The sequence below is a fragment of the Humulus lupulus genome, chromosome 6, assembly GCF_963169125.1.
Source record: "Humulus lupulus chromosome 6, drHumLupu1.1, whole genome shotgun sequence".
NCBI lineage: Eukaryota > Viridiplantae > Streptophyta > Magnoliopsida > Rosales > Cannabaceae > Humulus > Humulus lupulus.
Window position 1 is genome coordinate 68909116 of NC_084798.1, and position 72089 is coordinate 68981204.

Sequence of the window (72089 nt, forward strand, 5' to 3'; positions counted from 1 at the left end):
TAGATTTTGGTAGGGTTCGAACTCTAACAGTACAACAATTCATTGGAAGACTTGGAAAGATTTATGTCGTTATAAAGGAGAAGGTGGTTTGGGTTTTTGAAACTTTATAGCTTTCAATCAGGCTCTCTTGGCGAAACTATCTTGACGACTTCTGGACAATCCTAATACATTGTTAGGTCGTATACTTTCAGTTCGCTACTTTCCCCACAGTGGTTTTCTAGATGCCAGACGTGGTTCATTACCATCTTTTAACATGGACTAGTGTTCTTTGGTGACGTGAACTCCTACAGAACGGATTGAGATGGAAAGTTGGCTCTGGGGATCAAATTTCTTGTGCAACTGATCCTTGGATCCCAGGACACACAAATTGCTATCCTCTGACTTTCTTTGGCAGTGATAATTTTATGACATTGGCTACTTTTTTAACTGATTAAAGAACTTGGACTTTGCCTCTGCTTCAAGAGTTGTTTTTGCCTTCAGATGTAGATCACATCCTATTAATTCCCTTGAGCTTGTTCCCTACCCCCAATTGTCTTCTATGGAATCATACTACAACTGGTATTTATAGTGTTAAATCAGTATACCGTATGATTAGAAAATTCCATGATAATGTGGCCTCTTTAAACTCTGCTCATGATTCCAAGTGATGGAATAAATTCTGGTCCCTACGTCTACCATCCAAGATCAGAATTTTCATTTGGAAAACTATTAATGATTTACTTGTTAGGAAATAGTTTCTTAATAGGCAGCGGAATGGTAGTGGGATTGGCATAGTGTACAACAAAATTTTGTAATATATTTAAACTACCTTTAAATATGCATATCCATGGATATACATATATTAATCATAAACAAGTTAAGAATAAAAATCATATCTCTCGAAGCTTATAAAGTGTCCTTACTGTCTTTTCGTAATAAGAAAGATCTTTCATATCCAAACTGCTCACAGGTACTCACACTAAGATTTTCCACAAAGTTCTTTACACATCAAGAAGTGTGTGGGCACTTAGAGAATGAAGATAATTTATTTGTGATTCTATTTTATGTACTCAGGACATGAGAATTACTTCTTTATTTTTTCAGGAGAGAAAAATATCGTTCTATTTTTCACAGAGATAATAGACTGAATTGTCTGAGTTTTTTTTTATTATATTTTCTGATTAGTCATATTTAAAAGAAAGTATTCAAATTTTAAAAAATAAATCTGTAACCAACTTATCATTTATCTTTTAATTAATTAATTATTTTATTAATGAAAATATCCAAAAAACTAAGAGGGTGTTTGGCACCTTAACTAAAAAACTATTTTTTGTTTTTAAAAGCTAAAAATTGTTTTTTGAAAACAAGTTGGAGTGTTTGGCATTGTTTTCAGAAAACAATTTTTAAAAACAAAGTTACAAAAAACAGAAAATTTTGAGAACAACAAAAAGTTGTTTTCTATTGTTCTCAAATTTTCTTTTCTAACTTTCTCATTTCTTATTTTTCATTATTTTTTCTTTCAAATTATTTTATCTCATTATTTATTATAAACTTTTAAAATATTTTTCTCTTTGTAAATATATTTATTAATTTTGTATTTAAGATTTAAAAAGAATAAAACTAAAAAAATTGTTTTTAGAAAACATTAACCAAACACCTCTTGTTTTTTGAAAACTACAAAAACAGTTTTCTGTTCTCATTTCTGAGAACAAAATTTTGAAAACAAAAAACAGAAAACAATGCCAAACAGGCCCTAATTTTTTTGAATTATCTATTAATTAATTAATTAAATAAAAATGAAAATGCTATCCCTGAAAAAATAACAGTACACACCACACAGTTCAAACTGTGTGGTCGTGTACCACCCTTATTTTGAGGGATATTTGATTTTTCAATTTTCATTTAATTATTTATTCAAACTAATTTGTCAAATAAAAATCTAACAACCTGATAACTAATTCAAATTTAAATAAAATATATTTTTAACTAATTATCAAATATAATTAATTATTTGAATAAATATCAATCTTTTAAATTTAAATCCAATTTGAACTTATCAGATTATTATGTCCCACTCAAATAAAGATATTTAATTAATTCTACCAATTAATTAAATCCAATATTTTCGAAAATTAGATTTTTAATTTATTATAATTTTGAAAATTATAATTAATTAATTATTTAATTAACATTTGAAATTATTTTAATTATTTAATATAATTTAAAAAATTATACAATAATTAAATATTAATTAATTTTGTTAATTACAACTAATTTGTAATTAATTAATTAATCACTATTATCATATAATTGCATATTTGGTCCGAAGAATAAATTTCTTCTTAAATATGTCTTTAAACTATTTTTCCATCCATATCAATTCTTGCCTTGAATAATATTGATAGAGCCGCTGTGGGGACCTATAGACTTATAATTCCATGCTCCAATAATTTTGAGATTATTAATTAAACTATTTAATTAAATAATCTTAATTTATTAATCTCATGATTATTCTACTATAAATATGAGACTGGACTCTTGTAATTATAGACATTTTATTTACTGAGTACTTTATAATTATCAAGCGTCCATTGATATAATCATTGCATATAAATTGACCCTCTAATAATGGTTCATAATTAATCGGGAATAAAATTACCGTTTTACCCTTCTAATTATCTCTTGTTTCCTTAAGTACCAATGACTTTACTAGTGAAGGTTAATTCATAACTTAATTATGAATTTGAGCTCAATAACCTTTCAGTCCCAAAAGTCAACCCTTAAGAGAACCAATTCAATCTCTTGCGAGAAGACATAGATTCCATATCTGTATACTATGTCTCCAACCATTTATATTAATGAGTTCCCAAATCAAAAGTTTCTAGCCTGATCATTCTTACAGACCCTAACGAGTGAATAAAAAAACTCATATAGCATAAATAGGAGTTCATAGTAACTTAAGGATTAAGATCTATTTGTATATGATCATCAATTAATATATTTAATTAATACTTTGAAACGGTATTTAATTAAGTATTAATAAACATATCTGGTCCAGTTCTATATATTCTCTAATATATAAAGTACCTCCACTAAAGTATCCTACTACATTAGTGATCCAGATCTAGATCACATGTATTCATAATACTAGTGGACTGTACTTGCAGTAATTAATCTAAAGATTCCATAACTTTATTTTACTACGAACTATTCAAGTTTATTTATCTCAAACACAATCCTCCCGTACCAATACGTGTTTGAGATCACATATATGAACTTAGGAATTTTTTTGATATTTACATAATATTATCACAGAATAATATAGTCTATAAAATATATGCATAACAAATTAAAAATAATGTCTACTACGTATGCTTTCAGGGCACAATTCCCAACATTAATGCCAGTTGCTTTTACACTAGTTCACCGTCATATTATACACTATGGCATCAGCTTTGTTTGTGGTTCTCACTTGGAAATAGTGACTCGTTCATTGTTTGGCTGTACTAGGGCTAGACATGTGTGGCACTTATCCCCATTTTCCATTAATTCGGATGATGCTGCTTCCTCTACATGCAAAACCATTATGGTTGATTTGTTAGAACGCCTCACTAATTCTAGTTATGAAGAATTGGCGTGTATACTATGGAGCATATGGACAGAATGCAACAGGGAATTACATGGACGATAGTCAAAGCCTGCTTTTGTTTCTTTTGTTCAAGTCTGTCTCTCGCAGGCTAAGGATACACAGCTCTCGCATAATGAGTATTCCTTGTCCACACGTTCTAAGTGGTTGCATCCTCCTTTGGGACACCTGAAGGTCAACATAGACGCAGTTGTTGATCAGATACATAATAGGGCAAGTATTGGGGCCATTCTACGCAATTCCAATGGTGAAGTAGCGGTAGCTATGTCGAAACATGTCCTAAATTGTTTCAAATCAAAAGTCATGGAAGCGATAGCCCTCCTTCAGTCTCATATGGTTGGTAACTCCCAATTAATTTCATTGAAACTGACTCTTTACTTTTTGTCAATGGGTTGCATTCGCATCTACAACCACACACTGAATTTCACTCTTTATTATTAGATATTCGACAACTTGTATCCAATTTCCCTAGAGCACAGATCTCAAATGTATATTGATATGCTAATAATGAGGGCTAACCTTTTAGCCAAGTTTGCTCTTACGTGGATACTGTTTGTATTTGGTTGGAAGATATTCCTCCTCCACTAGTGTCTATTGTATTTTGATCTACTGATTATTAATATACTTTTATTTCAAAAAAAAAAAAAAAAACTAACAATAATTTTCTTCTATCAATAAAAACTAGCAATTATTCTTAAAGGAAAACTTGACCAATTATGCCCCTTGATTAAGTATATTTTTTCAGCATTCCAACTTTAATAATTCTTACATATGCATGCCACCAACTATTTTTTGGTGAAAAACACCCATCCATTAGCCCATTTCTCTCTCTCTCTCTCAAACTCTCTCAATCCCTCACTTTCTCTACCACTACGACACCACCACCACCACCTTTCCACGGCGGCAAAGCGAACCACCCCCACACGTTGCCATCGCTAATGACGCCTCCACCTCCCACTACCATTGAAGCCGCCACCTCCTACCACTATTGAGATCTTTCTTCATTTTTAAAAAAAAAATTAACAATGAAAAATCCAATCCAAAACATAAATTGAATAAAATATTGACATAGTACATTAATTTATGAATTTTGAACACTTATGAACAATATTTTTTTAGTTTTGATTGCGTTTTTTTTCTTTTCAGATCTAAAACTTAAAAATTTGCAGAAAAACGATGGCTAACAATGCATTTGTGATGGTGGCTTAAAAACAAGGTTTTTTGGCCAAAGAAATTCCTAACGATGCATTAACGATGTAGTAACGATTTGTTTAAGATGGTGGCTTGCAAACGATGCCTAACGATGGTTGCTTGAAAACATGATTTTAGGCCAAAATTGTCTAACGATGCATTAATGATGCAGTAACGACGTGCTTGCAATGGTGGCTTAAAATGATGCCTAACAATGCAATAACGATGCATTTGCAATGGTGGCTTGAAAACATGCTTTTAGGCCAAAACTATCTAACGATGCATTAATGATGTTGTAGCGATGTGTTTGTGATGGTGGCTTAAAAACATGTTTTTTTGGTCAAAACGATGCCTAACGATGCATTAATGATGCTTTTACGATGGTGGCTTAAAAAGATGCGATAACGATGCGATAACGATGTGTTTGCAATGGTGGCTTAAACACTTGTTTTTAGGCCAAAACTATCTAACGATGCGGTAGCGATGATGGCTTAAAAATATGGTTTTAAGGAAAAAAACAATGCTTAGTGATGCGTTTGTGATAGTGGCATAGAAACATGGTTATTGGGCCAAAACGATGCCTAACCATCGCAAACAAATCGTTTTGGCCCAAAAACCATGTTTTAAGCCACGATCGAAAACGGATTGCTATAACATCATTAATGCATCTTTAGATAGTTTTGGCCTAAAAACATGTTTTCAAGCCACCATCGCAAACACATCATTACCACATCGTCATCGATTCGTCTTTAAGCAACCATCGCAAATGCATCGCTATCGCATCGTTAGTGCATCATTAGATAGTTTTGGCTTAAAAACATATTTTCCAGCCACCATCGCAAATGCATCATTACCGCATTGTTAGGCATCATTTTAAGCCACCATCACAAACACATTGTTACCGCATCTTTAATGCATCGTTAGGCATTGTTTTGGCCTAAAAACCATGTTTTTAAGCCACTACCGCAAACGCATCGCTACAACATCATTAATGCATCATCGTTAGATAGTTTTGGCATAAAAATATGTTTTCAAGCCACTATCGCAATCACATTGTTAGGCATCATTTTTAAGCAACCATCACAAATGCATCATTACCGCATCATTAATGTATCGTTTGACATCGTTTGGCTAAAAAAACCATGTTTTAAGCCACCATCGCAAACACGTCGTTACCGCATTGTTAGTTTTTTTTTTGTGCAAATTTTTAAGTTTTAGATATGAAAAAAAATACAATCAAAACCAAAAAATCTTGCTCATAAGTGTTCAAAATCCATAAATAAATGTACTATGTTAATCTTTCCTTCGATTTAAATTTTGGATTGGATTTTTCATTCTTAGTTCTTAAAAAATTGAAGAAAGAGCTCAATGGTGGTAGGAGGTAGCGGCTTCAATGGTGGTGGGCGGTGGAGGTGGCAGCGTGTGGGGGTGGTTTGCTCTACTGCCGTGGATCAGTGGTGGTGGTGGTGGTGTCGTGGTGGTAGAGAAAGTGAGAGGGATTGAGAGTGAGGGAGTATTTTTGAGTTAATGGGAGGTGTATTTTTTACCAAAAAATAGTTGATGACATACATATGTAAGAATTATTAAAGTTGGCTTGTTGAAAAAAATACAATATATCAAGTTGCATAATTAGTCAAGTTTTCCTTCTCAAATAATCCGACGAGAGTCATTGGTGATAGATTAATTATAAACACAATAAATTACAAAGAAGATAGTAAATTGTAGAGCTTTAAGTTAATAATAAAACCTACTGTAATCCATTGATCTTGAAATATTCCCTTTACAAATATATACAAAACAATATAGTGCAACTACTACTTATAAATGCATAATGTAATATCAATGCATCATGGTCTAGCAAATGAAACAAAATCCAAATTGAAGAAACGATTGAGAGAGTAATGGAATAATGGACTCTCTCTCCATTGCAAATCTAGTAATAATAAGGAAGATAATACCCAAATCAATGGTGTTGTTCCTGAATTCCTCCTGTGTTATACATTAAATATACTTGATGAAATTAGTAAATGTAAATGGAATCTAATTTGATTTCATATACAATGTGATAGTCAAATTAATTCTAAAAATGTCCTCCTTAGTGCAAATGAACAGAAAAAAATTATATAACATTTCAACCCTGATTCATTGGATATGCTAGCATATTGCTTTTGGCAAAACAAAGGCAATTGCTTTGTCCATTTTGCCAATCTTCGAGATTTGGGCATTCTTCATAACAACACCGAATGCAATTATTCAAGTGACGAAGATGTTGTTCAGATACAAGCCTATGAGAGAAATCCAGAAGAAGATCCTCTACATCTTTTTCTTCTTCTTCATCACTCGCTCCTTTCTTGCTCCGCTCCAAAACAACTGTTGTACCCATCACCCAACAACGAAGAAGATGACCACAATCCCATCTACACACCACTCTCTTCTTCTTCTTCTCCGCTCGTGAAATAGCATATAGATTCAAGTTTGTTTATTTTAAGTTTTGAATAATTTTGATACGGGAAATAGGTCGTAATAATAATAATAATAATAATAATAATAATAATAATAATAATAATAAAGCAATGATATATGCCCCAAATATTACCCATTACTTTTTAAAGTCATCATTTTAATTTTAGATAAATGTGATTAGTTTGAAAAATAGTGACATAATTATGTGTAATATTTAAGTTCATATTTAGAGTGCTCATATCATTACTCGTAATAATAATAATAATAATAATAATAATTACAATAAAACTCCACAATCTTTTATTTTTGAAGCAATTAACTTGTTAATATTTATTTTGGTGGTCAAATCTGTCCCAATTCAATATTCCATTACCAATAGCATGGATCTACATGGTAATGTGTTGCTCGTTCACATCATAATTTATTAATTATTTTTAATAAAAAACTATTAAAAAAGTATTTAAATTAATTCAAAATTAAAAAATCACTTAATTTTATAAAATAAAAACAGATTTGTTTTTAAAAAGAAAAAAAATTCATTAAAACTTATAATCCATAAAAAATAATTAAAATAAAAACAAAACCTATTCTTCTTTCTGTTCATCTTCCCTTCCCTTGTTGTTGTTGTTCTTTTTTATTCCCCTCTCATTTTCTCCTTTTGTGCAAATGATGAGGTCGACAACCATAGAATAAGGAATGGTAAGATCTAGGTGAGATTTGGGGGGATCTAAGTGATGGGATTGACAGCTAAGGCGAGATCGTGATCGAAGAATGAGATATGGGTGAGATTCGAGCAGATTTGAGTTGTTGCAGGTCAAACTCATCGGGGATGGACTCGCCATGGGTTAAATCCACCGTGCACATCCTTCGTCACCACAGATTTGGAGTTGTTGTAGGATGAACTTGCCATGGGTCAGGCTAAGTATTAGCTGCTAACGGGGAGGAAGAATCTTAACATGATCTGGGGTTTTTCTTAATTTCTCATGTTTGTGATTGTTTGGTATTTTCAAACCTATTGTTCATTGTGATTTGAGCATTTTTGAGATTTTTTGTTTACTATGATTTAATTATTGATTTGGGTATCAGTTTGCTTCATCGTTCTTAAATATTTGAATTTCATATCATTATTATTGATTCTATACATTTCATTGTCTTGAAACTTGATGAACAACATGCTCTATTTTAAAATTTGATACACGAATAATCTTTGTTGGCGCGAGGTTTTGTCAATGAGAATCAAGAGAATACTAGAAGCCAAAAACTAGTTAAATAAGGTGGTTTTTGCGTAGTTCAGCTGTTAATGAGATCTAGTCCACATGAGCAATGTTATTGACTAAAACTTCCAAAGCTCAAGTTTTCTTTGAGGTTACAATTTGGCAGCGCTTTGGCTTGCTCAAGTTGTGTTGTTTTTTTACAATGAGATCTAAGCCCTAATTATTGGAGGATGTGGATGCTTAAAATTCTTTAGTGGGAGCACATTAAGTGTGCAAAATACACTAGGTTTCCCGTCCTTAGAAAGTAAGTTGGCCTACTTGCATTCCTATGTAGTCATGTTTGATGTTGATCGGGAGACTTCGTCAATACGAAGTACGACCATGTCTCGAGAAGTGGCACACAATGTCAGTTTGCTCACCTTTAGTTCCTAAAATGTGATTATGTTATTTTGACAATATAAATTATTGGTTGTACGAAGTAGACCACTACTCTTTCCATGCAACCACCATGTTGTCAGTGATAGGTAGGCACATGTGGTTTTGGCTTAGGTCATAGGCCCATGCCCTTTATGTCTTTAACTACATAGTTGTGACTTCTTCGGCAAGTTAAGCTAGGGTCTGAGTAGCTGTAAATGTGGAATTTTTTCCTTGTGAATTCTATTCACGAGTGAAGCTCTATACTACGAGACATCCTGAAAGGGCATCACACGATGGTGAGGGAGTTGGGGTAAGAGAGTCACCCTCACTAGGCGAGGGACTTCGGCCACTTGCCAATCCAAACTTCACCCTCGCTATGTGAGGGTCCCCAGCTGGTCATCCACGTGCGCCCCATTCCAGCAGGCATCAAGCCTCGTCTACACTCAGGAGAAGAAGGTCAGCCTCGCTACACGAGGCACCCTCGTTATGCGAGGGTGAGGCTTCGTGGTGGCATCCATGCCCCTAGCCTCGCGACGCTGCACCCGGGGGAAGGAAAGGCAGCCTCGCTATGCGAGGAACCCTCGCTATGCGAGGGTGCTGCCTTGTTACGATGCCCGTGTCCTGAGCCATGCCTACGCCTGGAGGAAAAGGACCAGCCTCGCTACGCGAGGTACCCTCGCTATGCGAGGGTGTGGCCTTGCCACGGCGTCCATGCTGCGAGTCTCGTGTCCATGTGACCCGCATAAGCCGGCCCTGACCCTTGACACCTTGACCTCTCAGGACATGCATAGGTTGAAGCCTCCTTGGCATAGGCACGAGATCACTTGGGGGAATCTTGTTGACATGTCTAACGAACATGGAGCATCGAACGGGAATTGATGAGGACAACCGAGTACGGAACACGTGCGCTGACACGGGGTGTACGATTATGGAAAGAACAGAGGCACGACCCTATGATCTGCGTCTGAGGAGTAGTGGCGGTACGGACCTGTACGAAGCGTAGTGGTACCACTTGGACACCCCCGACCATACGCCAGAGCCGACAGTACTTTGTCCTGGGCCACGACTCTGACACCATCAGGGTAGACACCACTACGCCCTGGGCCACTACACTATCAAAATACCTGTGTACATCCCTGTGGTCTGGGACCTGTTTGTATCCTGGGCCAATAGAGCCCCTCCCCCCTATAAATAGGCTCCAACCCCTCAGGCTAAGGGGTTGGAAAACTGAATGTAAAAACGAGACTTATGAAATATATGCTTCTGGTTCTCATACTTGCCTGAGTTTTCTCCTGTTGTTTAGAGTTCTTTCTATCTAATTCATAGCTTCTTACAGTATAGAGATTGAAGTTTTCTAACCATCAATCGTTGACGAGTTCTTACCGTCAACAGTAGCCATTCTCCAAATAGAGTTTGAAGTCTAATCACTTGGGAAATATCTTGGATGTAAGCTTCTAGGACTCGAGAAGTTAGTTGGGTTCCATTATGACTAGGTGCGAGTAGCATTAGTTGCCGACTCGGGATGTGGATAGCCACGTGACTGGCTACTCACTAAGAGCTAAGTTGTCTATTCTGAATGTGACACAAGTCACCATATGGGCACATGTCTCCAAGGACGTCTCATGTGAAAGGTTTTGGAAAAACACAAGTAAATGTTATATTTTGACTAAATTTGATATTAAGTTTGTTGGAAAACATTTCTCCTAAGTGCGCGGCGGAATGCATTATATGGCCCAGTAAATTACAAAAAAAAATTATATATAAAACTATTTATATATACGATCCTATAATTTATATATTGCGTGATCGGGGTGTTATGATTGGTTAAATACAAATGATAAAGTATTAAAATACAAGCAAGGTATAAACACTTAGTAGAATTCACATAGTGAAGATGTGAATTTGAGTTTCAAATTGTAGACACTTATAAAATATAAATTCAGGTCCAAAGTGATACATAAAAATATCTAAGGGTTTCCAAAAAGTTTGGTGGCATTTGGAGCATTTTTTTGGACCTTTGGAAGTGTCCAAAGTCAGAGGGAGTGGCGATACGTCACCACCCAGGAGGCGACACATCGCCTAAAGGCTAGGGTTTCTGTCGCCTGCTGTATTACGTGGATTTACGTAAATGCTTTAAATTACGTGTTTTGCAGGTCTAATCTTATTTGTTAGACCTAATGACGGTGCCTACTCTATATATGGGTCAAAAATAGTGATTTGGGAGACTTCATCACTCTCTCCAATCTCTCCCTACTATCTCTCTCTCTCTCTCTAGCTCCAAGAATCTCTAGTCCAAGAACTCTCCAAGAAAGTGCTTGACTTAGTTGAAGGCTTGTTCAATCTCAATCCTCATTTCCTCAAAAAGAAGGCCTCAAGCATCAATGGTGGCTGGGAAATAGAGTATTAGGACAGCGTTCTACAACGTGTATGAGCCTTGGTTTGTGTTTGATTTTCTCTAGGGTTTGCTTAAAGGATTGTTCAAAGTGGTGAATTTGCCTAGGTTTTGAAGCTTCATTAAAACTTGAAGAACATCATTATTCTACTTGAGTTTGCAAGTTCTTTCTCAATCTTTTTTAAGTCTCTGTCAATCCAAATTTTGTATAGATTCTATTTTTTGTGGTGGTGTTATCTCACTCTCCCCCAACATGGGGACCTATAATTCTAAGATTCAATAAATTTAGATTATTAATTATACTCTTTAATATAATAATCTCAATATTATTCCACTAAAAATATGGGATTGAACTCTTGTAATTATAGACTTATATTTACAGAGTACTTTATTTAGTGTCCATTGATATAATCACTTCATGCAATTCAATCCACCAATAATGGGTTCATAATTTGAGCTAGGTTAAATTATTGTATTACCCCCCTAATTACCTCTTTATCCTTAAGTACCATTAATTCACTATAGAACTATTAATTTATAAATCTTGTATAAATTAGGGGTCCCAAACTGTTCAGTTCCAGAATTAACACTTAAGGGAACCATTACTCATTCTTCTTATGAGGAAAAGTTGGATTATATATATGTAAATCATGTCTCCAGCCATCTACATCAATGAGCCCCAAAAAACAAAAGTTATTAGCTTGATCATTCTTACAGACCCTAACGAGTGAATCAAATGACCCAAATAACATAAAGAGGAGTTCATGATAGCTTTAGTTAAAAGTTAAATACATATCGGGTCTAGTCCTATATAATCATTATTATGTAAAAACACCTTCACCGAGATGTCTATTTGCATCAATGATCCAGATCTAGATCACATGTATTCATAATACTAGTGGACCATACTAACAGTGTTTGATTAAAGATTCCATAACTTTAATATAAACTACGGACTATTTAATTTATTATCTACAATCTTAATCCTCTCGTATGCATACAAGATTATAGCTACATTAATAAATTAGAAATTTTCTGATATTTATCTACATATTATTCAATAATAATAAATGTTTAACCCAAAATTCGACATGATGATGTGGCATATGAAAAAGGACACGTGACTAAAAAAAGTATTAAGGTTATGTGTGCTGGTCGAGCTGGTCGAATGCATTCAATCAACATAAAAGGAAGCTATCCACTTTGAAGAGACTAAAGCTTATTACACAAAGGTTTCTGGTTGAATAGAAGCCTTGTTCGAAGGATGATCTATTAAATCGGAATGATCCAAATTTTAAGGTATATTAATGTAACCGATATTTGAATGTATTGTTAGGATTCCTTTAATATGTAATCAGTTGTAACAAACCCACACCACACGTGTAGGGCCTAGTTTATGCTTGTAAAACCCATTGCCCACTAAGAGGCTCTATAAATAGAGATCTCTCACATTCATTATTCTCTCATGCGCACTTTACGTACAAATCCCTATTGAATTGTATTCTCTCTTAGGCTTGAGAATCTCAGTTGAATCTTGTTCTTCTTGATCGTGAGTCTAAGACCCTTTTAATTAATAAAAGTGCAAGTGGACATAGGTCATTACCAAATGTTAGGGCCAAACCACTATAAATTCGTTTGTGTCATTTACTTGAATTTACCTCTTACATTCATAATTTTTCGTTTAATTTGACTCAGTGTCGCTGACCAAAACGTTGGTCAATATTTTGGTGCTTTCATTGAGAGCGGAAATCAAGGATCTCAATTCACCAATATATCTGAATTAATGGCTATCGCTACTATAAGCCAAAGCCAATAAATACAAGGGGAAATCCCACTATTGGACCACATGAATGCTCCTCGAACAGTCAATTTCCCCCTTCTGCACCATGGTCAATAGGTCCCTCTATCTGGAAATCTGCCCCCACGAGGAGCAATGGGGCACGATGTGCCCCACGTGGATTTAGGGGAAGACCTTAACCTTGATATTGAACAATTGAAGGAAGTTGTGGGATAAATGCAAGAGCAGTTTGTATCTATGTGTTGACCCTTGATTTAGTCAACGACATAGAGTCACAGAAAACGATAAGGATTCTAGAGTTGAATGCAAGAATGTAAAATGACACAAGGAAGTTGTAGTGGTTCAACCCCAAAGATTGGTAATAACATGCGTCCACTTAGTGATTTTATTGATGTAAAACCCCAAAAATCTGCGATCAACGAAAAAAGATTCACCGAGTTTCATAAGTCTCGATGACAGCTACAAGTTCTGTGTATAAACTCACTATTTCTCTCTCAATACAAATATTGCGTGTCCAATAAATGAATCCTATGAATCCTATTATAGGCTCATGAATGGACATATGGACCTATGTTCCGTCCTTGACTTGCGTTACAAGTATAACAAAATAATAATAAAAATAATGATGTTTACATTTAAAATAGTTAAATATCTTAGAAATATCTAACTTATAACCAATTCTGAGAGTTTGCCTCGGTTCAACGAGCAGATTTGGTCATATTCTTTGCTATATCTCCTTTTCCTACTACTCATCATATTTGTGCACCTATCGAGAAACTTAATTTCTTTCATGACAATCTGGTCGCTGGTCGACCAATCTTTCATTAATAGACAGTCACGTGTTGTTCATGTGCCTCTTTTACATGCCACATCACCATGCCAAAATTTAGGGAAACATTTGCCCCCTAAGTTTATTTTAATGCGAACAACATTTAATAAAGTTACTCGACCAACATTCCTGCTGATCCGTCACATCTGTTTGTACTTACTTTCTCAAAAAGGTAAGTAATCATGACCTTTTCGGTTTCCCATAAACGATTTGACGGTTATTGCGATTTCCAATGCGTCGAAACCCTATTCTCATCATTACTCACCATTAATGCCTCGAGCAGTATAAATATAAGTCAAGCTTTTTTCAATGCAATCCAACACATTTAGAGCAATTTTGAGCAATTTTTCTATGATTTCTTCTTCAATCTTCATTCCAAGTAAGTTTTCGAGAAACCTTTTTAGATTTTGTAGCAATTTACATGCATTTTGGCTATGATTTACCTATTTTCTTAACTGGTTTTACACTATTCTTGGCGAGTTTTTGGGTAGATCGGGTTTAGGCAAAAAACTCATAGAAAAACAATGCTAGAATAAGGATTTTAGGAAATTTAATGCATAAAAAAATGTTTAGAAAGAGTATTGGGTTTGCTTACACTAAGTTTAGGTACAAAATCAAAGTGAAAATTCAATTTTGGGTATTTCGGAAAAAATGCGTTTTTCTCGCCTAATTTTGAAGTTGAAAAGTTTTTTCGAAAAAACTTTTCAGTTTCACTTTTTGATTTGTTTTTCCAACCTGCTCGTAGGTTTTGTGTGTTTATACTCAGGTGCTGCTAGTCGGATAAAAGCCTAACTTTTATCTACGAGCAACCCTACTCCTTTTTTTTTTCTTTTTTTTTGTTCTTATTTCTCTATTGGTCATAGATTCTCACTTCTCCTTATTCTTCTCAGATATTCATGCACGATCCCTGGGGAGGTGAGAGGTCAATAGACGAAGATCTTCTGAGTGTGTTGTTCAAAGACACAGAACTGCCTACCTTACCCGTTCTAACAAACACATCACAAACACCACTGACTAGCTATCCCGATGCTAGACCATCCATGGCACAAGTTAAACATGTTGCTCAGAGGAGGAGGAAAATTCCCGACCCTCACATCGGTCAGCATGCGACCAATGCGGAAGGACCATCTACCACCAATCGACCAGCCACACCTGAGCAACCTCTAGAGATCCTCCTTCATCGCGCCTTTCCAAAAGAGGTCGTAAAAAAGGATATAACATGGTATATTCCCCCTCCTATCATTATATCAAGTAGGATGGTGGCCAAATATCCCAAGAAGTACAACCTTTCTGGAATTGCTCTTTTTAAACCAACCCCCGACCAAAGAGCCAACGTGCCCGGAGGTGCTTATAGCGCATGGTCGAGGCACCATATCGAGGCAGGGGCTACTCTTCCTCTGCATGAATACTTCCGAGAAGTGGCGAACTATTTCGACATTAATCCCTTCCAAATCACACCAAATGGGTATAAAGTGTTGTCAACACTCTATATTCTTTACCATCACAAGAAATGGCCCATACCCACTCCCCATGATATCAACTACCTGTTCGATTTAAAGTCCAACCCCAACCAGAACAACACGGGGTCCTTCCACTTCTACCATCAAGAGTCTAGTCACACCTTTCTGACCGAAATCACCTACAAATCCAACGTGGGAAAGTATTTCCAAGAATATTTTCTCACAACAGACCTTGTAGCAGACAATCTGTCCTTCCCCTGGGGAGGTATTTTTCCTTCTTGAAAAATTTATCTTTTAAAATTTTGGTCACTTATTTCCATTTCATTCATAATTTATTATGTCAAATATAGGCCCATGGTATTGTGCAGAGCCTACCAAGGGTTTGGTAGAGAAGGATGTCACCCTATCCAGCAAGACCGCCATTGAAAAAAGCGTCAAGGAGCTGGTTACCGAGAATAACCTAAGGCTGGTCGGCCTTTTAGAGCCTTACCAAGAGGTAAAGGAAACAAATGTTGGGAGCGCCACAAGAGAAGGTGCAGAGGAGGCCTCCCAACCCCAAGACTTTTCCTAACCACCCAAACGCTGAACGACGGTCCATAAGGGAGTCGGAACCCTCCCCTCGACCAGACATTCCCCCTCCCCACGGGAAGGGAGAACATAAACTTCCTTACCACCCTAGTCAGGGATACGACTTATCCGAGGATGAGAATGGTATGGATTATTCCACTCTCCTAAATACGTTGCCCATTCCTGTTAGCATGTTCGATGGGAATGACAACTTTATCTTTCCAATGAGTAGCTTTAACCCTGATTTCTTTGAGGAGACTAATCTTTGTAGCAGTAATAGATTAGATAAAGTAGCAACTAGTAGCTTTAGCTTGGGTATACCACTCATAATTTTTTTCTTGTTGATCTTTATAAGCCCTTGTGAATACTTCAACTAATTTTGTTTCTCTTTTCCAGTCATGCAAGCGAATAATGCTTTCAACATCTATGCCTAAGGAGGCAAGACCACTGGCTCGAAGAAGTCGAACAGGAGAGAAACTGGCAGTACCAGTGGGGACCTTCGAGCAACAAGCCTCAAGCAACAAAGACTCCTTTTCCCACCAGGTCAACTACTCCTCCACCCTCTCAACCTGAGTCCTCTACCGAGCAGGCAGTAGATCCTGCGATGAGCAAAATGTTGTCACATGCCTCATGTTCCACCATCGACAAGCTGCAAAAAGTGGCCAAACACCGACTCATCCAAGAAGCCTTTGCTACTCTTCCCTCGTTGAAAACCGACTAGGTTATTGGTCCCAATTTCAATGAACTGCTCGCTGTAAGTCTCTTCCACCTTGCGCATCTAATTGAGAACAATAATTTTCCTTTCACTAACATTACTTTTATGTTATTGGTAGGCTCTCTTGACTTTGAACAATGGGTGGCGTTGCGCTGAAGAGGACATCTCTAAATTAATCCAGGAGCTAAGGATAGTTGAGGACCAAGTCAAGGCTCGCGACAAGGAGCTCAAGGCATGCGTCGAGGAGCTAAAGAAAACCAAGGAGGACCTGGATAAACCTGTAACTTTAAAAGAGAAGTATAAAGTTGTGTCTAAGGCTAATCACGACAAGACTGTCAATCTCCAGGACGATCTGGTCGCTAGCAAAAAAGAGGCTAATGAGTTGGTGGAGAAGGTGAAACAGCTTGAGGAGAGCAATGCGAGCAAACTCGAGAGGTTTCAAGGTGCTACCTTTACATGTTTCTATATGTTTTGGAAGAATAAAATAGATGCAAACTTTGGTTATCTCCCTGAACAGATAAGAGAAACTGAGCTTGCTCGATGCGCTACTCAACTAGAGGAGGAGAAGAATGCCCCTGCATCTCCTGAGATTTCCTTGGCTACGAGCACTAATGAAGGAGAAGAGGAAGATGGAGCAGCCGTCGACCTGCAACCTCATCAAGATCCTCATGCTCAGTGATAATTTTTTTTATATGTAACTAGCACACCCAAATAGCGAGTTCGCGGTGTTAAGACAATTTGATACCTAAGGTAGTTCTATTTACTTTTAATATTTTAAATTACATCCGAGCAGCAAATGATCGCAGTGTAAAGATATTTCATTTTGATATTACAACTGCTATTATAATATCAACTCGTATGATCGAACCTAGCATAACACTTTATTATCTTACAAAATCAGCTATTTTTTTTTTAAGAATACTCTAAGGGTTGTAATATGCTTTCCATTATTTTTCTTGTGTGTTTACATATGTTTATAATATGCTTTTCTCGCTTAGTATCTTATATGCCCCCCAAGTGGTCGAGGAGTTTAAGGTTTTTGGTCACTTGCCATTGACCAACACATGTTCGAACATTACTGCTCGCGTACTTATAAACAATCAATGACAATATTGAAAAATAACACATGTCATGAGAAAATACTTGTAATAAATACAATAATTGGCAAGAATAACTGGTTGCGCACATTTCCTTTTATTTCTTGTAAAAAATGGACATAAATTCGTGTTTGTACGAGTGATCGAAAATTGATCTTACACTTATAAGCGACCAGCCATCTAACTGGCCAACCCTTGTTCAAAATCTTGTAAAATGTAAAATTAATACAAGCCAAATATTTAAAAAGAAATGTTCACTGATAATACTTGCGCAAGTGTTCTCCATTCCAATAGAGAGGAATGAGATCTTCGTTTAAGCGAGCAAGTTTGTATGTGCTTGGTTGAAGAATTTATTTAATTTGATACGAACCCTCCTAGTTTGGTCCAAGCATTCCAGCAGCCGAATCGCGAGTGTTGAGAAAAATGTTGGAAAAGCTTATACATGATCTTTATTTATTTTCATGTATATCTAATATTAAACAAATTAATACGAGATAGCCTAAAACATGTTTCTAAAATTGAATTCAAAGAGAAACAAAGAATAGAATACTTACAGTATATGCAGCGGAATTAAAAGTCCTTCCTTCAGTTTCTCTAACTCTTGTATCCTTTCTATCGCAGAGTATTATCAAGAAACTGAACCGATCTTCTATTTTCTTCACAATCTTCCAATGTATTCTTAGAACCACCTAGACTAGTGTGGGCAATTCTCAACACATGAGATAGATATAGAGAGAAGAAGAGAAAATAACAAAGAGGCTTAGAAAAGGACTTGTGTTTAGAGAGAATATAAAACTATCAGAAAATCTGACTTGTGACTTATCTGTCGTCTCTAAAATCTTCTCTCTAAGCACTCCTTTTATAGACTCAATTAGGCCATTTAATTTAATTAAAAAATCAATAAAATAACAGCCATTTTGAAGCCCTAGGTCGAAATTATCATGGGCTATAGGCCCGTGAAATTTCCCATTTGATTATAAGCCCATTGGACTTAAAATCAAGGCCTGTATTATTTTCTATTGATTTAATTAATTAAATAATTATTTAAATCCTTTATCAAATTAATTATTTATAATTTGAACCTTGATTTAAACTTATTTTTTAATTTAGATACCAATTTATCTTAATTAATAAATCTGCCATAATTTCTCTTTTCTTCTCAAAATTACACAACTCTGTGAAACTATCCAAAATTGACCTGGTCAACTTTGATAATTCTAATTGATGATTAAATAAATTAATTGAGACTATCTAGATGATTTTATCCAAGGTACAATGGGGACCATGGGCCTATGAAATCAAGCTCCAATAAGTTATCATAAATCTAACAAATAAATTTACTAACTTATTAATTCCTCGTGACTCCACTATAGACTTGGAATTGCACTCTTGAATTCATAGAACGCTCTATAACAAATATAGATACGCTATTAATTATCCATTGTTACAACCATAATTGTCACTCAATCCTCTATAGACGGTCTACAATGAGATAGGACTAAAATACCGTTTTACCCCTCATTGTATTTTATCCTTAAAACACTTAGTTCCTTGTAAATGATATTTCAGTAAACTAATTTAATTACTGAAATGAGATCTCTATCATTTAACACCTTGAACCAAACTAAAAGGAAACCATCGTTTCACTTCTTCATTTTAAGCTATAGATGTTCATATCTATGATTAACACTCCCACTCAATTATACTACCGAGTTCCCAAGATGTAAGTATGGGCTAGTCCGTAGGGTAAGCTGGTAACGAACAAGTCAAAGAACTCAAATAATACAATCAGTTAGAATACTAACCACTCAGAATTGAGATCGAATTGACCTATGGTCAACTATATGATATGACTAGAATAGATAATAACAGTGTGTTTACTTATCTTATCAACTGTCAATATCGGTCCTGTCCGATGTAACAAATACATCCGATCTTATCTACTTTGCTAATGTTCTGGAAAGAACATAACACTGTAATGTGTAAGTAGATCATATCGTAGATTGGCAAGTCAGTGTAAATCCGGTGCACTGACTAATCTTAAGACTAACTTATTTTGAACATATAATCATATTTATATTCCACTGTGATTACGTCACTATAAATAATATTAGCTATATGCTCGGGATTTAATAGAAGTTTATATTAAACAAATATTCATGAAAATAAAACATGTGAGCAAAGTGATTGACCAAGTCCAAAATTGATTTCTATTCTTTTATTGATAATAAATGAGATTACAAAGAATTTGGGTTTTAATTAGGGCATAAAACCCCAACAAAAAATCCTTCTAATTACCAAGTATCCTACGTCAAACTTTCTTTCATGTACTTTAGAGTTAAAATATCGAGCGACCTTTTGCTGGTAGACTGCAACTCATAGTTGGGCTTGTTTGCGCTTTTCATTAACCAAGTCCAGAGACTCCATTAATAATTTATTATTCGTATCCTTGTCGTATGTTGTCCTTCTATGCGAGGGTGGATCTAACTCAAATGGTAACATGGCCTCATACACATATGCTAAAGAAAATGGTGTATGGCTTGTTGCTGTTCGTTGTGTTGTTCTATACGACCAGATTACTTTGGGAAATTTTTCTGGCCATACTCCCTTTGCCTCTTTGAGCCTTTTCTTTAGTGTGTCCTTCAGAGTTTTGCTTACAACATCTACCTATCTGTTGGCTTATGGATGGGCAACTGACGAAATTTTTGTTGTTGTGCCACGTTCGCAGAAATTGATAAACATGTCGTTGTTAAATTGTGTGCCATTATCTGATACAATCTTCTTCGGCAATCCATATCGGCATATAATGATTTTGACAACAAAATCTAGCACTTTCTTGGTCGTGATTGTCGCGAGCGGTTCAACTTCTGCCCACTTCGTAAAGTAGACGACAATAACTGCATACTTGACATTCCTTTTTCATGCGGGCAAAGATCCGATCATGTTTATTCCCCAAACGGCGAATGGCCATGGGATTTTCATCTGTATAAGCTCATTTTGGGCTGCTCGAGGTATCTTGGACAATTATTGGCATTTATCACACTTCTTAACAAATTCCATAGAATCCTCGATCATAGTAGGCCAGAAATACCCTTTTCGGAGAATCTATTTTGAAAAAATTTCCCCCCAGCATGATCTCCACATAACCATTCATTTAATTCTCACATCATTTCCTTAGCTTTTCCCTGGAAATACATTTCAACAAGGGCATTGAATATCCTCATCAATATAGAACTCCATCCAGCAAGATAAAGCAAGCTGATTGCCTTTGTAGTGTCCTCACCTTATTCCTGTTTGCAGGTTTCCATCCCTGTTCGAGATATTGAAAGATGGCAGTCATCCACATGTCGCACAATTGTATTGCTAAGGAAGATTATTCTATTTGAATGCAGAGAGTTGTCAAACGTTCGAATGGTACTATACTCAAAGTTTCTACGTCTTTGACGTTTGCTAGTTTGGCTAACGCATCAGCGCTGGAGTTCTGGTTGCGAGATACTTACTGTAGAGTATACTTATCAAATTGTGCTAGCAAGTCTTTTGCCTTATTTATTATGCAACCATCTTAAGACCCCTAGCCTGATATTCTCTGATGATTTGATTAACAACTAGCTAAGAGTCGATGTATATCTCTAGTGGCTTCACATTCACATCTTTGGCTAGTCTCAACCCTACAAGCAATGCTTCATATTCGACTTAATTATTGGAGGCAGTAAAGTTGAATTGTATTGTGCAAAGAAACTGATGCCCTTTGGGGGTAATTAGAATCAATCCTGCCCCCGAGTTATGCTCATTAGATGATCTGTCCACGAACAGTCTCTAGGCGGTAGTTTCGTCTTAAGCTTCATGCTCTATATTCGGCTCGCTGGTTGGGAGTATGGCGAATTCAGCTACAAAGCCCACTAAGGCTTGTCCCTTTATGTCTGCTCGTGGCGCATAAGAAATTTTGAACTGCCTTAGCTCAACTATCCATTATTGTAGTCGATCAGCGACTTATAGTTTTTAAAGGACTTGCTGTAGTGGCTAGTCAGTAAAATCTACTATGGGGTGAGCCTGAAAGTAGGGTTGCAGTTTTCTTGATGATAGTATTAATCAGTAAGCCAATTTCTCTATACCCGGATAGCGTAATTATGCTCCCATTAGCCTTTTACTTATGTAGTATACAACCTTTTGAATGTCTTCTTCCTCCCTGATTAAAACAACACTGGCAGCATACTCTGTTATTGCTAAGTAGATGTACAAAGTTTCTCCTTCAAGAAACTTTGACAAAATGGGTGGTCGCAACATATGATCCTTAAGTGTTTGAAAAGATTGTTCGCACTCTTCTGTCCATTCAAACTTTTTGTTTCCCCTGAGTAGATTAAAAAACGAGATGCATTTGTTCGTAGACTTAGATATAAATCTACTTAGAGCCCCAATTCTTCCTGTTAGGCTTTGTACATCTTTAATTTTGGTTGGTGACTCGATCTCGATTAGTGCTCGAATCTTTTCGAGATTGACTTCGATTCCTTGCGAGTTTACTATGAATCCCAAAAATTTTCCTGATCCAACTCCAAAGGAACACTTAAGAGGATTAAGCTTTATCTGATATTTGTTCAAGATGTTGAAGCATTCCAGTAGGTCCTTGATGTGCTCACCAACTTTTTTTTGACTTAACAAACATATCATCAACGTAAACCTCCATGTTATTCTTGATCTAGTCTTTGAGAATGTGGTTTACCAGTCGTTGGTAAGTCGCACCAATGTTTTTCAAACCAAAGGGTATAACTTTGTAACAGTAAAGCCTTGTATCTGTTCGAAATCTAGCGTGTTCTTCATCAGTTGGATGCATACTAATTTGATTGTAGCCGGAGTATGCATCCATGGATGATAAAATTTCATGCCCTGATGTAGCATTGACTAGCTGGTCAATCATTGGAAGTGGGAAATAATCTTTCGGGGGGGGGGGGGGATTTTTTATGGTCAGTGAAATCCACACACATCCTCCATTTACCATTTGGTTTAGGAACTACTACGACATAAGAGACCCAAGTAGATAAAACACTACCCTGATGAATCCATTTTCCTTTAACTTCTCGGCTTCTTCCTTTAAGGCTTTAGACTTGTCTTTGTCGAGCAACCTTCTTTTTTGTAGTAGTGGTGGATGGTTTTTGTCTATGTTCAAGACATGGCTGATAACTGCTGGGTCGATTCCAACCATGTCTTTATGAAACCGGGCAAATACCTCCCCATTTCCTCTCAAAAACTCCACCAGCTTTTCTTTGATTGTTGTTTCTAAGTTTTCACAAACTTTCACAACTCTGGTCGTATCCTTTTCTTCTAGTCGGACCTCCTCAAGGTCCTCCACAGGTTCAACACCTTCGTCAAAATCCCCAAAGCAAGGATCTAAGTCTCTATCCTCACTTTGGGCAACACCTTATTTGGTGACTTGTTCACATGATTGGGCATGTGATTCGTTTACCAATAACACCCTTTTTTGGGAAACACCCTAATTGGTGACTTCATGGCTAGGTGCCAGACTAAAGTCACTGCTCATATATCTACCATGATGGGTCTTCCAATCACGACATTATACACGGATGGATAATCAACTACTATAAAAGTAGTGAGTAATGTCCTGTTCGCTGCTGTTTTCCCCTGCCGTGACTGGGAGTCTGATTGACCCTGTTGGTGCTAATCCCTCACCAGAGAAACCATAGAAGGTCTAGTTTCATGGTTCTAAATCTTGTACTGACAACTTCATCATTTCTAGTGAAGACTTATACAAAATGTTCACTGAGCTTCCAGTATTTACCAACACTCGTTTCACCATCATATTGGCAATTTGGACGTCCACGACCAAGGGATATGGGTGGGGGAATCAGACATGCTATGCGTCAAGCTCAGAGAATGTTATACTATCTTCCTCTGTCTCACCTCAATGTTTAGCATTTCTATGTCCTGTTCATGACGTAGGGTTCTGACATATCTCTTTCTTGCCTTACCAATGTCACCAGATATATGTGGTCCTCCAATACCAGAAGCCAGGGCTAGCTCCAGAGGAGGCGAGCATTGGTGTACAAGTGCCTGCTCGTTGGTTACGTTAGCCCCATGCTAGGAGTTTCCCCTTGCTCGTACATAATGTCTTAGATATCCTTGTCGTATAAGGAACTCGATTTTATCTTTTAGCTAATTACATTCATTGGTATCATGGCTATAGTTGTTGTGGAAGTGACAAAATTTGGTTGTGTCCTACTTGGATATGTCTTTTCTAATCAGGACTGGTCGCCTGAAAGGGACTATGGCGTGACTGGCCTGATACATTTCTACTCTGCTGTTGACCAGGGTCCTGTAGTTAGTTAACCTTAGTTCGTATCTGTTCTGCATCGGGCGCTTGTTAACAGACGTCGTCTGCTCATTATTTGCACTTTTTCCTCCGTTCTTATTAATTTCTTTGCCATTATTGCCTGTGGGTTTGATGGACCTACTAGCGGCATTGGTCGACTCTTCCTTCCTACCCTGGTCAACCTTTGGAGACTTTCCTTCAATGGCAATAGCCTCATCCAACTTGATATATTTGTTTACTTGATCTAAAAATTCTTGAGTACTTTTGACTCCATTTTTCCGTAGGCTACTCCAAAGGGGAGATTGGCATTGTACTCCAGTTGTGATGGCCATCATTTTTCCTTTATCCCCAAATAGTCCTGGCTCGAGCAGCTACTCGCATTAACCTCTGGATGTACTCCTTTAGAGGCTCTCCTTCCTTCTGTTTGATATCGACCAACTGATTGGCCTCTGTTGGATGTATCTGACCTGCATAAAATTGTTTGTAGAATTATTTTATGAACATCTTCCATGAAATTATGTTGGCTGGTGGAACCATGAAGTATCATTCCTAGGCAGCATCAAATAAAGTAGGAGGAAATATCCTGCATCGAGCGTCTTCAGACACCTTCTGGATGTCCATTTGTATCTCAAACTTATTCACGTGAAACACCAGATATTCTCTTCTAGTAAATTTGGACATTACTGACATTTTGAATTTGCTTGGGATTTCTGCCATAGTAATTCTGTTGATGAATGGGGTTTCCTTTCTCCGGTCATACTCATTTTGGGACATTTTATTCCAGACCTACGGTTGCACAACCTGATTCAGGGCATCTATTTGAGCTTGAACGGTGTCTGGTATAGCAGGACCAGGAGCGGCTGCTGTAGGTGGGACGTGCTCATCGTGCCTTTCCCTTCGACCACTAATTATGTCCCTTAGGTCCTCATCCCTTCACCTCTGCTCGCTTGCACCTAGTTAGTCAAAGATGTTGGGTTGTTTGGGTTGCCCCCCAACATTCTGGCTTGTTAGTCAGTTGTCCATTAGAGGAGGGTTTTGCCACCCGTTCCTTTCATCCTGTTGTCGACCGCTATTTCTCCTATTATAACTAGAGTTCCCTTCATTGTAATTATGGTCGTCTCTAAACTGCGACCTGTGAGTACGCAACCTACTGTACACACTGTCCCCCTATCTTTCCCTAGTCCGTCTCGGTAAACTGGAGGAGGCCTATGTTGGTCGTTGGGTCCCCGGACATTGCTTTGTCCTGGGGGGTACCAGACTATAGAACCTAAGTCTGTTGCCTTCTGCTTCCTGAGGGTCGCTGTCCCCTGTCGAGAAGGTTTTGTTCATCTGTCGCCTAGCGTCTAGGGCTTCTGGGATGCTTCTCGTCCCTATTCTGTCTGTGTTGTTGTATATTACCTCTTCCAGCACGAGAAAGTTTTGTTGTTCATTATTTCTAACAAGATTCTGAGACCTTTCTTGCTAAGCAACTGGATGATATTTCGACCGCTGTGGACTCCTTGGGTCCCTTGGATTTGGAGGACATTGCGGGTGATTTGATCGCAGATTTTGAGGAATATGAGGATGAGGTGGTAGATCTGGCTGAGAGGTTGGTGCAGGTGGCTATGATTGAGCTAACTGAATGGCCGCCTCTAAAGCCATTGTCGCGTCTCTTGGTCAACGATCCATGTTCGTCTGTCTTTTGTTCAATTCTTGACATTGTCGGTCAATCTCCATCTGTTCCATTACCATAGTTTCAGCCATATTCTCTTGGTTAGATTTTAGGGTATGTAACTTGTCTTGCAACACTCCCAGAGCTATTTGCAAGGTTTCATAGTCCATCTTCTCCTCTTCCAATTCCACCTGTGGCTCGTCCTCCGCTACACTTGGTGGAGGAGGTGGATTTGGCACATTTTTCGACGTCTGTCCAGCTTGACCTGCTCTCCTGGAGTTCTTAGCCATTGTTTTCTTGGAATTCTTGAGTTCAGCTCTCAATGAAAGCACCAAAATGTTGACCCTTGATTTAGTCAACGACATGGAGTCACAAAAAACTATAAGGTTTATAGAGCTGAATGTAAGAATGTAAACAACACAAGAAATTTAGAATGGTTCGGGCCCAGAGATTGGTAATAACCTATGTCCACTTAGTGATTTTATTGATGTAAAACCCCCAAAAACCTGCGATCAGCGAACAAGGGTTCACTGAGTTTCACAAGTCTCGAGGATAACTACAAGTTCTATGTATAAACTCACTATTTCTCTCTGAATACAAAATGTTGCGTGTCCAATAAATGAATCCTATGAGTCCAATTTATAGGCTCGTGGATGTACATATGGGTCTATGAGCTATCCTTAACTTGCGTTACAAGTATAACATTATAATCATAAAAATAATGATATTTACATTTAAAATAGTTAAATATCTTGGAAATATCTAACTTATAACCATTTCTGAGAGTTTGTCTCAGGTCAATGAGTAGATCTGGTCGTATTCTTTGGTATATCTCATTTTCCTAATGCTCAGCACATTCGAGCGCCTATCGAGCATCTTAATTTCTTTCATGACAATCTAGTCGTTGGTTGACCAGTACTTCATTAATAGCTAGTCACTTGTTGTTCATGTGCCTCTTTTACATGCCACATCACCATGCCAAAATTTAGGAAAACACTATACATGAGAATTAGACAGCAGCCCAAGAGGCTGTAGCTGAAGCCTTGAACAAACATAGAGGAGGAAAACCTTCCAATCCACAAAACCTAGGACCTGGCCAACAATTCTAACAACCAATGAATGAAAAACCAGCAAGCTAAAACCGGGGCCAACAACCTCCACGTAATCAATTAGCTGGGTACAATCAGTGTAGCGTCACAAACTTGCTAATAAGGCTTAGGGCCTTGATTTGCGTGCCTGGAGGGCAATAAGTGATTTATTATTATAATATGTGTATTTGTATGATTATGTGATTAGAGATGCATGTTTAGGTGAATTAAATATGTACGTGGGCCTCGTTTGGTTATTAGGGGCATGCTTGTAATTTTAGCCCGTTGAGGGGATAAATGTGATAATTTTAATAATTGGGATATACTTGTGATATAGCTATGTGCACGATCCGAGACAGTCCTAGGGAGCGGTGAGCTAGAAAGTCACAACGGGGTCGAATACCTGACTCGGGGCGAGTCGAGGGGTATTTCGGGCGTTAGGCATTTTATGGGGTTATCGAGTTATGGAAATAAATATTTGGAGATATATTTGGAGTTAGAATGTTTAGGAGGGAATACTGGGGAAATTTATCATTTGCTCTCGGGGCATTTTTGGTACCCCGAGCCTTTGAGATAACCTTAGAAACTTAAGTTAGATAAAAACAAAATTGGATAGGTGTTTAGAAGCTAAGGAAACCGACCCTCTTTCTTCCTCTCTCTCTTGGAGTTTTCTCCCTTTGGAAACTTGGAGCATTTTGGTGGAAACTAACCAAAGATTAAGGATTTTGAGCTGGGATTTTTGGGAGCTAGAAGCTTGGAGCTTAGGGAACTAATCCAGGGGCACAACTTAGCTCAAGGTAAGCTCTTAACTTAGTGAATTGTATTGAATTGCTGCTGGTATTTTAGAGTTTGCATGTGAGTAAAGTTGAGAATTGCTCTTGATTATTTGGGTGAGTTTTGGGGTTAGTTTCTGTTGGGTTTTGCTACTGGGATTACTCTAGAAATGTTATGATGATTGAGTGGGATTGTTGGGTTTATTTTGGGGGTAAATTGGCTGGGTTTTCCTGGCAAAAATAGAGGATTTTTCTAGGATCGAAGGGTCAGGCTGCGGCATTATTCTTGCTGAGCCGCGGCCTTTTAGAACAGATTGGAGGCCAGGAAGAGGGGCGGGTCGCGGCATGCCCTAGCTTGGGCCGCGTCGCGCTGCCCTATTCTGGGGCTGGTCTCTGTTTGGGGGCAGGCCGCGACATGGCCTCATGGGGCCACAGTGCTTAGTGCATTCTTGGGATTTAAAGAGGTTTTAGGCTTTGGAATCCAAAGGTTAAGGCTCAGGATGGAATTTATCATCCGGATTGATAGAATTCGAGGTTACAGAGATCAGAATTATGACCCAAAGATATTTAATAGGTTAGAACTTGATGGATGAATATTGTTGGTGCATTGTGACTAGGGTTTCAGCGAGGCTTGGACGAAGGGACTGTGCTCGGGACATCGGTGCTTGGAAAGCTCGGGACACAGGTATGAAAACTACTGTACCCGTAGAGTTTGTGTTGCAGGGCACGACCCTATATGATTGTGTTGATTGTGTTGCAGGGCGTAGCCCCTTTGATTGAATTTATATGTGTTTAAGAATCTACTCAATTATGCTATGTGTGCATATATGTGAATGAACGGCAAGAGATAGGAACGGCGAGAGCCGAGAACGGCGAAGGCTGGGAACGGCGAAGGCCGAGTGCGGCAAGGTCGAGAATGGCAAGGGGCTGGGAGCAACGTTTAGCACGCAGAGTACGAGTTGCCAGAGTGAGACTCTAAAGGATACCTGGGATACCCTCATGGTGTGGACCACGAACCCAAGGCCTGGTAAAGCGCCTTGGACGTCATGGTCGTACGTGTTTAGCCTGATGATGGCTTGTTTATATGTTGAATGTTAAATATGCATATGTTATCTGCTTGTGAGAATTTTCTTGCTGGGCTTCGACTCACGGGTGCTCTATGGTGCAGGTAAGGGCAAGGGGAAAGTCAACCAACCATGAGTACAGGGAGCGTGAAGCGGCGCGTACATGTTTGGCCTACCTGGCTGCCACGACCATGGGTAATTTTGGGAGATGATTGTACTAAACCTAGATTTTGTCATTTAGCCGACTCTGGTTATATTTTTGAGTTGTAAATATTTCTAAATAGTATTTTGGGATCCCAATTGTTAAACACTTTATGGTTTTCAATGAATGGAATTATTTTCAAAGTATATGACTCTGTTTATGGTTTAAATACACTTTTTGTCTTAAAACCTCGATTAACGAGTTAATTGCACGTTTTAAACTCACTTAGTAACGTCTATAAGGAAGTAGGGCGTTACAACTTGGTATCAGAGCGAGCCAAGGTTTATGGTTTCTGGAGATTGATCGAACATGTACGCTTTCTGTCATTGACAAGCTCGACTCAGGGTTGGATGGTAATAATTGAATTGTATGCCTGATTATGTGCTTAAATGCCCTGTTTTCTTGCTTACTTTATATGGAGCATGATGAATGGTTAAACATATGCATGATGATAGGGCATGGCCCGTTGTGTGTTATATGTTATCTGTATGTTATGTGGATTATTGTTTATGGTTGGCTGATGTGATTGGGAGGTGGTTTTGGATGTTGTTATCATGCCTGTTGAGCAGCGTCGTTGATTGCAGGCATATTTCTTGAGATGCCTCGACAATCATTAAGACACCGCGGCAGTAGGGTCGAGGATGAAAACCAGGGTCAGGACCCTCCACCTGCCCCACAGAATTGGCAACGGATGTTTGCCAAAATGGAAGCTAGATTGCAACAAACAAAGGAGGAACTTCGATAGTTGAGGTAGCAGGCCCCTCCATAGGTCACTGGGTTGCCAGTTCAGCAGGTTGTGGTGCCAATGCCGGTTCATCTTGTTATGGAGTGGTTCAGGAAGCAACATCCTCCCACTTTTGAGGGTGGACCAGACCCACTACGGGGATAGCAGTGGATGAATATGATCTCCTCCATCCTGGATTTCATGAGGGTGGAAGGGAACGAGAGAGTAGCTTGTGCTAGCTACATGTTCAGGAAGGATGCCCGCATCTAGTGGGATGTAGTGGTTCAGAGGAGGAATGTGGCAATTGTGACTTGGGAAGAATTCAGGAACATCTTCAACGAGAAATACTACAGTGTAGCAGTCCGAGTTTCAAAGGTTGACGAGTTCATCAACCTGACTCAGAACCGGTTGACAGTTACTGAGTATGCTTTGAGATTTGACCAGTTGGCAAAGTTCGCGCCAAATTTGGTGCCGACTGATGCAGCAAGGAGAGATAGATTTTTGTAGGGGTTGAATGTTATGATCGCCTGCAATGTGAAGATTACCTTAGATCTAGAGAATACTACTTATGCTCAGGTTGTGGACAAGGCCCTTACAGCTAAGCGGGTCGAGGATCAGATTTGGAGAGAGAGCGCTGTTAGGCACGATGCTAGGAGGACGGTGCCTCCTTTTATTGGATCCAGTCGGGGTAGTGGCTCAAGTGAGAAAAAGAGGAAGGCCCCAGATTCTTTTGTTCCTCCTAGCTTGGATAGGAGGGCACGGGGTGCTTTTGGTGGCCGTCAGGGGGGAGGTGACAACTAGAGGAGTTTTCCAGTGTAACCACGGTGCAGATGGAGTTGAGTGCAGGATTAGGTCCTGCTTTATCTGTTGGAGTGCCAATCATCTGAAGAAGGACTACCTACAAGCCAGGAAAGAGGAGTCGAAGCAGGGTGACAGTCTCGCTCTTGCCAGAGGGTTTACTTTGACTTAGACGGAGGCGAAGGCTAGCCCCTCAGTTGTGACAGGTCAGATTTCTAGTGCTCGGTTTTCTTATACTGCATTGTTTGATTCGGGAGCTACTCATTCGCTTGTGTCTGCTAGAGTGATAGATCAGCTGTGTAGACCTATTGTTTTGTATGTTGGGGGTTTTCATACTTTGTTGCCAACTGGGGAACTGGTAGTCTCTAGGAGATGGATTAGAGCTTTACCAGTAGAGGTAGATGGTAGGGAATTATCTGTTGATCTGATTGAGCTTGCGATGGATGACTTTGATATGATCCTAGGGGTGGATTGGTTATCGAATTATGGGGCAACAATTGACTGCAAGCGCAGGATGGTGGCTTTTGAACCAGAAGGGGAGGTACCCTTTGTATTTGTGGGGACAGTTAGTGGACCGCGAGTACCTATGATTTCAGCAATGAAGGCTAGAGACCTGATGCAGGAGGGTTGCATAGGATTCCTAGAAAAATGTTGTGGATACCTCTAGGGTTGTGTCGGTTGGACCGAGTGACACCAGATTGGCGTGTGAGTTTCCAGATTTATTTTCAGCGGATCTGCCAGGGTTGTCACCGCAGTGGGGGGTTGATTTTGTTATAGAGTTGGCACCAGGGGCAGAGCCAGTATCTAGGAAACCCTACAGAATGGCTCCGGTAGAGCTGAAGGAGTTGAAGATTCAGATACAGGAGTTACTGGATTTGGGGTTCATCAGACTGAGTTTCTCGCCATGGGGGGCTTAAGTGTTGTTTGTCAAGAAGAAGGATGGATCTCTTAGGATGTGTATTGACTACAGGGAGCTAAATAAGTTGACCATTAAGAACAAGTATCCACTACCTAGGATCGACGATTTATTTGACCAGCTACAGGGAAAAATAGTGTTTTTCCAAGATTGATCTTCGATCAGGTTACCACCAGTTAAGGATTAAAGAAGAGGACATACCAAAGACCACTTTCCGAATGAGGTATGGACACTATGAATTCCTGGTTATGTCCTTTGGAATAACCAATGCCCCAACAACTTTTATGGATATGATGAATATGGTTTTCAAAGATTATTTGGATAAGTTTGTGATTGTGTTCATCGACGACATTTTGGTGTATTCTCAGTCAGAGCAGAGCATGAGCAACATCTATGTTTGGTATTGCAGCGGTTAATGGAGCATAGGTTATATGCTAAGTTCAGCAAGTGCGAGTTCTGGTTACAACAAGTTACATTTCTGGGCCATATCGTTAGTAAGGAGGGGATTCTGGTTGACCCAAGTAAGATTGAGGCAGTTAGAGATTGGCCTAGATCGAGCAACGTTCCTGAAGTGAGGAGTTTTCTGGGATTGGCAAGATATTATCAGCAGTTTGTTGAGGGGTTCTCCAGGATAGCTACACCATTGACAGAATTGACAAAGAAGAAGACAAATCATGTTTGGAAAGACAGATGTGAGAACAGTTTCAAGGAGTTGAAGCGGCGACTGATCACCGCACCAGTGTTAAGTTTGCCAACAGATAATAAGAAGTTTGTGGTTTATTGTGATGCTTCCAGACAGGGTTTAGGGGTGTGTGCTAATGCAAGCTGGAAAGGTGATAGCCTACGCATCGAGATATCCCACGCATGATCTAGAGTTGGCAGCGATGGTATTCGTACTTAAGATTTGGAGACATTATTTATATGGTGAGAAGTGCAAGATATACACCGACCATAAGAGTTTGAAGTACTTCTTTATTCAGAAGGATCTGAATATGCGCCAGAGACAGTGGCTGGAGTTGGTTAAGGATTATGATTGTGATATCCTATACCATCCTGGGAAGGCTAATGTAGTGGATAATGCATTGAGTCAGAAAGGCCCAGGACAGTTGTTCAGTTCGAGAAACATATCCGATATGCTAGCGGATGAGATGACTAGAGCGAGTATAGAGTTGGTGGTTGGTCGGTTAGCCAACATCACTCTTCAGTCTACACTCCTTGAGACGATCAAGGAGGCGCAATGGGAGGATTCCCAGTTGAGAGATCACAGAGAGAACGTCTTAGTAGGAGCGGCTAATGACTTTTCTATCTCGGAGATGGGGTTACTGAAGTACAAGGGTCGGATCTGTGTTCCGATGGATTATGATATCCGACAGGAGATCTTAGATGAATCGCATACCACTCCCTATTCCTTACATCCAGGTATGGCGAAGATGTACAAGGATTTGAGAGCTTTGTATTGGTGGACGGGCATGAAGAAGGATGTGGTGGATTATGTGGCCAAGTGCTTAACTTGTTAGCAGGTCAAGGCTGAACATCAGAGGCCAGCAGGGTTGCTGTAGCCTCTAGGGATTCCAGAATGGAAGTGGGAAGATATCACCATGGACTTCGTGGTTGGTTTGTCGAAGACCGTGGGACACCATGTCTCGGTGTAGGTGATTGTGGATAGGTATACCAAGTCCGCCCACTTCTTACCTGTCAGGATGACTTATACTGTGGAGCAGTATGCCAAGTTATATGTGAAGGAAATTGTTCGACTTCATGGGGCTCCGAGGTTGATAGTATCCGACAGGGACCCCACCTTCACCTCCAAGTTTTGGGAGAGTCTACAGAAGGCTATGGACACACAATTACAATTTAGTACCGCTTATCATCCTCAGATGGATGGACAATCTGAGAGGACAATTCATATATTGGAGGACATGCTACGAGCATGTGTGCTAGATTTTGGGGGATCTTGGAGTAAATATCTCCCTTTGATTGAGTACTCGTATAATAACAATTACTAGGAAACTATCGGAGTGGCTCAGTATGAGATGCTTTATGGGAGAAAGTGCAGATCACCTATCCATTGGGATGAGACAGGTGAAAGGAGTTATTTAGGTCTTGAGATAGTTCAGAGGACCAATGAGGCGATTGAAAAGAGTAGAGCTCGAATGCTCGCCTCCCAGAGTCGCCAGAAGAGTTATTCGGACTAGAGACGCAGAAGCGTAGAGTTTCAGGTCGGTGATCATGTGTTTCTTAGGGTTTCACCTATGAGGAGAAACGGTTTGGTGTTCGGGGCAAGCTGAGCCCTAGGTTTGTTGGCCCCTTCGAGATTTTGGAACGGGTTGGAGAGGTAGCTTACAGGTTGGCGATGCCTCCAGCCTTATCAGGGGTTCATCATGTTTTTCACGTATCCATCCTCCGGAAATATATCAGATTCGACAGATGTACTGAGTTTTAAGAATTTGGAGCTGGACCAGGATTTGTCTTATGAGGAGAAGCCAGTTCAGATTCTTGACTGGAAGGACAAAGTCTTGCGGAGCAAGTCCATCGCCTTGGTGAAAGTGCTGTGGAGGAACAGTAAGGTTAAGGAGGGGACATGGGAACTTGAATCAGAAATGCGGGAGCGGTATCCCGAGTTGTTCTAACATAATATTGAGGACGAAATTTTTGTAAGGAGGGGATAGTTGTAGCGTTCCAAATTTGCTAATAAGGCTTAGGGCCTTGATTAGCGTACTTCGAAGGCAATAAGTGATTTATTATTATAATATGTGTATTTGTATGAGTATGTGATTACAGATGCATGCTTAGGTGAATTAAATATGCATGTGGGACCCGTTTGGATATTAGGGGCATGTTTGTAATTTTAGCCCGTTGAGGGCATAAATGTGATAATTGTAATAATTGGGATATACTTGTGATATAATTGTGTGCACGATGCGAGACAGTCCTAGGGAGCGGTGAGCTAGAAAGTTACAACAGGGTCTGACTCGGGGCGAGTCGAGGGGTATTTTGGACGTTAGGTGTTTTATGGGGTTATCGGGTTATGGAAATAAATATTTGGAGATATATTTGGAGTTAGAATGTTTAGGAGGGAATATTGGGGAAATTTACCATTTTGCCATCGGGGACGTTTTTGGTACCCCGAGCCTTTGAGATAACCATAGAAACTTAAGTTAAATAAAAACAAATTGGAGAAGTGTTTAGAAGCTAAGGATACCGACCCTCTTTCTTCCTCTCTCTCTCTTGGAGTTTTCTCCCTTTGGAAACTTGGAGCATTTTGGTGGAAATTAACCAAAGATTAAGGATTTTGAGCTAGGATTTTTGGGAGCTAGAAGCTTGGAGCTTAGGGAACTAATCCAGGGGCACAACCCAGCTCAAGGTAAGCTCTTAACTTAGTGAATTGTATTGAATTGCTGCTGGTATTTTAGAGTTTGCATGTGAGTAGAGTTGAAAACTGCTCTTGATTATTTGGGTGAGTTTTCAGGTTAGTTTCTGTTGGGTTTTGCTTCTAGGATTACTCTGAAAATGTTGTGATGATTGAGTGGGATTGTTGGGTTAATTTTGGGGAAAATTGGCTGGGTTTTCGTGGCAAAAATGGAGGATTTTTCTGGGTTTCAAGGGTCGGGCCGCGACATTGTTCTTGCTGAGCCGCGACCCTCTAGAACAGATTGGAGGCCAGGAAGAGGGGCGGGCCATGGTGCGCTTGCCCTGTTCTGGGGTTGGTCTCTGGTTATGGGCGGGCTGCGGCATGGCCTCATGGGGCTGCGCTGCTTAGTGCATTTTTGGGCTTTAAAGAGGTTTTAGGCTTGGGAATCCAAAGGTTAAGGCTCGGGGTGGATTTTATCACCTGGATTGATAGAATTTGAGGTCTTGGAGATTAGAATTATGACCCAAAGATATTTAATAGGTTAGAACTTGATGGATGGATATTGTTTGTGCGTTGTGACTAGCATTTCAGCGAGGCTCGTACTAGGGGACTGTGCTCGAGACATCGGTGCTTGGAAAGCTCGGGACATAGGTAAGAAAACAACTATACCCGTAGAGCTTGAGTTGCAGGGCACAACCCTATATGATTGTGTTGCAGGGCGTAGCCCCTTTGATTGAATTTATATGTGTTTAAGAATCTTCTTAATTATGCTATGTGTGCATATATGTGAATGATCGGCAAGATTCGGGAACGGCTAGGGTCGAGAACGGCAAAGGCCGGGAATGGCGAAGGCCGAGAGCGGCAAGGCCGAGAATGGCAAGCGGCCGGGAGCAGCGTTTAGCACGTCGAGTGCGAGTTTCCAGGGCGAGACCCTAAAGGATACCTGGGATATCCTCACGGTGTGGACCACAAACCCAGGGCCTGGTAAAGTGCATGGGACAGCATGGTCGTACGTGTTTAGCCTGATGATGGCTTGTTTATATGTTGAATGTTAAATATGCATATGTTATCTGCTTGTGAGAGTTTTCTTGCTGGGCTTCGGCTCACAGGTGCTCTATGGTGCAGGTAAGGGCAAGGGGAAAGTTGACCAACCATGAGTACGGGGAGCGTGAAGCGGCGCGTACATGTTTTGCCTGCCTGGCTGCCACAGCCAGGGGTATTTTTGGGAGATGATTGTACTAAACCTAGATTTTGTCGTTTAGCCGACTCTGGTTATATTTTTGAGTTGTAAATATTTCTAAATAGTATTTTGGGATCCCAACTGTTAAACACTTTATGGTTTTCAATGAATGGAACTATTTTCAAATTATATGACTCTGTTTATGGTTTAATTACACTTTTTGTCTTAAAACCTCGATTAGCGAGTTAATTGCACATTTTAAACTCACTTAGTAATGGCTCTAAGGAAGTAGGGCGTTACAATCAGGGTCACCTACTGAGAAGGTACAGGTGGATAAATGACCAGGAAGCAAGTAGCAGTTATCGAACATCCTACCATGATGGTTATGATGATGAGGGAGATAATAAATACTATCAACCCCATAATAACCAAAATTTTGATGATCGTCACGATGATGGGCATCCAATCGGAAAATTTGTTCCACCAAGGACACCTAGGCCTCAGAACATACCTGCTCGTGAAAATGTGCATCATGGAGGACCGTTTGTCCCACCAAGGCAGCTCGAGCAATCCAATTGTTCTGCTAGACCACCCTCTGGTGCTCCTCGAGCAAATAGTCAAAATGATGAGGGGCAACCGAGGGGGAACAATGTCTTTAATAGTCTTAGAAACCATGGATGAGACTTACATGATGTCTTCGACCAACTTCGGGAAGGTAATGGGTCTAATGTTGTGGGACCCATTGCACAGGCAATCCCTCTAGTATTAGAAAATAAAGCTGGAGCACACATGGTCACTGCTCCAGCAATTCTTCCTCTAGTCGCTCCAGCCATTCAGGCACAGTTGGATGCTCTAACTCAGATGGCTTGGGAGTTAACTGCCCCAAAACCAATTGATATTGATTTAGAGAGGAGGAAAGACTCTCATTTCTCTTATTGAATCAATGCCTTTACTATCTTTCCCAAGTTCAAGATGCCAACTTGGAAGATGTAAACTGGCAAGGAAGACCTCATTTCCCACGGAAACAACTTTGAGATATAGACAGATCTCCAAGGGGTTCGAGATGATGTCTGTTGCAGAATTTTTCCTGCTACCCTTGCTAACTCTGCTCAACAATGGTTTTCCAAATTTGATTTGGGGACTATCCACTCTTGGGATGCATTTGTGAGGCTCTTCTACTCACAATTTTTTGCTGCTCGAACTCTGCCATCCTAGCTCAATGACCTTGTTGACATTAAACAAGGACCTAATGAGCCTTTGAAATATTATATGCACCGATTTATGCAGGAAGCTGCTCGCTCCAAGACAATCAACAATGATGGAAAACTGATGGCCATCATGGTTGGGATCCAAGTTAAAGGTCCGCTTTGGACTGACCTTAGAAGAAAACTATCTACTCAACTAGAGAGTTTCTCGATCGAGCAGATGAGTTTATAAAAATGGAAGAAGCTATTCAGAAAGCTAACCAAGATGGAACCAATGCTGCATCAGGTGCAACTAACCAAAACCAGACAACCAATGGTAATGGTAACAAGAATAATCAAAACAATGGTAAACAGAACGACAATTCCAACAGTGGAATAATAGCGACAATAAACGAGCAAAGACTAATGACAAGCCATGAGAATATGTACTCTACGCTCTTAAGGTCACAAGCAAAGGTATTTCAAGCTACACAAGCCAAAGTACCCTATAGGAAACCAAATCCTATTTGGAAGGATATAAGGAAGAGAGACACCAAAAAATTCTATCGGTTCCATAACGATTATGGACATGACACTAATAAGTGTAATCAGATCATAGAAGAAATTGAATTTTTGATTCTTTCTAACCATTAGGCGACGAGAAGATATATTTTTTGCCCAATCGAGCAGAATCCACCTATTGTAGGAACTCCTGATGCACTAGCACAACCATTGCTACCAGCCTTTGTAGCATGTCGATTAGACATGATTTGTGGGGGACCACACCGAGCTAGCGATAGTAGAAAGGCACTAGAGCGATATGCCTGAACATTATGCCATGAAACAGGAGTAGAGGTGTTGGTCGTCGAGGAGCGTACTCCCAAAATGCCTCAGTGCGAGTGTAAGCCCATTACATTCACCGAGGACGACGCCACTCACATTAGGTTTCCACACAACGATCCTTTAGTAATAGAAGCCCAAATTGCTAATATGATCGTTGCACGAACCATGGTGGATCATGGTTCTTCAGTTAACATATTTTTTAAGACTACACTTGAAAGGATGAAACTTTCAGTTTGAGATCGTGAACCCTAGACACAGACCTTATACGGTTTTACTAGAGAATGAATGACTCTAGCAGGGACAATCAGGCTAGTTGTTATAGTTGGAGACGCAACATCAAAGTCATGGCCACTTTTGTTGTGGTTGATCTTCCCTCATCTTTCAACGCCTTGCTTGGAAGGCCAAGACTTATTGATTTGAGAGTCATCACGTCCATTTTTCATTTAACAATGAAATTCCCAACCAACACTGGGAATGGATGTGTTAAATGAAATTAACGAAAGCTCGAGAATGCTATAATTCTTCCATCAACACTGCTAAAAAAGGCTTAGTCATGACCAACATGATTTTTGTTTGACCAGAAGAAAATGAGCCAACAAGAACACTGGAGGTTAGCATCTCAGAGGAATAAGAGCAAACTTTCCCAAACGAGCAGGACATCTCTAATTAGGGCGTTACCCAAAGCAAGGAGTTGGACTTTGATTCTCACTTTGAGGATTATGACATTGGAGTGGGACCAATCCAGGACCACGAGGAAGTTCCACTCAACCAGCAAGAGTCGGCCAAGAGTGTAAAAATTGGAAAAAGCTTAGCTAAGGAAGTCAAACTTGAACTCATAAGTTTTTTAAAACATAACCAAGATGTGTTTGCCTGGTCGCACAAATACATGGTGGGTATCAACCCTACTATGATTAGCCATGCCTTGAATATTGATAAGGAAAATTTCAAGCTCGTTCAGCAGAAAAGGAGGCTACTCGACAAAGAAAAGTTTACGGCCTTAAAGGAGGAAGTTGAAAAGCTGAAGGAAAATTACTTTATACAAGAAGCTTTTTACCCTAAATGGGTTGGAAACCTTGTTCCAATACCAAATCCCAATGGAAAATGGAGGACATGTGTTGATTTCACAATTTAAACGAAGCATTTATGAAATACTGCTTCTCTTTGCCTAGAATCGACCATCTAGTTGATGCTACGGTAGGAAATGAGGTCCTTACCTTTATGGATGCCTACCCAGGGTACAATCAAATTAGTATACACCCTCCCAATGAGGAGAATTCCAGCCTTAGGACCAGAATAGGGTTATACTATTACAAAGTAATGCATTTTGGACTCAAAAACACTAGCGTGACGTACCAACGATTAGTAAACATGATGTTCAAAAATCAGATAGGCAATAACATGGAAGTCTATGTCGATGATATGCTGGTTATGTCAAAAAAGGATGGGGAGCATGTTCAAGACCTAGCATAATGCTTTAATATTTTAAAACATTACAATATGAAGCTTAATCCTCTAAAGTGCTTATTTGGAGTATGCTCAGGAAAATTTCTTGGATTAATCCTCAATTCTATAGGCATAGAGGCTAACCCAGAGAAATTAAAGGCTTTAATTGATACAAAGTTGCCAGCCAAGAAAAAGGATGTGCAGAGCCTCACTAGAAAAATATCGGTCCTTAGCAGGTTTGTCTCGAATTTGACAAACATTGTGTTATGTTATTCAAGAGCACCTAGCACAACCACCAATCTTTTCAAAACCAATTGATGGTGAAACTTTTATTATTTTTATAGAAGTCACTCAGCATGTTGTTAGTGCAACACTTATAAGAGAAGAAGATAAAACCAACATCCAGTGTATTATATCAGGAAAAGTGTAATGACCCAAATTTGATATTAAGGCTGAGTGCCTTGACTACAGTACCTGGAGGGCCTAATTGAGATTATAGAAGCGAGTAATTTATTATATGCATGAGGATGCAATATAAATGAATTGTGTGGTAATATGATTAGACATGGATGTTTGTGTGTATTAAATATGCATGTGGGCCCATTTATGTGAATAGGGGCATGTTTGTAATTTTGGCTCGTTGAGGGCATAAATGTAATTATGTTTGTATTGTGAATGACACCCCAATGTTATGGGGATATATTTGAGATGTGTGCTCCCAGACGATCCCAGGGAGCGAATTAGCAGAATAGTCACAACAGGGTCAGATACCCGGTTCGGGGTGAGCCTAGGGGTATTTTGAGAACTTGGCATGTGCCTGTGATTTACAGGGTAACAGGTAAATTTTTGGTAATTATTTTAGTATGTCGGGTTTTGTTGACCCTCAAAATAGCCAATGACACAGAGTCAAATATACGGCAGGAAAATAGTACGATGCTTGAGAATACAATCTAATGGAAAGTAAAGAACACCAAGAATTATAGTGGTTCGGTCCCAAAGATTGGTAATGACCTACGTCCACTTGATAATATTATTAATGTTGAGCTTCCAAGGCGTGATCAAAGAACTAGGGTTCTTGAGTTTCACAAACATTAGAAGGAGAAACAATACAGACGATGGATAATAGCCATACAATTCTCTTCTTCTCAGATCAGAAAAGAGGATTCGGAAAAAAGATCCCCCCTTGAGCTATTTCTTGTATATTTATAGGCTCAAGGAGGGTTACATGAGTCAATTAATCATATCTTTCCTTAATAAACAGATATTCAGGTTATAATGAAGAGATATTCTCAGCAATCATTACAACTATACAAATTTATACATAAATAAACGGAGTATACAACCAGCCTGGTCGTATATAAAACTTGAACCTCGCATATGGAAGTGTCTCTGGCTGATAGGCGAACAACATCTCTGCCACGTGTCAAAAATTCTTGCCATGTCATCCACAACTATTTTTTGGATAAACATTTGGCCCCAAGTTTATTTATTGCGACCAGCAATAAGTAAACTTAGGAAACTAACCTTTCATATACCCCACGAAATCTGTCAGAGCCACTCGTGCTTCCTCAAAATAGGTGACCTAAACACGTCCAATCATGCCTTTTAGGTTTCCAAGTAACCCTTCTAATGCCTATTACACTCCCCCATGCCTTGAAAAAGGTAACTCATGGTTACCTATTTTTATCATATCTCAGCCATTATAAATAATCCCCAAATTTACTTTTTCACTTTTTACTTGCCCTTTTCTTGCCAAAAACCCTCAAGAAATCAACCCAGAGCTCAAAAACTTTGAAGATCATCCTTCGCTTGTTCTAAAGATCCTTTGTTCGCACTCCCAAAGTTGCTTCATTTCAGAACCTCCAGTCTTCATCTAGGTAAAAATTTTCAACTTTCAAGCTCTTTGACATGCCATGCATACTGTTACATGCCTGCTTTGAGTTCAGAAATTTTTCGTGTTCTTGGGTAGAAATGTATGAGGATTGTGTGTATACCGATTGATGCTTGATAGGATAGCGTAGTTTTGCTTTGTAGGAGTTAGGAGCCAGTTTGATAGTCAAGATCGTAAGTTTAGGGCGTAAAATCGAAGTAAATATTCAATTTTTAGGCTAGATGAAAAGCTGGGTTTTTCTCGCTCCTTCGGAGTCGAAAAAGCTTTTTTTCCAAAAACCTTTTTATTTCCGCTTTTTAATCTGTATTTCAAACTGCTCGCATAGAACTTAGTGTTTCTGTTAGAATGCTGCTGGTCGTAGACGCGGGCAACGTTATTCCAACTTTCAACATAAGCTCTCAAGCTATGCGTCTTATCTCCTCCTTTCTCTGTTCGCAGCTTTTATGCAAGATCCGTGGGGAGGAGAAAGACCTTTCGACGATGATTTATTGGCTCAAATGCTTGAGGATGAGGAGCAACCATCGTCACTAATACCTGACATTCCATTTTCTCGTGTCACTTCAAACACTCCACCTGTCCTTACTCAAAATATGGCTCGTGCTAAAACCAAAGCCCATAAAAAGAAAACCCCCAATCCTTCACATCAGCCTACTCCTCGGGCTAAAACTCCCTCGACCAGTGGTCGAGCTGAAAATATTCCTGACCCTAATATCCAAACACATGCTCAGCCCCGACATGCCATTCAGCCAGATATTGAGTGGTATTTAGTACCTGAGAGCTGAGTGACGATCAGGATGATCACCAACTACATCAGGAAGTATGGTCTCACGGGGGTGACCTTAGTCTGACCTAACCAAGACCAACGGGCGAACCTGCCTAGAGGCGCCTTCAGCACCTGGTCGAGGTTCCACATTGAGGCAGAGGCTACATTGCCTCTTCATTCATTTTTCCAAAAGGGTAGCCAACTATTTTGGAGTTTCCCCTTTTCAAATAACTCCAAATGGATATAGAATGCTTGCAGCACTCTATATCTTCTACGGCCACAAAAAAAGGCATGTGCCAAGTCCTCATGAGGTTAACTACTCGTTTGACTTCAAGTCTAACCCCAACCAAGAAGGTATGGGGTGTTTTCATTTCTGTCATCAGGAAACCGGGCGCACCTTCTTGACTGACACCACCCATATATCGCATGTGGGGAGGTACTACCAGGAGTACTTCCTCACGACCGACATGATCGTGGACAATCTGGCCTTTGCTCAAGGAGGTAAAACCTTTGTATCATTTCTGTTAGTCTTTATTTAGTGTTCTCCTCCACATTCTCTTAAACTTTTAATGCCTTCCAGGCCCATGGCTGCGACCAAACCCAACTCTAGACATGGAGTTGAGATCAGCCCTCTTGGCCAGCATGACTGACATAGAAAAAAGCGTCAAACATATGGTCACAGAGGCTAACCTTAGGCTGGTTGGCCTTTTGGCCCCTCATCAGGACATGAGGGAGTCAACAGCAGGGAGTGCCACAGGCAGAGAGGAACCCGAGCAGCAACCACTAGTGTCACCTCCACGAAGGAGACAAACTGGGGTCACGATCAAGGAACCTATTGGCACTCCTCCAGCAGAGAGGCCCTCTGCCCCCTTGGGGAAAGGGAAAAAGAAGGCCACCGAGCCTGTCGAACACTTGGATGAATCTTTAGACGAGAATGGTACAATTATTTCACTTTTAGATAGCTTGCCAATTCCCTGTCACCTATTCGACGGGGATGACAATTTTAAATATGCTCCAAATTTAGGTCCAGACTTCTTCATGTCAAAGAGTGAGTGTGAGACTAGTAGAGTCTATAGTATAGCGACCAGTAATAATAGCTCGGGTATTTCACTTACAATTTTTCTCTATTTCTTTTCCTGATGTAATATACTTAGTCATTAATGCTATTTAACTATTTGACTGTTTGCTACTGTTCCAGACATGGACTCCGAGAACGTGTTCGACATTTACAGCGCTCCCGAGACTCCCGCGGCTCCCCTGAGAAAGAGGCATCGTGGGGAAAGCAGCAAAGTGCCTCAGGCTAAGAAGCCTCATAATGCAGGCCTCCCAGAGGACGGGCCCTCAGCCAATGCAACTCCACCCTCTCCTCGTGGCAGCAGACTCCCCCTGCTCCAGCCGGATCGACTCCATCTCCAGCGGCCCCAACTGAACAGACTCAGCACGCCGGTCCTGCTTCGACTAGGGGCGACATAACTGGCCCACCTTTAAATTGATCAAGGACAGGGTCGTGAAAATTGTAAAGCACGACTGTTGCCGAGAGGCAATGGTCGCGACAGAGGTGATGGACGTCGACCTGATCTTAAACCGCGCCTTAAACGAGTTTACCAGTGTAAGTCATCTTGTTCTGCGGAGATAGCCCTTCTATATTCTATAGTTAGTCTAACTTCTGCTCTGACCGCAGGCAATGCTGACCCTTATTGTCGGCCGTCTCCGCGCGGGTGCTGTTACGGAGCAGGCCAAATCTTTGGAGCAACGACACGCTGATGAACTCAAAGCTTCCAAAGTGAAATATGCCGAACAGCTTGCAGCGGTGCTCGAGGAGAAGAATAAACTGGATGAGAAGTTGAGGGAGAAGAAAAAGTCTCTGCACAAAGCCATCGAGCAGAGGGACCAGTTCAAGGAGTCTAACCGCGTCAATTACCGTGCGGCTAAACAACTTGAGGAGGACTTGGCTGCGAGTAGACAGGAGAATACAACCTTGGAGGGCCAGATTGAGGAGCTTGAGAAAGCCAATGCCAGCAATTTGAAAAGGTACAAGAATTCCACTCTTTGATGCTTCTACGGTTTCTGGAAGCACAACCAAGATGCCAACTTCAATTACCTTCCTGAGAATGCAAGAAACGCCGAGCTCACACGCTGTGCTGCTCGACTGGCGGAGGAAGAAAGAGCGAGGATTCCTGCTTCCCTTGAGATCTCGCTGGCTACTGGGATGGATGGGGCAGACAATGAGGCTGCAGACGTCGTCGATCAGAGCCCTCCTCAAGATCCTCCGGCTCCTCAAGATCCTTCAGCTCCTTAGTCTCTTTCTTTTATTATTTTTATCTTTTAACTACACGACCTACAGGTCGTGATGTAAAGACAATATATTTCTTACTGCTGCATGGGCAGCCTTTGCTTTTATTTGAACAATTACATCCGAGCAGCGACTACTCGCGGTGTAAAAGGATACATTTTGATATTATAATATATTTTCATCTTATTATAACATCTGTTCGCATGACCGAACTTAGCATAGCACTTTGGTTTGATTTAAAAAAATAACAAAATTTTGAAAAATACTCTAAGTACCCTAGCATGCTTTCACTTATTTTGCTCATGTGTTTACATACCTTTTAACGATATGCTTTGCTTACTTGTACCTTATATGCCCCCCAAGTGACCGAGGAGCTTTAGGTCCTTGGTCACTTGCCTTGACCAGAACCTGTTCGAACATTACTTCTCGTAGCCATATGATTAGAATTATAATACATCAAAACAACACACGTAATGAGCAAATACTTGTAATAAATACAATAATTGGCAAGAAATGACTGGCTGCGCACAGTCCCTTTTATTTCTCGTAATAAATGGACTAAACATGTCTGTACGAGTGATCAATAAGATCTTACACTTATAAGCGATCAGTCACATAAAATGACCAACCCTTTTTCAGAACTTGTAAAAAGTAAGTTAATACAAGCCAATTCTTTATGAAGAATTGTTTATTGGTAACACTTGCGCAAGTGTTCTCCATTCCAATAGTGAGGAACGAGATCTCCGTTTATGCGTGCAAGTTTATAAGTGCCTGGGTGAAGGACCTCATCGATCTGGTATGGCCCTTCCCAATTAGGCTCGAGTACTCCAGAAGCTTGGTCGCGGGTGTTTAGAAAAACTCTTCGGAGTACAAGATCTCCAACATTGAATTTTCTTTCTCGCACTTTAGAGTTGAAATACTGGGCGACCTTCTGCTGGTACGCAGCTACTCAGAGTTGGGCTTGCTCACGCTTCTCATCGATTGAGTCCAGGGATTCTATCAATAGCTGGCTATTAGAGTCTTGGTCGTATGTTAATCTGCGATGCGAGGGTGGATCCAACTCGACAGGAAACATGGCTTCATACCTGTATGCCAAGGAAAATGGGGTTTGACCTGTTGCTGTTCGGTGGGAAATTCTGTACGACCAGAGCACTTCAGGAAATTGTTCCTGTCACGCTCCCTTAGCTTCTTCAAGTCTTTTCTTCAGGGTATCTTTTAAGGTTTTGTTAACTGATTCTACCTGTCCATTCGCTTGGGGATGAGCGACTGGAGAAAATCTTTTGATAATACCATGCCGTTTGCAGAAGTCCGTGAACAGATCACTGTCAAATTGGGTGCCGCTATCCGAGACAATTTTTCTTGGCAACCTATATCGACAAACGATGTTTTTGACTACGAAGTCAAGCACTTTCTTGGTCATTATGGTTGCGAGTGGCTCAGCATCGGCCTATTTGGTGAAGTAATCGATGGAAACCACTGCATACTTTACACCACCTTTCCCTATAGGCAAATATCCGATTAGATCTATTCCCCAAACTGCGAAGGGCCATGGAATCTGCATTTGCTTTAACTCGTTGGGGCTGCTCGTGGGATTTTGGAAAATCTCTGACACTTGTCACACTTTCGCACGAACTCCATTGAGTCTTCATTCATGGTTGGCCAGAAATATCCCTGCCTTAGGATCTTTTTTGACAAACTTTGCCCCCCAGCGTGGTCCCCGCAAAAACCTTCGTGCACCTCTTTCATCAACTCTTTGGATTTCTCCTTTGTAATACATCTGAGGAGTGGCAGTGAGTATCCCCTTCGATACAGGATTCCATCAACCAGGATATACCTAGCAGCTTGTCGTTGAAGGGTCCTGGCTTTGTTTCTGTCCGCTGGCAGCACGCTGCTTGACAGATACTCTACATATGGTGCCAACCACGTATCCGCCATCTGGATTACCGGAGTGGTTTCTGCTGCTTGGATGCTTGGTACTGATAGTCGTTCGACTGGCACTATGTTCAGAGTATCAACATCCTTCGCACTTGCCAATTTTTCCAAAGCGTCCGCGTTGGAATTCTGATCGCAAGGTACTTGCTGAAGACTGTATCTTTCGAACTGGGCTAACAGATCCTTTGTTTTGTTCAGATAGGCAACCTTCTTCAAACTTTGTGCTTGGTACTCCCCCAGGTTCTGATTCACCACCAGCGGAGAATCACTATAGATGTCAAGTACTTTTATGTTCATATCCTTGGCTAACCGCAATCCAGCGAGTAGTGCTTCATATTCGGCCTCATTGTTAGAAGCAGCGAAGTCAAATCTGATTGCACAATGAAACCGATGCCCTTCTGGCATTATCAATATCACTCCTGCTCATGCGTGGGATTTGTTGGATGAACCGTCTGTAAACAATTTCCACATGGGATCTCGGATCTAACATTCAGGCTCGCTGGGTTCTTCAGTCTGCTCGCCACTTGTAAGTTTAGTGAACTCTGCGATGAAGTCAACCAAGGCTTGTCCTTTTATCGCTGCTCGTGGCAAGTAAGATATGGTGAACTGCCCGAGTTCGACTGCCCACTTTAGCAATCTACCTGCAGCCTCTGGCTTTTGCAGGACTTGTCAAAGAGGCTGGTCGGTCAAGACCACAATTGGATGAGCTTGGAAGTAAGGTCGCAACTTCTTTGAGGCCAAAACCAAGCAATAGGCTAGTTTCTCGATGGGCGGGTACCACTGTTCTGCTCCAATCAGCCTTTTGCTCACGTAGTAGACAACCTTCTGCACGCCTTCTTCTTCTCTTACCAGAACATCACTAGCAGCGTATTCTGTGATTTCCAGGTAGATGAACAAAGTTTCTTTATCGATCGGCTTTGACAGGATGGGTGGTTGCACCATATGTGTTTTTAGTGCTTGAAAGGCCTGTTCGCACTCATCTGTCCATTCAAATTTTTTATTTCCTTTTAGTATATTGAAATATGGAACACACTTGTCTGTCGGTTTTGAAATGAATCTACTGAGAGCAGCAATCCTCCCGGTCAGGCTTTGAACATCTTTAATCTTTACTGGCAATTTCATCTCGATCAAGGCTTTTATTTTCTCGGGATTAGCTTCAATTCCTCTTGAGTTAACTATAAATCCCAAGAATTTCCCTGATCCTACTCCGAAGGAGCATTTAAGGGGATTTAAATTCATTAGATATTTATTCAGGACTTGAAGCATTCCTAAAAATCCCTTATATGCCCTTCTGCTTTCTCCGACTTGACCAGCATGTTGTCGACATAAACCTCAATGTTTGTGCCGATCAGCTCCTTGAACATGTGGTTAACGAGTCTCTGGTAAGTTGCACCAGTGTTTTTCAAACCGAAGGGCATCACCTTGTAATAGTACAACCCTGTATTAGCCCAAAAGCTAGTGTGATCTTCATCAGGGGGATGCATACTGATTTTGATTATACCCGGAGTACGCGTCCATGAATGAGAGGATCTCATGCCCTGCTGTGGCATCGACCAGCTGGTCGATCCATGGGAATGGGAAACAATCTTTGGGGCAGGCTTTATTTAGGTCTGTGAAATCCATGCACGTACGCCACTTGCCATTCTGCTTGGGCACTAGTACGGGATTAGAGACCCACGATGGATAAAACGCCACCCTGATGAACCCATTCTCCCTCAGCTTCTCAACTTCCTCTTTCAAGGCCTTTGATCTATCTTTGTCGAGCAGCCATCTTTTTTGTTGCACTGGTGGAAAGCTTTTGTCGATGTCCAGGAGATGGCCGATGACTGGAGCATCTATCCCGACCATGTCTTTGTGCGACCAGGCAAAGACCTCCTGGTTCCTCCTTAAGAACTCCACCAGTGCTTGTTTTGTTGTTGTCTCTAAGTTTTTACCAACTTTCACAACTCTGGTCGGATTTTCCTCATCGAGTTGGACCTCTTCAAGGTCCTCGATGGGTCCCACTTCTTCTTCAAAATCCCTAAAGCAAGGATCTAAGTCCCTATCCTCACTTTGGGCAACGCCCTATTTGGTGAGATTATCACCTGAGTGGGCCTGAACATCAGTCGCCATTTACAACTCCTTTCTGGTGGCATCTTTCGATACACCCTTCTTTGCCTTGGTGATCGAGGCGTTGTAGCACTCCCTTGCATCCCTCTGGTTTCCCAACATGAATCCTACCCTTGCGCTCGTTGGGAATTTCATAGCGAGGTGCCATATAGAGCTGACGGCTCGTAGGTCGACCAAAATTGGTCTCCCTATCACAACGTTGTACGCCAAAGGACAATCAACTACTATAAAAGTAGTGAGTAATGTCCTATTAGCAGGTGCAGTGCCTGCTGTGACTGGGAGTCTAATCAACCCTGTTGGGGCGAGCCGTTCTCCAAAAAACCATAAATGGTTTGGTTGCATGGCTCCAGTCTTTTACGGACAACTTCATCCTTTATAGCGACGACTTGTATAGGATGTTGACCGAACTTCCTGTATCGACCAACACCCTTTTCACCATCATGTTTGCGATTTGTAGGTCCACGACCAGCGGATCGGAGTGTGGGATCACATGTGCTGGGCGTCGTCGTCAGAGAAGACGATCAGTGCCTCCTCTGTTGGAGCCTTTTTTGGTGCTCGATCCTCAACTGTCATCATCTCGATGTCCTGGTCGTGGCGCAGGGTTCGAGCATATTGTTCCCTTGCTTTTCCACTATCTCCTGCAAGATGTGGGCCTCCGCAGATGGTGAGTAGGGTACCTGCCACAGGAGCTGGCTGTAAAGGTGGCGAGCATTGGCGTGCAAGCGCCGACTCGTTGCCACCTTGAGCCTTTCGCTGAGAACCTCTCGCAGCTCGTACATATCTTCTTAAATGTCTCTGTCTTATCAGGAACTAAAATTTTGTCCTTCAGCTGGTTACACTCGTTAGTGTCGTGCCCGTAATCGTTGTGAAAATGACAGAACTTTGTTGCATCTTTCTTGGAGATATCTTTTCTTATTGGTGCGGGTCGTTTGTAGGGCACCCTTGAGCTGGTCGCCTGGTAGACCTCAACTCAGCTTTCAACAAGGGCAGTGTAGTTGTTGAATCTCGGTTCATACCGATTACCTTTGGGGCGCTTGCTCTCGGAGGTCGAGGGTTCGTTGTTCACCTTTTTCCGACCATTTCTACCATTGCCATTGCCATTCCCGTTGCCTTTGCCGTTGCCATTGGGTTTTTCAGACCCATTGGCGGCTTTGGTGGGTTCTTCCTTGGGCCCCTTGTCTTTTACTGGAAATTTCCCTTCGTTGCCAATCGTGTCCTCGAGCTTGATGTACCGATCAACTCGATCTAAGAATTCCTAGGTGCTTCTTACCCCATTCTTTCTGAGGCTGCTCCAGAGGGGTGAATGGCGTCTAACCCCAACAGTTAGGGCCATCATCTTACCTTCATCACCCACAGTCTTGGCTCCAGCTGTAGCTCGCATGAAGCGTTGAACATATTCCTTCAAGGGCTCCCCCTCTTTCTGGCGTATCTAGACCAGTTGGTTTGCCTCAATGGGGTGCACACGACCCGCATAGAACTGTCCGTAAAACTCCTTTACGAACATTTCCCATGATACTATACTGGCAGGAGGGAACTTAAATAACCACTCCTGGGCAGTGTCAGACAATGTTGCCGGGAAGATGTGGCAGTGGGCATCTTCTGACACCTTTTGTATATTCATTTGTATCTCAAACTTATTATTGTGAGATACCGGGTCTCCATACCCGTCAAAATTTGGTAGTGTTGGCATCTTGAACTTACTGGGGGTTTCAGCCACAACAATCCTCTGTACGAAGGGGGTGCCTCTCCTTCGATCGTACTCAATGTGGGATGTTCGCCCCCCGACCAGCTGCTGCACAGCCTAGTTCAGGGCATCGATTTGAGCCTGAACAACTTCTGGGATTGCTGGGGCCTCTGGTGCCGAGGGAATGTACTCACCGTGCCTTTCTCGGCGATCGTTAAGTACGTCCCTCAAATCATCATCTCTTCGCTGCTGATCTTTGGCTCCGAGCCGACTAAAGACGTTATTCTGCCTGGGCTGTCCCCCAGCGTTATGACCTGCTGGTCGGTCTTCTCTAGGTGGGGGGCTCTTGCCTCCACCTCTCTCTTCGTTCCTCCGACCAGCATTTCCTCTGCCAGAGTCGGCTTCATTGTAGCTATGTCCATCTCGGCTATGGTGTGACCGACTATTCCCTTTGTTGCCTCCTTGGGCTGGCATTTCTCGAGCGTTAGGGGGAGGCCTGCGCTAGTCGGTGGGTCCCCGTGCATTGTTATGTTGTGGGGGCCCCTGACCGCAGAGCCTATCTCTGAGTTCCTCCTATTGGCAGAAGGACACTGCCCCCTGCTCGGTGGATGTGGCTCTTCATCCCCTGGGCATCTAGGGCTGCGGGGTGGTTGCCCGACCTTATTCTGCCTCGGGTGCGGGGGATTGCCTCGACTAGCCTGAGACGGAGGCTGCTGCTCAGGATCCCTAGGTGGGACATCATCTTGAGCCATAGGTGGCTGCTTCGACCTCTGAGGGCTTACTGGCTGGAGCAGAGGACTAGGATTGGGACCTCTTTCAGGTGGCCCGTTTGACGACTGATTTGGCTGGGAGGCTGGCGCAGCCTGATTCCTAGCTAGCTGGATGGCTGCTTCAAGGGCGGCCATGGCATCCCTCTGTCGACGATCCATCTCAGCCTGCCGCTCGCTCAGCTCCTGATGCTGGTGCTCTATTTCCCTTTGCTGGGACACCATTATCTCTGCAGCGTTCTCTTGATTGGCCAACTCATCTTGCAACACCCCTAGTGTTGCCTTCAGGGTCTCATAATCTAACTCCTCCTCATCAAACTCCAAATGCAGTTCTTCTTCAGCCACATTTGGGGGAGGAGGCTGGGATGATGCAGCGGCAGCAGCTTGTCCGGTCTTCTTGGAAGTTTTTGCCATTAGATTCTTTCACAAGCTCTCAATGAAAGCACCAGAATGTTGACCCTCAAATTAGCCAATGACATGGAGTCAAATATACGATAGGAAAATCATACGATCCTTGAGAATACAATCTAATGGAAAATAAAGAACACCAAGAATTATAGTGGTTCGACCCCAAAGATTGGTAATGACCTACGTCCACTTGATACTATTATTAATGTTGAGCTTCAAAGGCATGATCAAAGAACTAGGGTTCTTGAGTTTCACAAACTTAAGAAGGAGAAACAATACAGACGATGGATAATAGCCATACAATTCTCTTCTTCTCAGATCAGAAAAGAGGATTCGGAAAAAAGATCCCCCCTTGAGCTATTTCTTGTATATTTATAGGCTCAAGGAGGGTTACATGAGTCAATTAATCATATCTTTCCTTAATAAACGGATATTCAGGTTATAATGAAGAGATATTCTCGGCAATCATTGCAACTATACAAATTTATACATAAATAAACGAAGTATATGACCAGCCTGGTTGTATATAAAACTTGAACCTCGCATATGGAAGTATCTCTGGTCGATAGGCGAGCAGCATCTTTGCCACGTGTCAAAAATTCTTGCCACGTCATCCACATCTATTTTTTTGGATAAACAGGATTAGATGGGTATTTATAGGACAATTGGAGATTTAGCGGGAAATGTGGAAAATGACAAATTACCCTTGGGGGAATTTTTGTCATTAGGCAGCTAGGATAGACTTAAGCCTATGGTGTACTAGAACTAAGGAAGAAACAAAAAAAAAACCTCTCAACACTCTCTTTCTCTTTCTCGACTCCCTCTTCCTTTCTTTGTGATGTAGAGTATTTTGGGAAGAATCAAAGGGGAATACTCAGAACTTGAGCAGGAAGTTGGGGATTTGTAGCTGGAGATGTTGGGAATCTTGCCTAAGGTTGAATTCGTCACAGAGGTAAGATTCAAAGCAAGTGTTCTTATTGATTTCCCTATTCTTTTAGTGTTTTAGAGTTCGGGACTTAGGTGAATGAATTTGGATTTTAATGAGGCTTTGGTTTAGTTTCTTTGGGTTTATGTACTTCTTTGCATACAGTGAAAGTGTTTTAGGACTTAATTCATGCATTAGAATATGTTTGGATTGATTTGTAGGAGGTTTAGAAGTCTGAAAATGGTGGGATTTCTTGGTTCGTAGGCTTGAGTCGCGACCTTGTTCTTCACGCACTGCGGCCCGTATGAACAAAAAGGCTTGGGAGCCTCTGTTTTTGCCTAGGCACCGCGGCGCAAGCTGAGGCATGCACGACTCGTGTCCTTCAGTAGAGAGAGACGTGCTCTCTGACTTGAGTGCGTCGCGACCCTTATGGGATGGGTCGCGGCTCAAGTGGGAAATTTTGGCCAAATGAAAGTTTTAGGCTTGGGAACCCAAACGTTAAGGCTCGGGAAGGATTCTACTACTCGATTTAGTAGGATTCGAGGTCCTGAAGGCTAGTATTTGTATATGATGTTCTAAAATGATTAGAGATTGATGGATATCTAATTGTTATGGCATTGTGACTAGGTTTTACCGCTCAGGCTCAGGATTATGAGTCGGGCTCGGGATCACTTTGGGTTATCAGCTCAGGACACCTGGTAAGAGAACTATTTGTACCTGTAGAGCTGTGTGGTCTATAATGTTGTATGTATTGGTTAAAGATGTTATGTCATACATGTGATTGTGACTGATCGGCAAGATCCGGGATCGACAAAGGGTTAGGATCGGTGTTAAGCATGTTGAATGCAGGCCACCAGGGTGAGACCCTCTAGGGTGCTGTACACACCCACTTGATTAATGTCGAGGACTTGGTGCCTAATAATGCCCCTTGATCGGCGAAGGCCGCAACTATGTTACTGTACTGTTGTGTTAGAGTACTACTGTCTGTTGTGTTAATATATTGCTGTGTTACTATGTTGTTGTGCTACTGTGATATTAGGCTATTATGCCATTGTACTATTGTGTTGTGATATTGTTGTGTTGTTGTGCACTCCAATAAGAACTGGTAACTATTGGTTGTCTGGATTATGTAATTGTAACGACCCAAAATTGCTAATATGGCATAGGACCTTGATTAGCATGCCAGGAGGGCATGATTGGTATATGTATGTTTAATTGGTTAAATGCATAATTACGTGGTATGCATGATTAATATGATTATATGGGTATGTTATATGCACATTTATGAGTACTAAATATGCATGTGGGCCCTTTATAGCTTATAAGGACATATTTGTAATTTTCGACCGTTAAGGGCATAAATGTGATTATATGTGATAAATGGTTGAGACCACATTATTATGTGGATATATTTGTAGTCTTTGGCTCGAGACGATCCTAGTGAGTGGATTAGCGAAATGGTCACAGCGGGGTTTATTAACCGGCTTGGGGGAGCCTAGGGGTATTTATGGGAATTTAGAGAATTTCCCATACAATTGGCTCTTTTTCTCAAATTTTGCCCCACAACCCCCATTTTTGCGGTTTAGGCTGCTCCCATTTCGCTCGCTGCTACTACGGGAATTGGATTTTTAACTGCGCCGTCAAATCCCAAGGCTCAACCTAGGTTAGGCGTCTACCTCCTATTTTTTATGAAGAAAATGAATCTTTATATTGAAGGATCAGAAAAAAATGGGTCCGGACCTCCTGTGTTGAGGCTGGAGCAACAAAAGTTTTGAGAATTCAAGAGAAGGCTTTCCATTCAATCTTTTAGGTCCCTACTTTGCCTCAACGGTTATGTCACGAAGTCCTTAAAGCCTATATGCGATGAATGGTGTTTTCATAGCAGTCCAAGGGGTTGGTTGTTTCGCTCTCGTATCTTCCAAAAGGAAAAAAAATCTCTGAGAGCTGTTTCCTCGATCAAGTATTGAATTATTGATTTATCGCCAGAGATGACTTAGAACCAATAGTTTTGGGATTTATTAAGTATTGAATAAGTATTTGGTGATTAATTGGACACGACAGAATTAATTGGTAAATGATAGGAACACTTGAGGAATTAGCGTGAATCAGGAAGAATGACCATTTTACCCTTAAGAACCCTAAGAAGATTGAATAGTTTAAGGGGCAAAATGGTATTTTGGGCTTAGGATACATTCAGATATGCAGGGAAGGATCAGGAACCTTAAAGAATTTTGTCATATTCTCTTGTTTTCTCTCTCACAATTTCACACTTTCCCTCTCATTGTGCCTTAAAGCTAAAGAGGAAAAAGGGCAGAGAACTTAGGCCTTAAGCTAGAATTTTGGAGGAAATTTCAAGGAGAGGGAGAGGCTTGAGCTGCTGAAGAAATTAAGCTGGATTTAACCAGAAGGGTGTTGGAGAACTATGCTGTAACGACCCAAATTTCCTAATAAGGTTTAGGACCTTGATTAGGAGGTCGGGAGGGCCATAATTGATTTATTGTGCTATTATATGATTATATGCATGATTATGTGGGTCATATTATTATATGATGATAAAGGCATGCATGGGGTTATGTACTCTGTTTTGAGGGTATTTTAGTAATTTGGCTCATTTAGAGCGTAATTGCATACTTGTGTGTATATTGGTAGGCTAATGTTGAGACCACATTATTATGTGGGTATGTTTGCAGCTTGTGGCTTGAGGTGATCCTAACAAGTGATTTAGCAGGAAAGTCACAGCGGGGATTTATACCCGGCTTGGGGTGAGCCTGGGGATGTATCTGGGAATTTGGAGAATATATTGGAGACGATTTGATATTGAGAAATATAATTGGTGATTAGTTGGGTATTGGAAAGTAAGCGGTAAATATTAAGGACATTAAGGGAATTAGCAGGAATTGGGAGTAATGACCAAAATGCCCTTAGGATGATTTAAAGGTTTAGTTATTATTGGGAGGGCAAGGTGGTCATTTGGCTTACTAAGGGAGAGGCTATATTTTGCTTTATAATTTTAGTGGAAGTTGTAGATAGACTCAGAAGCTTAAGGAAAAGAAAAGAAGAAGGAAAGAAAGAAAAACAGGACACTTAGAGTTATCTTTTTCTCTCATTCGGCTGGGTCATCTCTTCACCATTCTTTGTGAGTTTTGGAGCTGGAATTCCAGAGTAAGCTCAGGATGGAGCTTAGGGCTAAGGACTTTGGTGAAGCTAGAAGAACTAGCAGGGTTTAGCCAGTCAATTGAGGTAAGTTTTAAGGTTTCCTGATGTGTTTTTCTGGATTTTAATGAGATAGTTTCTAAGTTTGAGTTTTGGATGGAATAAAGGGATATGAACCTGAGGAGTTGAAGGGCTTGAGGCTGGTTGGATGCTAGGGATAACTTAAGGTCGAAATCCTCCATAAAAGGTAACACGTTCTGGCTTTGATGTTCTAAGTATTTGAGTTTCTGGTTGAATATTCCAGTTCTTGGGATCAGTGTTTGTTTTTCTAGTTTGATGATGCATGTGGTTAAGTCTTGTGTTATTGAGTTGTATGGGGTGAGATATAGGTGATGGTAGACTCAATTTGGTGTGTAATTGAGGGTTGGAAGGGTTCCAAGGGGTTTTGGTTCGAGGAAAATTGAAGAGGGGAAAACAGAGTGTTGCTGGTCTGTGACTAGCACTGCAGCGCTAGCCTTTGGGTGCTACAGCGCTAGGCTAGGGCTTTCTGGGCGTTTTGGTTCTGTTTGTAGTGCTGTAGCGCCCTCCTTAGAGGGTTGTAGCGCTACCCTGTCTCCAGAAAGGGGTTTTTGGGTTTTTCCTTAGGGTTTTTGTCCGGAGGCTTGGGGTTTGATTCCACCACCCCGTTTGGTGGAATTAGGGCTTCCTGGGGGCTCAGGATTGGTCCCGAGGCTAGGTTTTGGATTTGAAGTTTGGTGGTGATTCTGATCTATGGCTGTGACTAGGTACACGCTAAGGTTCAGACAGGATCGTGCTTGAGGATCAATTGAACGAGCTAGCGAGATCTAAAGGTAAGAAAGCTACACCTGATTATGTGGTTAGGTTGGGACTAAGTGTTCCCTATGTTTGTATGCATTGTTATGTGAATGTGATTAACCATGTGAACATGATGGGACTAAGAGCTCCCTATATTTGTATATCATGTCATGAGGTGGTATTATGCCATGGGACATGCGATAACCAGCCTAAGGGTACCGGAATCAATATTTGCACATAGGGCGTGGCTCGGTCACTGGTAGCTGAGGCAGCTTATTTATCACTGAGCTCGGTTAAGCTAGCCGGAGTCAGTGAGTAATACACTGGGGGCGGCCTAAGTGAGCCGAAGACAGTGGGTTAAATAGAGGGTGTGGCCTAAGGGCGCCGACCCTGCGTATTACTTGATGGATGTGATAAACTATTGATTATAAGTGTGAATATTGTGTTATGGATATGATTTGTTGACTGTCTGGATGAAAAATTGTTAATCTGTTGAGTGTTATCACTGATTGGATAAATGTTATGAAATGCTGAATTCCTGGTTGTGCATTGTGGAATATTTGATTAATGATGTTGATCTTGCTATGATATCAAGCTTTCTTGTTGGGCCTCGGCTCACGGGTGCTACGTGGTGTAGGTAAAGGCAAGGGTATGCTGAATCAGCCATGAGTTGGAGAGCTCTGGGGGCGAGGTGTACATTGTCAGCTGCTCGGTCGCCACGATCGGGGAATTGTTCGGGGACGGAAACCTAAAATGTGTATTTTTCCATTAGAGTGGCTTGACTTATTTATAAATTTTGAGATTTGCTGTAACTGAATCATCTAAACCCTGTTTTGAGTTCCCTGTATTAAACTGTCATTTTTAATGAAAATAGCCTGTTTGTGACCAAAATCTTTTGTTCCTAATCTGTTGATTACGTTGGATTCACATCTTGTTTAAATGACTTGATTAGCAAGTCTTGCACTATTTTTTAAACACATAGTGTAACGGTCTTGGTTATCCAGGGCCCTGGGTGGCTCTCTGACTTAAAGGTGCACCGCGACCCTAGGGGAAAGTCGCGGCCCGCCTCCCCCTGAGCTTGAGGATTTGGTCTCTGATTTGGGGGCGCGCCGCAACCCTTAGGGTCAAGTCACGGCCCGCCTAGAGTTTTTTCCTTAAGATGGTTTCTGGAATATGTAAGGCTTGGGTGATTGAACCTAAGCGCTCATGACGATTTCTTTTATCCGGTTTACTAGAAATCAAGGTAGCGAAGGCTAGTTTTTGTCTCTTAATTATTTATTTGGAGTAGAAATTGATAATTAACCATTGGCCACTATGACTAGGTTTATCGCCAAGGCTCATGACTGAGGATCGTCCTTGGGGCCGTTCTGCATCCTCTGCTCGAAACTCAAGGAAAGAAAACTACACCCTTATGTGGTTGTGTTGTGTAAATGTGATATGGTTAGGCGAAATATGAAATGATCAGCCTAAGAGAACCGGAGCTGATACATACGCACAGGACGTGGGTCGACCATTGTGAGCCGGGGTCAGCTAGATAAACTCTGGACTTGATCTAAGCGAGCCAGAGTCAGTTGACTAAATAGAGGGCTCGAACTAAGGGCGCCGACCCTGAGCATTTTCATATTGATTGAGATCTATTGCTGAACGTACATGTTTACTATTAGGAGATTGATGCTTATGACTTGTTGAATTTCTTGATAACTGTCTTTTGATTGATTGGTTGCAATAACTGATTATGTATTTGTTGTTATGCTTTTCTTGCTGGGCTTGCCTCACGGGTGCTACGTGGGGCAGGTAAAGGCAAGGGTAAGCTGGATCAACCATGAGTTGGAGAGCTTTGGGGGTGAGGTGTACATCGTCAGCTTCTTGTCTGCCATGACCGAGGGAAAGTACAGGGACAGAGCCTAAAATTTGTATTTTTCCATTAGAAAGGCCACTGATTGTATATAACTTTTGGGAGTTATAAATTGTCTCTTAAATCCTGTTTTTGGGATCCCATGTACCAAACATCTATTTTAATGAAAATTAATTGTTAATGATCAAAATCTTTTAACCCTGACTTGATAGTTGATTTTAGGAACACAATATTGTTCAAATGACTTGAGTAGCAAGTCCTGCACTATTTTTAAATACGCAGTGTAACAGTCTTGACTGTCTAGGGTGTTACAGTAATTGCTGAAATATATTATTGTTTGTTGTGCTTGAAGTTCTCTTGCTGGGCCTCGGCTCACGGGTGCTCTGTGGTACATGTAAGGGCTAGGAAAAGGTCTAAAAACCATGAGTTTGAGGGAATTGAGTGGTGTGTACATGTTTGACCTACCTGGCCACCACAGCTGGGGTTGTTTTGAGAAACATGTGGTAAACGTGTGATTATGTCACTTAGGTCGACTGTACCATACCTTTAGATTGTAAATGTATTTCAAATAGTATTTTGGGATCCCAATGTAACATTTTTATGAATTTTAATGAATGACCAACTCTTTATACTTAATATTTAATAAATGAGTCTTTATTTTGATTTAATCATACTTTTTAACCTAAATCCTCGATTACCGAGTTAATGGCACATTTATAAATCACTTGGTAACGACTCTAAGGTAGCAGGGCATTATAATTTGGTATCAGAGCGTGCCAAGGATTATGGTTCCTGGAGATTGACCGAACATATACGCTCATTGCCAAAGACAAGCTCGACTCAAGGTTGGTTGGTATTAAATGCAATATTTGTATAACTGTTTATTTGAGTTTCCTTATCTACTAGAATAGGGAGCAGTATAAATATGTTTGTTTTTTATGGGATTGAGGTTTAATGAGTGATACATGAGTATTTTGGATTTGTGTTCTGGTATGTGTATTGTATGGTGATTGTATTGTTTGGCCTTGCTATAGTTTAGGGCTAGATAAGAGTATCAGGGCTTGTAGGCCAGGTTTTCAGCTACAGATAGATTTGAAAGTTTTGTATCCAAGGCAGTCAACTAGATTAGGCTGTGTGAATGGTGGTAGCTAAGGCCATAATCATTCGTCGATCCTGAGATTGGCGGCAGGTGTTTGTTTGCATGCATGCAGAATTGTAAAGGCAAGGAATGCTGCCCTGTGGGGGTTGACAACAATGGCACTAGTTACGATCTAACCTAAGGGTGGATACAGATGGGAATTACTATATGAAAGATTCCAGTTGTGTTATCCTCCAGTTTCTAAGGGAGGTTTGGACCTGTTTAGAGTTGAATGGTGGACGGGCATGGTTAGCTCTGTCCTCGGTTATATAGGAGCGAAAGGCAGTGATAAGGTAGCTTGTGCCACGTACATGTTGCGGGAGGATCCCAGACTCGGAATATCATCATGATGGGTTGGAAGGAAACTCAAACAATGGTTCAACAAGAGGCACTACTGTGACGCGGTTTGAATTGTAAAGACTGACGAGTTTATGAACTCGGTTCAGAATAGTAAGATAGTGACATAGTATGTCAGTGAGCTTGGTAGATCAGGCAAATTCGTGTTTGATTTGGTACCAACGAATGTGGCTCGGAAGGAGCGATCCACTCGAGGATTAAACCCTGGGATGGCCTAGAGTGTTAGGATCACTCTAGTATAGGAGATTGTTACCTATGCTTGGGTGGTAGGGAGGGTTCATGTTATCAAGCATTCAGGAGACGAGACAAGAAGTAAGAGTGTCGTTGGGCGGAAAGCTTAGGTAGTGGTATCCCCATTTGTGGGATCAGGTAGGGGTGAAGGCCCAGTAACTAGGAAAGAAAGACCACTGATAGTTTTATTACTCCTGGTCCTGACAGGAGAGTTCATAATGCTCAGGGCGGAGCTAGGACAGCGATGAGGTTTGGAGGAGTTATTTAGTGTGGTCTAGGCATAGGAAATGATGTCTGGGGAATATCGATTGAAGGAATGTTTTCAATGAAGAATGGTAAGGCACATCAAGAGGAGTTTCCCGAAGACAAAGACGAAAGAACCAAAGAGTGCAGATAACCTTACCCCAGTTTGAGTGACTGTCTTGATATGGTTTGAGCCTGAGGCTAGCCCCTCGGAGGTGACCATATGGCTTTCTAGTTCTTGTTCCTGTTTATAAATTTAGCTGATTAAGTTTGGTGCTACGTACCTCTTAGGAGAGACATCAACATGTGGCCCATGCTATATGGTTGTCACGCCATGGGGCTTGAGATTTTAGCATCTATCTGGAAAGATTGGTAATGATTGATTGAGCTTTTTCTATGAGGTATATGAGGTGATCCTGAGTGTAAATTTTCCTCTCAAATAGAGGAACACCATGGACTATAAGATAAGATGGTGACTTCTGAGATTAAAAGGAAAAGACCCAGTTGTAGTTATAGGGTGCCTAGCTATTTTGGAAGATACCACTGAGGTTATATCAGTTAGACCAGATGAACACTGGATCGGCCAGTAAGGTTTCAGATGGGTTCAAAAGGATTCATTGGGATAATTGTCGCATTTAGAGAATTGAGCTTGCAACAAGATTAAGGTAGAGATGGAATCGGTATCAGGGACGTCATGAAGAATGATACTAGCTCAGCAGAAAGAATTAATGGTTTAGTTGAAGAAGTATTTGTTTCGAGGGTTGATAAAATGGAACATCTTATCATGGGACACATCAACACCGTTTGCCAAGAATGAAGGATTCATTGCCCAGTTGCAAGAGTAGGATAATGTTCTCAAGAATTAACCAGTTGATGATCAAGGCAAGAGACATTTCGAGAATTACTTCTTACACCAAGTATGATGTAATGGATTATTAGTGAAGGCTTTTAAACTGACCAATGCTTCAGTGGCTCAGGTAAGTTCGACAAGCAAAAAATACAGGAATGGTATAGACAAATCGTATTCCAATTGATCAAGAATGTTCCAGACTACTCCCAGCTAGAAGTAGAACGTGAATTATAACTTCATTGATAATACCAAGGCTAAGGAAGTAGGGTTACAAGGTAAGGTTCCAAGAGGACAAGTCCCGATTTCTCCAGGAAACATTCATGGTCATGCTATAGGAGGTAATGAGATCATGTATGAGGTAATTAAGATGGAAATCACAAGGAAAATAAAAAAGGAACGCCTTAGGGGCAAAAAGCACAATGAAACCAGTGGAACACATCGGCTACTACTTAAGGCATCTTTGAGGACAGCCATACTTTGACTGAAGTAACATGAGAACATAAAGTTTTTCTGAATGGATAGTTGCATATCAAATTTTTAGAAGTTGGAATGAGGATTGATTCATACGTCATTGTATTAGAGGTTGTACGTATGGACTGGAACAGGAGAAAGATGCGGAGACAACGTCCTTGCTTAGAACATGGAATTTTGGTGCGGTGCGTCAAAATTTAGGGTGTGCAATGTGTAGACTGGGAACGGAGTTTATTCATGCTTCATAATGGAAAGAGGAATAAGAACATAGATGATCGACATGGGACTTAGATGTTCTACCTTGGATGTTGAGTTGGTAGTGATGTTGGTTAGCCGTCGTTAGAATGAAGTAATAACTAGTTTGGTTTGGAACCTGTGATTGATAATTGGTGGATATATTCTTACGAATAAATGGTAAAACACAAAAAAGAGATCTTGTAGGAATGGTTAAGGATCCTACCACTTTGGAATATATGGGTTAAGATATGTAGGTCGGATGAGTGATCCGAAGGATGCTTGCAGTGAGGAGTGAGATGCAGGATGAATCTTAAATCACACCTTACGATTATTAAATCTAGGTTGTTTTAGTGGATGTTGAGACTACAATCTATATATAGGAAGGGCGCACGACCTAATCTTTCAGTAAACAAGATATGTTAATCAGAAGCCATATGGGATATTATAACTCTAGTGTATCCTAGAGTTAATGTGTAGGGATATAATTATGGATCATAAGAGTGGATCACCTCAAACTGCAGACGAGGTGAACGGATGCGAAAGTTGTGATTTGACATATTGGGTTGGCACACCATGGTCGGTGTGAGTGAGATATCAAAAGAGGGAGTGGGTGCGAAAGGAGGCCATATGTAACGACCCAAATTCACTAATAAGGCTTAAGGGCCTTGATTAGTGTGTCGGGAGAGCATAACTAGATTATATGTGAATTAAGTGATTAAAAGCTTGTTATATGATTATTTGAACATCTGTGATGCATGACTATGTGTACTAGTATGCATGCAGGCCTTGACTGGGTTAGAAGGGCATATTCGTTATTTTGGCCAGTTGAGGGCATAACTGTATATATTTGTGATAAATTGTTGAGACCACATTATTATGTAGATATATTTGTAAACTGTGACTCGAGGCGATCTTAGTGAGCGGTTTAGCGAAAAAGTCACGGTGGGGAAATTATACCCGGCTTGGGGCTAACCTGAGGGTATTTCTAGGAATTTAGAGAATATATTGGAGTTTATTTTGATATTGAGGAATATAGTTGGTGGTTAGTTAGGTGTTGGGAAGTAGGCGGTAAATATTAGAGACACTCGAGGAATTAGCGGGAATTGGGAATAAATGACCAGAATGCCCTTAGAAGGAATAAGGGCTTAAAATTTAATGGGAGGGTATTATGGTCATTTGGCTAATAAAGGATAAGAGTTAAGTTGCTTTATGCCTTAGTGGAAAGTCTAGAATCTGAAGGAAGCTGAAAGATTAGAAGAAGGAAAACATAGGTCATTTCTTCTCCCATTCGGTTTAGGTTTCTTCCTTATCTCTTGAAGGAATTTGGAGCTGAAACTCAGGGAGAGTCTGGGGAGGAGCTTGAGGCTCAGGTCCTTGGTTTGGTTTGAGGAATTAACATGAGTAGTCCATCCATTTGAGGTAAGGTTTAAGGTTCCTTTTCAGTTTCTAGTTCTAATTTAAATATGGATTTTGAGCTGAGTTTTGGTGGGAATACTAGGGAATTGAGGCCGAAGCTTTGAGGAGGTGAAGGCTAAGCAATTGTGGAAGATAACCTAGGTTGAGCTCATCCATCAAAGGTAAGAAACTCTGGTTCAAGTTCTGTGATTTCTGTTGAGTTTTGAGCTCTAGGATCAGCCATGGTGAATTTTGTGTTTTGGGGTGCATGTGATCGAATTTCTTGTGGTTGGGACTTATGTGATGAGTTGAGGATGTTGGGAGGCTTGTTTTGAAGTTTGGTTGAGGTTTGTTTGAGTTTTGGGAAAGATTTGGCTCGGGAAAATTTGAAGGAGAAAAATCTGTGATGGGCTGTGCTGTGACTAGCGCTATAGCGCTAGTCACTGGGCGCTACAGCGCTAGGCCCTAAAGTTCCAGAGCCTTTTGGCTTTTCTTGTAGCGCTATAGCGCACTCTTTAGGGCGTTGTAGCGCTACCTTGTTTCTAGAAAGGGGTTTTTGGGTTATTTCTAAGGGTTTTTTCCCGGGGGTTCGAGGTTTGATTCCACCACCCCGTTTGGTGGAATTAGGGCTTCCCGAGGGCTCGGGATTGGTCCTGAGGCTAGGTTTTAGATTTGAGGTTTGGTGACGATTCTATATGACTGTGACTAGGTGTACGCTAGGGCTCAGATGGGATTGTGCTTGAGGATCAAATTGAACAAAGCTAGCGAAATCTAAAGGTAAGAAAACTGCACCCGGTTATGTGTTTGTGATAGGACTAAGATCTCCCTATATCTGTATGATGTCACAAATGGTATTATTCCATGGGACATGTGATAAACAGCCTAAGGGTGCCGTAAATAATACTTGCGCATAGGGCGCGACTCGGCCACCAGTAGCTGAGGGCAGCTTAATATTCACTGATCTAGGTTTAAGCGGGGAGGGGTCAGTGGGATAAATAGAGGGTGTGGCCTAAGGGCGCTAACCCTAGTTATCATATGTGAATTGATTAATGATATGAGATGGTGTACTTCATATGCTGAATACTTGAACAACATGAATGTCTGAATTGTTGAGTATATGTTTAGTGTGTGAGTTATCTGGTTGTTTGCTTAATGATTATGATTTTCTATTGTGTTTTCTTGCTGGGCCTTGGCTCACGGATGCTACGTGGTGCAGGTAAAGGCAAGGGCAAGTTGGACCAATCTAGAGATGGAGAGCTGCGAGGCTGAATGTACATAATTAGCTGATCGGCCACCACGGACGAGTGGATCAGGACGAGCAAAGCTTAATTGTCTGTGTTTGCCTTAAAGTGGCTAATAACTGTATTTTAATCCCAAAATTTTGTAGACTGTCTTTTAACTTTACTACTTTCGGGATCCTATGTAAGGAAAAATGTTTGTTTATAAGTAATGAAGCTTTTGGGACCAAAATCTTTTAACCCTAGCTCAACTGTAGTTTCAGTGACACATTTCAAATTAAATGACTTGATTAGCAAGTCTTGCACCTTTATAAACACACAGTGTAGCGGTCTTGGCTATCCAGGGCGTTACAACTTGGTAAAAGAGGGTCCTAGGTTTAAGGGTTCCTGAAGACTGGCTGACATGTACATTCGCCGCGAAAGACAAGCTCGACTCAGGGTTTGGTAATTGTGTATACATGACTATATGTTTAAATGATTTGAATGAAATATGACTGTTGATATCTGCTTGATTAATAGGGAGCATGAGATACTGATAGGGCCTGGCCCTTGACTATTGCATGATGATATTGAGGCATGCTTATCAGCACTGTTATCCATGTGAATGAATATATAGATGAATAATTGGATAAACTGTTATATTTTGATTGCTTGTAAATGTTTGGAGTTCTAATGGTGGATCATGAAAGGAATATTACCCTGTCATCATAGTCTGACTGCCGAGTCATTGATTGCAGATTGACTTGGATAATTATGCGTCCAAGAAAATCTACGCAACTAGCTGGCATCAGGTCTGAGACTAGAGATGATGACCAGGGCCAGACCCCTCCGCCAGTCCCTAAGAATTGGCAGCAGCTTATGGCTGACATGCAAGCATGGCTACAGAGCCAGGATGAACAGATTCAAATTCTGCGATAGCAGGCTCCATCAAGGAATGTTGCCCTCATTGTGCCACCTGCAGTGGTACCAGTTGTACAGCCAGTAGAGGTTGGGAACTGATGGGAGCCGTTGTATGAGCGGTTCAGGAAACAACAGCCCCCAATCTTTGAGGGAGGACCTGATCCACTGAAGGCTGAACAGTGGATGACCATGATTACTACAATTCTAGACTTTATGAGGGTAGAGGGACACGACAGAGTGGCCTGTGCCACATATATGTTGAGAGAGGATGCCCGAATCTGGTGGGAGGTGGCATCACATACCAGAGATGTTACTGCTTTGACTTGGGAATGATTCAAGGACCTATTCAGTCAGAAGTACTATAATGTTGCCATCAGGGCAGCGAAGGTAAATAAGTTTATGGGGCTGGTTCAGGGCAGCATGATAGTCACAGAATGTGACCTAAAGTATGACAGGCTTGCGAAGTTTGCACCCGACCTTGTGCCTACTAATGTAGCTAGGATGGACAGATTTATTAGAGGGCTTAATGCTATGATAGCCCGAGATGTGAGGAATACAACAGTTCCTAGAGGGACAACTTATGCCCAGGCTATTGAGAAGGGCCTTACTGCTGAGGAAGCAGAAAATAAGATATGGAGGGAAACTATAGCAAGACGGCAGGGCAGTGCCTCCATATTCTGGTTGTGGTAGGGGCGGAGGCCCCAATGATTTAAAGAGGAAGACCCCTGATGCTTCGACCACTCCTGGTCCTGATAGGAGAGGTCGGGGTACTCAAGGAGGTGGTAATACATGGAGGACTTATCCTAAGTGCACGAGGTGCAGAAGACGCCATCTGGGTGAGTTTCAGGCTAAGGCCTGTTACGTGTGTGGGGTGGTGGGACACCTTAAGAAAGACTGCCTGACAGTGAAGAAGGGAGATGCGGGGAAGGTGGACAACTTGACTCTAGCTCGAGTGTTCACCTTGACACAGGCGGAGGTCGAGGCTAGTCCCTCGGTAGTGACAAGTTAGCTTTCTAGCGCTGGCTCTCCTTTCACTGTATTGATTGACTCTGGTGCTACACATTCATTTTTTTTTCTAGTAAGATGATCGATAGACTGTGTAGACCTAGTGAGTATTGTACTTCAGGGTTTGGGACTATTTTGCCTACAGGAGAACTGGTTGTATCTAGGAGGTGGGTTAGAGCACTGCCTGTGGTAGTTGATCGTAGAGAGTTGTCAGTAGATTTGATTGAGTTGAGTATGGAGGACTTTGATAATGATTCTAGGTATGGATTGGTTAGTTAGATATGGAGCTACTATTGATTGCAGGAAGAAGATGGTGACCTTTGAGCTGGAGGGTGAGGATCCCTTTGTCTTTGTGGGAGCGGTGCATGGACCCCGCGTACCCAGGATATCGGCACTGAGAGGCAGGGATCTGTTACAAGGAGAGTGTATAGGATTTCTGGCTAGTGTGGTGGATACCACCAAGGTTTCTCCAGCAGGACAGGAAGAGACCAAATTGGTTTGCGAGTTCTAGGATGTGTTTCCTGAGGACTTGCCTGGGTTGCCGCTGCGTAGAGAGATTCAGTTTGTCATTGAGTTGGCACCAGGGGTAGAGCCAGTGTCGAGGGCACTGTATAGGATGGCACTGGTAGAATTGAAAGAATTGAAGATACAGTTGCAGGAGCTTCTGGATTTGGGGTTCATCAGGCCTAGTTACTCGCCATGGGATGCTCCAGTTTTGTTGGTGACGAAGAAGGACGAGACTTTGATAATGTGTATCGACTACAAGGAATTGAACAAGTTGACTATCAATAATAAGTACCCCTTACCAAGGATTGATGACTTGTTTGATCAGCTGCAGGGTAAGACGGTGTTCTCGAAAATTGATCTTCGATCTGGTTATCACCAGCTGAGGATCAAGGACGAGGACATACCGAAGACGGCCTTCCGAATGAGGTACGGGCACAATGAGTTTCTGGTCATGTCATTTGGTTTGACTAATGTCCCTGCAACCTTTATGGACCTAATGAATAGAGTATTCAAGGACTTTCTGGATCAGTTCGTTATTGTCTTCATCGACGACATCTTAGTGTACTCCAGTTCAGAGATAGAGCAAGAGATTCATCTTTGACAGATTCTACAGAGGTTGAGGGAGCATCAGTTGTACGCCAAGTTTAAGAAATGTGAATTTTGGTTACCAGAAGTGACATTCCTTGGACATATTGTGGGTGCAGATGGGATTAAGGTGGATCCATCTAAGGTAGAGGTAGTTAGGGATCGACCGAGGCCAAGGAACGCCTCGAAGGTGCAGAGTTTTCTTGGTCTAGCGGGTTATTACAGACGGTTTGTGGAGGGCTACTCAAAGATAGCAGCACCGATGACAGAATTGACACGGAAGAATTTGAAGTTTATCTGGTCAGATAAGTGTGAGGACAGTTTCCAAGAGTTGAAGCGATGACTTATTACTGCACCCATGTTGAGTCTTCCTTCGGGGGAAGGGAAGTTTGTTGTCTATTGCGATGCATCGAGGTTGGGTTTAGGCTATGTGTTGATGCAGAATGAGAAGGTCATAGCTTATGCATCACGACAGCTAAAGGAGTATGAGCAATGCTATCCTACCCATGATTTAGAGCTAGCAACGGTGGTATTCGCACTGAAGATTTGGCGACATTATTTGTATGGGGAGAAGTGCGAGGTATATACTGACCATAAGAGTCTGAAGTATTTCTTTACACAGAAGGACCTGAACATGAGATAGAGCCGTTGGCTAGAGTTGGAGAAAGGCTATGATTACGATATTCTTTACCATCTGGGGAAAGCCAACGTAGTGGCGGATGCATTGAGCCGGAGAGGCCCAGGTCAGTTATATAGTTCCACTCAGATCTCGAGAGAGTTAGCAGATGAGATGGTCAGAGCGGGGATAAAATTGGTGGTAGGCCGGTAGGCCAATATTACTCTGCAGTTGACCCTGCTAGAGCGGATTAGAGAAGGGAAATTGGTAGACGCTCAGTTACAGGAGGTTAGAAAGATTGTCTTAGTGGGAGTAACTAAGGACTATTCTATCTCTGAGGTTGGTTTGCTTCGGTATTAGGGACGGATTTGTGTCCCGAATGAAGAGGGGATCAGACGAGAGATATTGGATGAGTCTCATACGACGCCGTACTCACTTCATCTGGGTACCACGAAGATGTACCAGGATCTACGGACATTATATTGGTGGCCTGGGGGAAGAAGGATGTGGTGGAGTACGTAGCAGATGTTTAACCTGTCAGCAGGTGAAAGCTGAACATTAGCGGCCAGCAGGGTTGCTTCAACCTTTGGGTATTCCCGAGTGGAAATGGGAGGACATTACAATGGATTTTGTGGGAGGTTTACCCAGAACTGTAGGGCTTCATGACTCGGTGTGGGTGATAGTGGACAGATACACCAAGTCAACCCATTTTCTTCCAGTGAGGTCGACATATAATGTGGATCAGTATGCGGAGTTGTATGTGAGGGAGATCGTACGTCTCCATGGGGTTCCTAAGGATATAGTGTCAGACCAGGATCCTATTTTTACTTCCAAATTTTGGGGTGGTTTGCAGAAGGCTATGGGGACTCAGTTGAAGTTCAGCACAGCCTTTCATCCTCAGAATGATGGACAGTCTGAGAGGACGATTCAGGTATTGGAAGATATGCTCAGAGCATGTGTGATTGACTTTGAGGGATCATGGAGTAAGTATCTCCCGTTGATTGAATTTTCATATAACAATAGTTATCAATCAACGATTGGAGTGGCTCCCTATGAGATGTTATATGGGAGGAAGTGTATATCACCCATTCATTGGGATAAGATGGGTGAGAGGAAGTATTTGGGGCTGGATATGGTTCAGAAGACAAGTGAAGCTATAGAGAAGATCCGAGCTAGGATGCTCACCTCACAGAGCAGACAAAAAAGCTACGTTGATCCCAAGCGTAGGGACATGGAGTTCTAGGTTGGGGACCACGTGTTTCTCCGAGTTTCACCATTACGAGGGGTGAGAAGATATGGTAAGATGGGAAAGCTAAGCCCTAGGTTCATTGGACCTTTTGAGATCCTAGAAAGGATCGGTCAGGTGGCTTACAGGTTAGCCTTGCCACCATCGCTGTCAGGAGTCCATAATGTATTCCATGTTTCTATGCTCTGAAAGTATGTCTCTGATGCGACACATGTGTTAAGGTACAAAGACTTGGAACTGCAGACAGATCTAGCCTATGAGGAGCAACCGGTTCAGATCTTGGATCGGAAGGACAAGGTACTACGGAATAAGACGATTCCTCTTGTTAAAGTACTATGGAGGAATAGTAGGATCAGTATCCCAAGTTGTTCAGGTAAATTTCGAGGACGAAATTCTCATTAGGAGGGGATAGTTGTAACGACCCAAATTCACTAATAAGGCTTAAGGGCCTTGATTAGTGTGTCGGGAGGGAATAACTGGATTATATGTGAATTAAGTGATTAAAAGCATGTTATATGATTATTTGAACATCTGTGATGCATGACTATGTGTACTAGTATGCATGCAGGCCTTGACTAGGCTAGAAAGGTATATTCGTTATTTTGGCCTGTTAAGGGAATAACTATATATATTTGTGATAAATTGTCTAGACCACATTATTATGTGGATATATTTTTAATATGTGACTCGAGGCGATCTTAGTGAGCGGTTTAGCGAAAAAGTCACGGCGGGAAAATTATACCCGGCTTGGGGCGAGCCTGAGGGTATTTATGGGAATTTAGAGAATATATTGGAGTTTATTTTGATATTGAGGAATATAGTTGGTGGTTAGTTAGGTGTCGGGAAGTAAGCGATAAATATTAGAGACACTCGAGGAATTAGCGGGAATTGGGAATAAATGACCAGAATGCCCTTAGAAGGAATAAGGGCTTAAAATTTAATGGGAGGGTATTATGGTCATTTGGCTTATAAGGGATAAGAGTTAAGTTGCTTTATGCCTTAGTGTAAAGTCTAGAATCTGAAGGAAGCTGAAATATTAGAAGAAGAAAAAGAAAGAAGGAAACATAGCTCATTTCTTCTCCCATTCGATTTAGGTTTCTTCCTTATCTCTTGAAGGAATTTGGAGCTGAAACTCAAGGAGAGTCTGGGCAGGAGCTTAAGGTAGGGTCCTTGGTTTGGTTTGAGGAATTAACAAGAGTAGTCCATCCATTTGAGGTAAGGTTTAAGGTTGCTTTTCGGTTTCTGGTTCTAATTTAAATATGGATTTGGAGCTGAGTTTTGGTGGGAATTCTAGGGAATTGAGGCCGAAGCTTTGAGGAGGTGAAGGTTAAGCAAGTTGGGAAGATATCCTAGGTTGAGCTCATCCATCAAAGGTAAGAAACTCTGGTTCAAGTTCTGTGATTTCAGTTGAGTTTTGAGTCCTAGGATTAGCCATGGTGAATTTTGTGTTTTGGGGTGCATGTGATTGAATTTCTTGTGGCTGGGACTTATAGGATGAGTTGAGGATGTTGGGAGGCATGTTTTGAGGTTTGGTTGAGTTTTGGAAAGATTTGGCTCAGGAAAATTCGAAGGAGAAAAATTTGTGCTGGGCTGTGCTGTGACTAGTGCTGTAGCGCTAGTCACTGGGCGCTACAGCGCTAGGCCCTGAAGTTCCAGAGCCCTTTGGCTCTGCTTGTAGCGCTATAGAACTCTCCTTAGGGCGCTGTAGCGCTACCCTGTTTCCATAAAAGGGTTTTTGGGTTATTTCTAAGGGTTTTTGCCCGGGGGTTCAGGGTTTGATTCCACCACCCCGTTTGGTGGAATTAGGGCTTCCCGAGGGCTCGGGATTGGTGCCAAGGCTAGGTTTTGGATTTGAGGTTTGGGGGTGATTATGATCTATGGATTTGACTAGGTGTATGCTAGGGCTCAGACGGGATCGGTCTTGAGGATCAAATTGAACAAAGCTAGCGAAATCTAAAGGTAAGAAAACTGCACCCAGTTATGTGTTTGTGATGGGACTAAGAGCTCCCTATATCTGTATGATGTCACAGATGGTATTATTCCATGGGACATGTGATAAACGGCCTAAGGGTGTCGTAAATAATACTTGCGTATAGGGTGCGGCTCGGCCACTGGTAGCTGAGGGTAGCTTAATATTCACTGAGCTCGGTTTAAGCAGGCCGGAGTCAGTGGGATAAATAGAGGATGCGGCCTAAGGGCACTAACCCTAGTTATCATATGTGAATTTATTAATGATATGAGATGATGTACTTCGTATGCTGAATACTTGAACAACATGAATGTCTGAACTGTTGAGTATATGTTTATACTGTGTGAGTTATCTGGTTGTTTGCTTAATGATTATGCTCTGCTATTGTGTTTTCTTGTTGGGCCTTGGCTCACGGGTGCTACGTGGTGCAGGTAAAGGCAAGGGCAAGTTGGACCAATCCTGAGATGGAGAGCTGCGGGGTGGAATGTACATAATCAGCTGATCGGCTGCCACGGCCGAGGAGTGGATCGGGACGAGAAAATCTTAATTGTATGTTTTGCCTTAGAGTGGCTAATAACTGTATTTTAATCCCAAAATTTTGTAGACTGTCTTTTAACTTTACTACTTTTGGGATCCCATGTAAGGAAATATGTTTGTTTATAAGTAATGAAGCTTTTGGAACCAAAATCTTTTAACCCTAGCTCAACTGTAGTTTCAGTGACACCTTTCAAATTAAATGACTTGATTAGCAAGTCTTGCACCTTTATAAACACACAGTGTAGCGGTCTTGGCTATCTACGGCGTTACACCATACGTCTCCATCGGACACCGAGGTTGATAGTGTCAGATTGATACCAATGAACTCCCTGGTTCTGGAAAAAAAGGGGTCATGGAATGACTCTGAATAGGATATTGTGAGATAGGGAACGAGAAGTGCTTATTCCAGAAAATGAACCCAAGGGACAGGAAGTGTCGTGGTTCAGAAATGGCTCAGAGGACTAGTGAAATTATTATGGGTGGTTAAGGCAGGCGTGTCTGTGTTATTAAAAGGACATAAGAGCTCTCAAATATAAATACGGGAAAGTGGAGTTCTAGGATTAAGGACTTTGTAATCTCCATGTGTTATGAATTAATAAGGATAAGATGGTTTGGAAGGGAAAGAGGGGTTTGACCTTAGATTTGATATATTGGTGAGAT

At 41.2% G+C, this 72089-nt stretch overlaps 1 protein-coding gene across 1 annotated transcript; it reads left to right on the forward strand.

Moving 5' to 3' along the window:
- Positions 1 to 37277: 37277 nt before the first annotated feature.
- On the forward strand, positions 37278 to 44261 carry LOC133785190 (uncharacterized). Its single transcript, XM_062224444.1, has 3 exons — positions 37278 to 37499; positions 43644 to 43993; positions 44081 to 44261. Exons 1-3 carry the CDS (start codon positions 37278 to 37280, stop codon positions 44259 to 44261), a joined length of 753 nt encoding a protein of 250 aa, XP_062080428.1.
- Positions 44262 to 72089: the final 27828 nt, after the last annotated feature.

Excerpts from the sequence above, each read along its gene's own strand:
- LOC133785190 (XM_062224444.1), top strand. The coding sequence starts at position 37,278 with ATGGAAGAAGCTATTCAGAAAGCTAACCAAGATGGAACCAATGCTGCA. Across the intron at positions 37,500-43,643 it reads TCTTAAGGTCACAAGCAAAG|GCAATGCTGACCCTTATTGT; the intron begins GTATTTCAAGCT and ends CTCTGACCGCAG. Across the intron at positions 43,994-44,080 it reads AATGCCAGCAATTTGAAAAG|AAACGCCGAGCTCACACGCT; the intron begins GTACAAGAATTC and ends TGAGAATGCAAG.